At 25.4% G+C, this 72089-nt stretch overlaps 1 protein-coding gene across 1 annotated transcript; it reads right to left on the reverse strand.

Moving 5' to 3' along the window:
* Nucleotides 1–24289: 24289 nt before the first annotated feature.
* On the reverse strand, nucleotides 24290–45774 carry LOC145832230 (glycerol-3-phosphate phosphatase-like). Its single transcript, XM_082939551.1, has 4 exons — nucleotides 45642–45774; nucleotides 31984–32188; nucleotides 25788–25855; nucleotides 24290–25216 (listed from the first exon to the last, which is right to left on the reverse strand). The coding sequence occupies exons 1-4, from the start codon at nucleotides 45772–45774 to the stop codon at nucleotides 24555–24557; spliced, it is 1068 nt and encodes a 355-aa protein (XP_082795677.1). The 3' UTR covers nucleotides 24290–24554.
* Between the last annotated feature and the right edge of the window lie 26315 nt (nucleotides 45775–72089).

Genomic DNA, 72089 nt, shown 5'->3' on the forward strand with positions numbered 1-72089 from the left:
TTAAACAAATAGTCAACCTTGCAGATAGCCATTTCAGAAAAATTCAAATAAAACTTGTTTTGCATCATATTGAGTTTTGGAAAGATGATAAAATAAAAGTTACTAACAAGGACCCTTCTCAGGTAAATGATTTTTAATTGGTTAAAATACCTTACTTATACAAAGCTAGTTCATAACGACTAACTTTAAAGTTTAAAACACTACTAAGCAAAAGCATCGCACTGATATTAACCTACTCTAAATTTGATGTAGCTCGACTATAATTGAAAATCTATTTTTTTTAATAACAATGTTCTAAAAATGATTTATCTGACTCATTTTCGTTAAAGCCCTTTAGCAGAAAATTAAAAAATAACAAACCTCATGTATTGAATTTTGCCTTATTTCTAGTTGTTTACTAATTACTTTTTCGCCGCTTCACTAATTAACGCCCACTGACGTTTTAAGTTGTTAAAAAATAGATAATACTTCTCACCTGGAGAAATCCTGGTCTAATACTTTATTAGTTTTTGTAGAGATTAATAAACTTGAAATGAGAAACTCACGCAAACATTTTAAATTTAAATCAAGTACTTGCTTACGCAGTTTAAATTAAGTTAAAAAAAAACTAATTAACTAGTTTTTTATTATGTGCTTTATATGTTTTACACAATTTCAGCTTTATACACAATTACAGCTTTTATACAATTTCAACGAATATCGAAAGAAAAGGATAGTTGATTCTGATGTATGGTCGTCTTCAGACACTTCTACACTGTTTTCAACTTTCAACAGTCATCTTAAAAATAGTAAAACATCAGATTATGCAATCGGCAAAGCTTATGTAGGAAGAATTTGTAATAAACATAAGTCCAGTAGCATAATTCAGGTTGCATCTTGTAATATGTTTTTTAGTTTTTGAATTAAGCTCAAGTTTCAAACTTTTAAAGTTTATAAACTTTTATTAACTTACTTAAGCTTATTTTAACCGATTATAAAAAGTTTTTGTCAAAAGGAAACATGTACATTACTAAATATACATGAATAAAGTTCTACCATATAAAATTTAAGGGTTTGTGTTGTGTAAAACTTGTTAATACTTTATGCTACTAACTTAAAACAAATTTGTTTCATTGTTTTCTAAAAGTTTTTGTTTAAGTAACATTATGTTAGTAAAAAAAAATTACTTTAGGTTTTATTGGAAATTTATTGCAATACTAGAAAAAGTAACTACTTTTTGATCATAGATAATGTTTAGTCTTAAGGTTGTAATAATTTTAAGGCTATCATTTTTTCTCTCAGTTTAATTTATTCAAAAAGTTAAGTATAATCATTTCTGCACAAATTTTGTTGCAGTTTTTATTTTCACAGTAATTAGTAAACAACCTTACAATTTATCTGGTACAAGCAAATTATCTCGAAATCAAGAAAATATTAAACTTGTAAAGAAGCTATGTGTAATAGAAAAACTGTTTAAAGTTAAAAATATTTTACTTTTTTGCATTAGTAGTCAACTAAAAATTATGGCTGCAAAATTGTTCTTTATAAAAATAAAACAAAAAACTAGCCTAATTTTAAAACAGTCAATACTATCTTTAAATTTTTTTTTTCAACATATTTCGATAACCAGAGCAACATAAATTGCATTTATTGTAATTTACTACGACAAGTAGAGCATAGTTTCAATTTTTTTTTCTCAAACAGGATTCCAAATGGTATACCGATACGGTGGCAAGCGTTCTCGCACACGAAATAGGTCACTTGCTGGGTATGAAGCACAATACAGAAAGGTGTACTTGTCACCCTTCGTCCAATTGCATCATGAACACAAGAGAGGGGTCGGTTTTTTAGTGGTGTTTTGTTAAGAAAACGATATTTGTTGTACTTTACGACTAGAAACTGCTCTTGATTTTTTGCAAGGAGTAATTCAGTATAGAGTACCGTTTGAACTACAACCGGATTTGTAAACATTTTTATTCATTTAAGTTTAAGTTTTAAGCTAGAGCGCTCGACCACCAAAACTGTATTTATTAAAGTACACTACAATGAACTTCTTTTATAATGTATTAAAAGCCTTGTTTCTTAGCATATTTAGCTTAATTGTAATAAGTAATGCTGTACCGAAAAAACTAAAAACTATATGTTGATATAAAAGGATGAGATGGATTAAGGAATGGTCGCACTGTTCGGTAGACACCCTAAATAAAGGTATAAAAGAAGGAACACTTGACTGTTTGATAGACAAAGGTACGTGTATTTAAAACTTTTATATTTAGCTATTCAAAAAGGGATTTTAGCTATTTCTTTGTGAAAGATTTTTCTTCTCAAATTGACAAAAGCTGTTGTTTTTTTATTTTGTAAAAACCTATCTCTCAAAATTCATTGTCTTTTTTTATCAAGTAATATTTTTATTTACTTAAGCAAATTAATTTATATGCTTAAAAGTTTTTGCTATATTCTATATGGGAACGGGTCAAATTTGCACAAGGTTACTAAATTCCACGAGGGGACTAAATTGCACAAGTGCACAAAACTGCACGAAGATACTTTTGCACGAAGATAAGTTTGCACGAAGACAATTTTGCATCAAAGCTAGCCTTTTATTAATGGTTAATAGGTTAATTTTGCACGAGTTTCATTTTTGCACGAGAGTAAAAATAAAAAAGAAAAAATAAATATCTAAAAAAACAGAAACAAAACTAAATGATAGATTTACCAAAAACAAAAAGAAAAAAAAAAGTTACTGACCGAGGGTAAGGGTTAGAGGTAAAATAATAGTAAAAAAAAACTTTTATAAAAACTTATTTAAAACAAAAAATAATCAAAAACAATAAAACTAATTTAAAAAATAAAAGAAAAAAAGCTACTGACCGAGGGTAAGGGTTAGGGGTAACAGTGTTAGTAATAAAAAAAATAAACAAATAAAGAAAATAATAAAAAATTAATTGAAAATAAATATATATATATATATAAGTTACCCACCGAGGGTAAGGGTTAAGGGTAACAGTTATAGTACAAAAAATTCTAAAAAAAAAATAAAAAAAATAAAAAATTAATAAAAAATTAATAAAAAAATAAATTGAAAAATTGAAAAAATTCAATCCGTGCAAAAATATTTCCTTGCAAAATTGTCTGCTCGTGCAAAAGTGACCCTACGTGCAAAAGTGTCTTCGTGCAAAAGTATCTTCGTGCAATTTTGTGAAATCGTGCAATTTTGTACGCTCGTGCAAATGTGACAATTACCTAGTAACATCACATAAATTCTGTTAGAACTAGTCAAAAGAATTTTGATAAACGTTTTAAACTAATATATAAATTAATACAAAAATAAATTTTAAATAGATTTATATCAAGTAAAAAATTGTATAGGTACCAAAAAAAAAAAACAAAAAAGATATAACTAAAACTAAAATATTTTGTTAAAAGTGCAAACTTTATGTTTTTAAAGTTTTCAATAGGGGTATATTTTTTTCTAGTTTTCGAAAATCTATAATAATAGTCGATTATGTAAAAAAAGGGTTTTTTATAAGGTATACAAAACATATGATGTGTGTAGTTTTACTTTAATGTATAAATTTTATTCAAATTAACAATTATCAAAAGAGAAAATTAAATAAAGTTTGTACTTAACTAATTAATTTGCTAAACAATAAGTTTAACTATTTTTTTTGCAGACGGCAACACGAATAAGAAATTGAAAGTAGACAAAGTCAAATACTTCAGCGGTAAAGTTTTCAAACAATCTAATTTTATTTTAATAGACCACCAGTGATTATAGTTACTCTTTGTTTAAAACATTTTGTAATAAAAGACTATTTTGTTTGACAGGTTTATTTATTATTTGAATATTTTTAAAAAGGTAAATTCTTTAAAGTTTATTATTTTGTTTGAAAGCGAGAATAAACAAAACTAGAACAAAATTTTTTGCTCAAATAAATTATTTGACTCTTGTCCGAGTTCCAAAACGTTTTATTTTTGTAGACGACGTCACACAATTGACTGAAATCGAAATAACCGATGCGCAAGGCACGAAGTGCATGCTTCACACGAAACTGTTCGATCACATTTATAAATTCTGCGTTACGGACTCCCGCGAATACGGAGACGAAATTTTCGCGGGAAAACGGTTGGACCGCCAGCCGTGGTGTTACACCACTGAGGAAGTTTACAAGCGAACCGGCGTTGACTACATCTTCTGCCACGGTCAGTTGACAACTAGTTTTGTTAAAAAAATAAACTTAAGATAAAAATACTTGAATCTTAAAAAGTTTAAATTGTAATAATTAATACTGTGGTAAAAAAATGCTACTTTAAGTTTTTCCACACTAAATAAAACTATTCGTGAATAAAACTGTAACTTAAATTTTGTGATAATAAATGCACACAACATTAAATTCAATTTTTATAGTTCTTATAAAAACATTGAAACTATCAGTGTAAACAAATTAACACGAAGTGACGACAGTTAACTAGAAAACATTTAATTTAAGCTGATTAACAACTTTAAAAACTATTTATAAAATATAGTTTTGTTTATTTTTGAAAATTTAAACGGCTACAATACTACTAAATGTTAATTTAAAAATTACTAAAATTTTGATGTAAACTAAACTATTTCTTGACATTTTTAAAACTGTAGGACACGAATGGACGGTACAATACAAAAAGATAAACGCAGTATCAAAAAAGACAAACTGCTACAAAAACAGAAAGTTCTACTTCAACAATGATGATGAGTACAAAAGCATAACTACTTACGATGCCGCTGTCAGAACCTGCGGAAATAAAAATGTTGCAAATTTTAAAACAAATTTCAATGTTAAAAAGAATTCCAATGGTAGTTTTTCAATAATGGTATTAAGAAAAGGATACGAGTATAATGAAGAAGTACCCGTTTACGATGAATCGATGAAAAATATCAAGTTAGTTTAGCACGTAAAGTGAAACTTATTTGAAAGATTTTTTTTTATTTTATTACTAAAGCAATTAATATTTCATTTAAAAACACAAAAGTTGTTATTTGTAATAAGTTTATCAATGTTTTCACTTCTTGAAGATTTCAAATAACTTTTACAAAAACTGTATTAACTAATTAAACCTAACGTACAAAAATATTACAGAGTTGCGCTTGAGCCTTTTGAAAGTTGGAAAGGAATAAATTACTTTTGGGTGAGAGATAGAAACGGTAACAACGAAGAGTATTGTTTAATTTACGACAAAGATGAGGAGAAAATCATTGCAACTTCTTGTTCGCAACCATACAAAGTTGCTGTAGTTTGCGAAGAAATAATTTACTGATTTTTTATGTATAGAAAACTTGTGTTTGAACTGGTAAAATTTGACAATAACAATAGTCAAAATAAGAAGTAATGTATATAAGTCGTACTTTTTTTAAAAGATGTTGTTTTTTTAATAAATTTTAGACGTTGAAACTATTTGCACTGAACTGTAAAGCTTATATTGTTATCTTGTAATTTTATACAGTATTCATTAACTTAAATAATAACACACAGATATACATATAATTTTGGTCAAAGTTGAGTTCAATAAAATTACTGTATAAGAAGTCTTTTTTTATAAAAAAATTATTTTTATTAAAATTTTTTTTAGGTTTTACGTTCGTAACAGTGGCGTAGCTTGGTGTTTGTTAGGGAATGCGCAACTTTTAACATTTTATGACAATCCCCTCACTGAAAACTTTTATAACAATTTTAAAGGTCTTTTTCTAAGTAGTTCGGTTAAATTAAATTTATTATACTATATTATTATATATAAACTGGAAATTACTTTTCAAAAAAAAAAAATTGATTATTTCAAAACTTAATCATTTTTAACAACTACAGCTACTTTTTGGAAATAAAAAAATTATTAGAGACTTTGGTACTTATACATATATTAATTTATTTATTTAAACTGTTTTTTAACTAATTACCTTAAACGATGTATTTATAACAACAAATATATAAAATAAAGCAAATATATCTGTTTTATAAACGACAATTGTTCGACGAAAAATGACAATTTCTTCTGCAAAAAAGCAGTGATAACAGCAACTCATTGTATATTATATGGGAACGGGTCAAAATTGCACGAGGGGAGAAAATTTCTCGAAGAAAATTTTGCACGGAGGCTCATTTTTGCACGAGAGAAAAAAAAAACAACAAAAAAGAGATATATTTATTCAAAAATAAGTTAATAAAAATAAGTTCCTGACCGAGGGTAAAGGTTAAGGGTAACAGTGTAGTAAAACTGTATTAAATAAATAAAAAAATAAAAAAATAAAATATATATATAGAAAAAACAAATGATACAAAAAATTATTAAATTTAACACGTGCGAAAATGTCTCCGAGCAAAACTGTCTACTCGTGCAAAAATTTCCCTTCGTGCAAAAGTAACCCTGGTTAAGGACCTGGATACACAAAAAGACCTCTCGGTCATTGAGTTGCATAAGAGGGAACTTTACAATTAAAAGTATAAACTACTTTAAGTTTATAATTAACATTTTAAAAAACTGTAGTTCTGCAAGATATTATTACTTTAGTAGTTTATTTCAGTCTCAAACTTTCTAAACTAACCTTATTCTTCCTCTTACATTGTATAATAAATAGAAAAAGTTACCTTTTCACGTAGATTAATCAAAAAAAACTTTCTTATGCGCATATTTACAATATAAACTTTTAACCCAACCTTTACCCTTAAAAATGATATCAATGATTTCAAAAATTGTCCAACTATCTTATTCAGCAATCAATGAATATAATTTTGAAAGTTTATATCGAAGTGTTATTTACATTTAAATTCTAAGGTCAATAGGATTTTTATACGTGGTTATTCAACTGAAAACTAATTGTATTATTTTTGTGATAAAGTCGTTCATCTAAAACTTATTTTCACAGTATATAAAGTTCCATTATTTAATATAGTTTTAAAGCACAAGCGTAAAGTTTTAATCTTTTTTTCATTTAAGATATGACTTAAAACTTTCTTTTTTCAAAAAATTACTTAAAATCTTATCAGTACTTGTTTAGGATGTTATTTTGTTTTTTAACTTTTAGCTTTTAATCTTAAGTGTTGTAACAAGGGTAACTAAGATATTTTATATCATGTAAAATGTCTTTTATTTTGTATTTTAAGCATTTTTTGTTATTGCATTTTATTTAAAAATAGTTTTATAGGTAGTAGGTACACTAATTTAAATTTAGTAACCTCTGTAGCAGCTTTATATGAAAGTTTAGTTTTCGTTCTAAATTTTATTTTACAATTTGTTAAAAGCTATAGTAAATGTTTGAGCATCATAGAGATTCAGTATAGCGCGCACTTAAACTTAGGCTATTTACATAATTTAAGTATAAAACAAAACAACAGATACATTTATAAAACATGTTAAAAAAACATAATTTTGTTAAAAAGGAAATTTCCAATGATTTTTACTATACAGTAATTCTTAAGTAAAATTATATCTTCTTTTTTATCTATAGTTTGCTCAGTTAGTTCTTTTATTGTATTTTTTGTTTACAAAACATGTTTTTGTTTATTATAAGTAATAAGTTAAACTTTTTGATTACAAAACTTTGTTCAATTTTGAAAATCTTAGCTTTGTATTTGTCATGCATGCTTTTTATGTATGCAAAAAAGAAGGTAAAAGTAAAGCATATGTGCTTTAAATCTATTTATTACATTTAAATGGTTAGTATAATTTTAGACTTTGCTTTAAAAAAAGTAGTCATTCCATTAGAAAACTAGCTATAACATAAAAAATATATACAACCAGATAAGGCATCTATGGGATTCAAAATAAGTTATTTTTTTGTCAACAGCCGTTTAAAAATGCAAATAAATAACATTTATTTTTTTTTTAGATTATATCTAAAAAAAAGTAAAGTCGTATAGAGCTTTGCTACTTTATAGCAGAAAGGTTCGGAAACTTACATGACTTCAAGTATACTTTCTACATTTTATACGAACGTTTACAGTTTTGCTTTTTAAACCAAATAATTGTTTTCATAAATAAGGTTTCAAAATTTTGTTTTTCGTTAAAAAAGCTTAATTTATTTTGCTTTTTAGCTTTACTCAAGAGTATATGTTATTCGATATGTTGATTTTATTTACATATAAACATGAATCTATGAAAATAAATTTTATTAACAATATTTTACGCTTGGCTAAAAGCAGTAAAAACCTAAGCTACTAAACCATAAAAGTTATTTAGGTAAAAAGCTAAACATGAGCTTAAATAACAGTAATAATCTAAAAAAAGTTTAGTTTAAAATTATATTTTTTACCTGTCATTTATTCTGCAAAAAAACTGAGGCTTGCAAACTCTTATTTCGTTCGAAGTTATTTTTTAAAACACGTTACTAAGCATTGTTTTTTACTGTATTATGTTTGTATGATAAAAAAAATTTTTAGATAAAGTTAGTCTAGGCATCAAATTAAGTAGTCAATTAAGTAGTTTTTATTGCTTAAAAAAAAATATAAAAACTACTTCTCTTAAAGTGTTGTTATATAATTATAAAACTTTAAATAAGTAATTCTTTTTTCCAAAAATCAAATTTTATTTTAGATGTAGCAGAGCTTAAAAAAATTGTTATTTGCACTTTATGACTCAGAAGCATACTTTTACAAAGTTTATAATAAATGTAAAGCTTTCTAGCTCATTAATTTTAATATAACCTTTAAAAACTTGTATTCACATGTGAATAATTTTTTCAATTTTACAGCTAAAGTGTAAAGAGCAAAGCTATTGTAATTATTTCAAAAAGTATACAGTTTATGGTTAAAACTGTGAGATTTTTTTTAAGAAATATCATATTTGTAAACTTTCTATAAATTAATAATTTGTTTACAACTTTTTTAACTTGGTATGCTTTTTAATTTACATTTAAAATATAATTGGTGTCTCATACAAACTGTTTCATTTTACTATTTAACAAATACATAAGTTTTATTTTGAAAAAATAGACGTTGGATTAAGTCTTAAAAGTAGTTAGGGGTTAGGTTAAGAGTTAGGTTCGAGAAATAATTTTTTAAATTCATCTTAAGATTTATATTTAAATCATTAAAACAAGAGCATAGTAGAAGTATACGACGTGAAGAAACTTCTTTTTAACTAAGTTTTATACTAACTGAGTATAAAATTCGTTTATAAAACAATGTAGCTAATAAAGGTTACAAGTTAAGTATGGCACTGTAATTAATACTTTTTGTTTGTAATTTTATTTGATTAAATAGCAAAAAAATATTTAATAAAGTAGTTACTATTAGTTTTGATAAATCGTAAACTAATTTTGCAGTAAGAAAAACATGCATTATTTAAGTTTAAAGACATTTAAAACTTATTTGTCTACAAAGTTGTATTTGTTTGATCATTAAGCGCCCAAAGTGTCATTGTTGCATTACTTACTTGCTTCTTAGTAAATTCTCTTATAATTACAAAAAGTTTTTTTTTTGCTTTATTTCGAAATTTATTTAGTTGAGAAATTTTAGGTACTTATAATAAATGTATATTAGTAAAACAGTTACCCGAGTTTCGGAGTTAATATTTTGAATATAATTTTGATAATATATTAGGTTAAAATTATTTTACCTTATTTATTGGAAGGTGTTTACGAGTTGAAAAGAAGATGGAAAAATTTATATTTAAACCATCACAACAAAACTCTTTAGAAGGAAAAGCTCCAAACAAAACAATCGACTCAGACAAACTAACAGATGAAATCGGTAGTTCAAGTAATATTAAAAAGGTTTATTTATCTATTTTTCTTAATAGTATGTATATTTTAAGTAAAAGCTTGTGTTCAAACCTAAGTCTGTATGTCACTTTTTATACTACAGTTGCATTACTGTTTTTTTTTAATAAAAAGAAAATTTTGATGCCTTTTACGAGTAACAAAGCGGATTTCATAAGCAAAGCATTTTGCATATATATGTGTTTGTATAGGTTTACATTATTAAACAAAGTTTAGATAATGCATTAAATTTATTTTTAAATATTTAAAAACTAGCTTACATATGGTAAAAGTACTATTTGTATTAATTTAGTTCATACGTATTGTCATTTTAAGTTTTTGTGAAATTATCATTTTAAAATTATGTCACAAGGCGGGAACTTCTGTTTAAAGGGACCATAAGTTGTTGGTCCCTGATGCAAAGTCAAACTATTATTTTTTTTATAATAAAATACTTCAACTGTTTATAAACTATACTATTTTATATTTTACCGGTAAAAGAAGCATAATACAACTTTATATTATGATTTAGACGAAAAAACGTTATTCATCATTGTATTTGCTATCAACTTTGCCTCCAATAGATGAGAAAGATGAACTTAATATGACATCATCATCACAAAGACTTGATCTCTACGAAGACTGTAAACTTCCTACTAGCTGTGGTGCTGAAAACCTCAGTATGAGAAATTTTAGCTCAGGAGGTGGGAAAGTATATCAAAAACAAGACAAGGTATTTTTCAACAAATGTGTAGGGGCTAGTTTTTATAGTTTACTTTTTAAGACGTTTTTATAAATGAATTTTTATAAATAATTATTTTGAAAATTAGATTTTTAAATAAAAAACAGAGTATTTTCTTGTAAAAACATTTTTGTCTAACTAACAGTTTTTTAAGTTGTTGTACGTATAAAAATATCATTTTTATTAAATTATTAATTAGTTAAAGCTTAAACTTGAAAAAAAACTAATGACAGATTAGTGATGCAAACTACCTCAATGTGAATCACAACTTGGATAAAGAAAGATCAGCTACTTTTGGTGCGAGAATGTGTAGAAGTTACCAAAACAATTCAACATATGACTCTTTCTCTGACAATTTTCTTGAAAAACCGGTTATCTAAGCTGCATTTTTAATATTTTAAGGCTTTGAATTATAATGAAAATTTTACTACTTTTAGAGATTTTGTTTGATATAAAGTATATATGTTTATGACAAGTTGTGTATAACTATAAACAAGTTGTTTATAACTATAATATGCAAAGTCCTTGCTTTATTGAAATGACCGTACGTTTATTTATGTTACAGTAATGCCACAATTCAACGCAGTTTTGAAGTAGTTTTGTTTTGTACGTTGGGATTTAATTTAACAATCATAATAGCAATCTAATACTTTAAACGTTCGTACTTGTTTTATAAATACTATCTCATACTTAATTCTATAAAATTAAAGCTTAACTTTGATATGTATGGTATTGTGTTGTAAGGTCCCGATGATATTGAAAACAATCTACAAACAGTCTAAATATATTAAAACTTTTTTTAAATTAAAGAGTTCAGGTTTATGTTAAAGCTATTTGTAAATATTAAAATATGTAGAAATAATGTAAGCTAAGTGGTCATATCTTCGAACAAGATTTTAGATTTATGTGTATTTGTTTTCAGGCTAACATTTCTTCTTCACTAAACATCAACTACAATTCCCACACAAAAAGATCAGCTACAACTTGTGTTCAACAAAAAATAAAGAGTTTTGACAAACTTGAGTTGCAAACAAAAGAAGAAAAGACCGACGAACTTCCAAAAAAAGTCAAAACAAAAAAGTCATTTTTAAAGTTCTTACATTCGTTTTTTTCGAGAAAAAGGAACAAGCCAGCTCAAAAAAAGCACATAAAAATAATAAAAGAAGAGGACATTGGAAGTGAAAACTACTATTTGGCTAAACAGTAAGTAATATGGTTTTTTAAAATACTTTTTTTAATATTATCTACACTGTTATTTTTGCTCTATTTAGATTGAACAATACTTAATTTTTATTAATTTTTACCAGCTTGCTTTCAGTATCGAAGAAAAATAAACGGCCAACTCTTCAGCAAGTTCTAAATGACGAAAGTAAGTAAAGTTCATTCATACTTTTATACATTTTTAGGCTTGCCTAATACCTTTCTAAACTTTTTGATATAAAACTTATGCAGCTGTTGTTTTTTTGTATCTTTTTATTTAATAAAAGAAAATAAATGTGTAGGAGCCCGCTTAGCGTTCTATCAGTTTCTGCAAAACGAAGAGAATGACGAAACTTATCTGTTCCTGTCTGAAGTAAATTCTTACAAGAAAACGTTTGCAGTACACGAAAGAAGAATGAAAGCTCTTGAGATGCAAAACAAGTACATTACCGAAAAATCTGCTTTAAAGGTTTTTAAATTTTTTCAAAAATATTAAAAATGAAAAACAAAGTGTCTAATTTGCAGTTCCAATAAGAAATATATTCTAATAATTTCGATTGAAATACTGTTTAATAAAATTTTCTTTGTCTTAGATCTGTAACATTTTTATAAATACAATTTTTGTATTAACATGCTCTTTTTTTTGTCACAAAAGTAGGAAATTAATTACTATTAAATATATACATTTAGTAACATACCTACAAGTGTCTTAGGTTGTCATTTTTTATCTTAAAAATTGTCGTATATTTTACTTGCTGATTCAAATTTATGTTGCTTAGTTATACTAGTAAACTAATCATTTAAAATATAAGTACAAAGGCAAGTTTTAATAAGTTTTTTGTTAATAAAAAGTAGAAGTTGTCTAAGTGTATTAGTTAGCTTCATACTTTGAAGTCCAAACTATTTCTTTCAAAAATATATAAACTACTTGCAAATTAAATAGTGTAAAACTGTTTTAATTTTCAACACTATGTTTTAATTATACGTGCTTATAATTTTCAGATCGACTTATCGAACGAGACTCAAAAAGAAGTTCTTGCTTGCATACAAAAATACGAGAGGGCAATCAAGGAAGGAACTATTTACCAAGAAAAACTAAACAAGTCTAGTTGGAGTCAGAATGAAAGAACTTCGATTTGCCAGAAGATTTTCTATTTTGCCAATCTGACAAAGTATGAAACAACTTTGTTTTGTAAAGCAGAAAAAGAAGCTTTAGATTTACTCAATGAAGGCGCATATCCAAGATTTTTAGATTCTTTTTTAAAAATTTAACTGTTATTTAAATTTTCATAGTTTTGCAAAACTAAAAAATGCATCAAACGAATGAATGATTTTTTACAGAAATAATTTTACCTGGATACATTTAATAATAGTTGTTATACGTTGTTTACAACTATTTTTTGCTTTTTTCCAAATCCCACTATAATACTAAAGTTATTTAATGTTATTTAAACCTTTTTTGTAGTTATACTTTTATAACTGTTTTACAATAAGTATATAATTTTTTTACTGGTTATAAGAATATTGATGGATTATTTCTTTTTGATTTTATGTAACTCTTATAAAGTAATACTTAGTATATATTATTTAAAGTTATAAAATAAAAACATAAAATACTGCCTTTATGGTACTAGAACAACTAACTCTATGAATTCGGTTTACTTTTAATAAAGAAAATAATATTTCTAAAGTCAGCCCAGAACATAGGCAAAGTGTTTTGTGTTATTTTTCAAATATTTTTAGTCAAATATGTACTTTAAGTTTTCATACAAGTTTTGAACTACTATGTCATAAAATTTTTCTTCTAATTTTAGTCTACTTATAAAAGTCTTTTTAACTTTGAAAATTTATTTTTGATACTCAAAGTTTATTTAGGATGAGAGTTATCTCAAATGTACTATAAACTTTTATGTGTAAAACAAGCTTGTTTATTTTATAAATAAAAATCCTTTGATTGTACTCAAAACATTTTTTTTTTATTATTGATTTTTACATGTCAATTAAAATTACTAATTTTTAAAACTATTTTTAGAAATACTATTCAAAAAAAGTCGTTTTGGTAGGTAAACCTAAATGCACTAATTCAACTAAAATTTTAAAACTAAAAAGGTCACTTAGAAATTATTTTTTCAGTTGAAATCTAATAATTATGTTTAATAAAGGAATAACTTTAATTGAATTTAATTTTTGTTTTATTTATTTTATTTATAAATATTAAGTTTTTTATTAATTAACAGTTTTATACCCTATAATAGCTTAAATATTGATTCAAAACAGTAAAACTAGTGAGTTTCACTGTATAGTCATTATCGTAAATAAAAACGAGCAAAGTTATATTGTAATTGAACATAAATTCTTTTGAAATAAATTAGCTATATGAATTAAACCGGATCCTAATAAATGAATTAAAGTTAACAATGTTAATTTGACTTTTTATAGATTCTACGGCTTTGAAAACGAATTAGTTTTTATTGAAATACTTTTTTATTAAGTCATTAATCTGCTTTATTTGATGAAAACTGTATAAAAATTTTGTAAAAAGGAGGACTAGTAACAGTTAAAAGCATTACTGCTTTTGATCGTAAAATAAAACAAATCGATTCAAAAGTATTTTTTACACTAAAAGACTAAAAACAAATTTTTATGGTAAATTAGTGCTGTTTGTCAACGAACACAGACAAGGTCCAAGGCGAGCGACCGACTTTCATAAACCTGTAGCCGAACCAATCAGACAGGGTTATGTTTCCTTTCGCGTTTGAACTTTCCATTACCAACGCGTCATCGAAAACACGCATGTAGGCAGCATTGGCAAACCTGTTTCAATGTAAAACTGTTTCAGGTTGAATTTTAAGTGAGGTTGATTTTTCAAGTGGTGAACTCACAAGTAGCAAGAGGTTGCTTATAACAAAATGCTAATTTCAAGTTAACTTTTCTTAGTAAGTTTTAAGCCAAGCATGAAATTAAAAATTGTTTATAAAAAATCTTTAACAGTGGTAAAAAACTAAAATGAAGTTTAGAATAAGCAAAAGTTAATAGCAGGGGTCATAATCGTTTTATAGTCAACAGGTAAAGTTTCCTAAGCACATTTTTTTTAACTATAAAAGACACTTTAAAAGAAAAACATTCAATAAAATAATCACTTAATAAGACTTAAGATGGCTTGAAAAAAATATAGCAAGTTGTTTTCAAAGTAAAAAAGTCTTCACATGTTGTAGACTGCCTACCCTAGTCAGCAGAACAAAATTTAACTGGTATTGTACGGAACTAAATAATTGATTGAGCTAAAAAACCTAACTTTATGTTACAATATTTTAACAAAGTAAAACGGACCAGGGTATGTGTCCTGGTTGAGGGGATGCACCGACCACACTGATGCGCAACGGGTCGACACTTTCTCCCAAGTACTCGCGTATGTACTTTCCTATTTCCTTCCTCATTGCAAGTATCGTGTACCGCGGTCCGTACAAACCTGAAAAAGTTGTTTAATGGCACAGTTATTAAAAAATTAAAAATTTTTTTAGTGTTAAGTTTGTTAAACTGTTTAGGACGTATAGTGAATATAACTTAATGAACTATAATAAATAACCAAACTTGATATAGTAAAGTTTTTTACTAACAGTTTTCAATGTGCACATTTCAAAAACAATAAATAAAATTTTGGTTTATGTTATTTATATGGTTTAAAAAGTTTCTATGTTTATTATGAAATAATTTAAAGCACTGAATATTAGTTCTATGTAAAATGCTGTTTTTTTTTATCCGTTTCAGCAGTTTAAACCCAAAAAAACAATTTTAGTTTAGTTATGATTATCACAATTCTACAGTGCGTGTGTGACAGAGTTAAAAGAATTACCTACACTAAATATAATTACGATATTAAACATTTCAACCTGGAAAGATTATTCTCAGGTCCTCAACTATTTTAAAGCAACTAGCGTTCACAGTGACGCAGATCTGAACACCGGAAGGTTCAGAACTCGAAACTCCTAAACTCAAATCCATTTTTGTGCAATTTATTAATTAAAATAGTGGTCCTATTTTAAATTTGTAAACAATATGGGTTATTTTTCCGTTGTGAACAGTAGAACTGTTTTGACAGCATTCTTAGCACTCTATATGCAAGTTTAAAGTTTTTAAACAAAATAAAACATTATTATTAGCTTTAAACAAATATTTCCACTATTGTCATCAGACGTCTTTTAGATTTCAAGAGACGTTTTACTTATGCAAAAATTTCTTAACAATTAATCGCACATGCTTATTATAAATAAATAAAAACTACTACAAAATTAGTCTAATAAATGCAAGTTAAACAAATATCAAAAATCTATAGCTAACTCACTCGAGAAGCTGCTTCTACCTGTAATTTTTATTTTTTCTTAGAAAGATAAAAAGTGTATTATTGCTAATTTGACTACCTAAATAACAAAACTACTTACTTAAATTTTATTACTGTTAAAACTATAAACACAAAATTTTATAAGCCAATAGTGATTCATTTCTAATTAGTTTGAGTTAAGTTAGATAACAATCTTATGATCTAAAATAGGCACTATTACCTACGTTTTGTATCAAACACAAAAGTTTTATTTCATACATAATCGTTTTATGTTTATAATCTAATCTAAACCATAAAACTAAAGATTTAGTTCACAATTTATCTTAAGATTCTATTTAAGAACCTGTAAAAACCTGTATGCAAAGCACAAAGTTTTTAGATTTCTACAACTAATTATATAATAATGTTTATAATAAGTAATAAGCTTTTTGTTTATAAGTTTTATTTTTAAAGTCTACCGAATCACACCCGGATTAATATTTAATCAGTTATAGTCTTAGTTATACTAGTTGTCTTTGTTAATTAAAAAAATTATGACTAGCTTAGAAAGATTTATGGTTACATATATAAAATTCAAGGGTATTTTTATTTTATAACGGTTAAATTACCATATAGTAGTCGAAGCGAGTAAATATAAATATGACTGTAACCATAAAAGTTAAATTGTTTCTAACTTTTGTTTTACTTTTACGAAACAAAGTCGTATTAGCTACTTTTATTCTAAATAAGCAGCATTTAATTTTTTCCTATCTTATTTTAAGACTATAGTAAAACTCTGTTTATAGTATAAAAATCTACTGATTAAGTACATATGTAGTTTTTTAGTTGTTGTACAATGCTACTTAAAACTTGATTATAACTAACTTTTTATAAATACTTTAATTCAATGTATTATATTAATACTTTAACTTAATGAATTAAGACTAGATGAATTACTTATAGAATATTGTGAATTACTAAAACCACAAGCTATTAGTTTCCGTAAAACCTATAAAAGAAATTTGTAGAAAACAAAAAGTAGCGTTTACACTCTTAACAACAAAATATGTTTATTGTTTTTTTTTGTTATAGACAACTTAATGAGTATTTTTGGTATAAAAAATAGTAAAATTGTTACTAAAATATTTGTTTGTATACTTTTTGCACAAAGCACCGACAAACACAAATTATTATTTCAAATTTTTTATAGCTCGATTATAGAACATACTCTTACTGTGTTAATTTAACTTAACATTAAACTGAAACAAAACATCATAAACAACTACCCAGTTGACATTTTACGACTTGGTTTCATCCTTATTAGGACTCATCAGGCAGACATAATCCCGTTGAATTGTTGTACAAGGCAAACCGAATATATTTAACTAAACAAGTAGAAAGTAGAGTACCTTTAAGAAAAACTCTTTAGTTTAAACGCTTTATATATGTTTTTAATACATAGATAAAAATATTACCAGTCGTTACATTGACTAAATCTCATAGTAAGAGACCTTTAATCTATCATTTTGAATTATAAAAAAAAATTTAAAACTGATTACAAATACCGTGTTTTTTTATGTGCAAACCTTTTTCTTTTTGAAAAGGTTACTATAAAAATTTAAGGCTGTTTTTTAATTTAATTACTTTTTAAATCAGTCTATCATAACACTAAGTTCATAACAGCTGAAACAACTTTTCCGTTTAGAACAAGTTCAGCCATGATTTTCTGTAACATAACAAAAAACAAACTTGTTTTAATTCCTAGTGTAAACTGTTTATACAATGCTCTGTTTGATGTTACAAAAACAAATATCTTAAGTTACCAAATGCTTGTCTGTAGAAAACTAGGTGGTTTAAATAATATCAAACGACTTTTGTAATTTTTTTTACGAAAACTATGAAACTACGAAGCAAAAAATATCTAATACAAAAGTTATGTTTGAATTATTTTAAAGAAAGCTTCCTGTACAAAATAATAAATTGTACCCTGGTGTATGACTCGATAACCGAAAGGTGTTTTTGTACACCAGATCATTGGACCAAAACTTTTGAAGGCTTATTTTTGTCATTTAACAATTAATTTTTTCGTTCTCAACGATCTGAAAAAACATGACTGTTTTATTATATTTAGAAGGATTAAAATAGATTATTAAAACATATTTTCATTACAACATACTTTATGATGACTGAAAAACTAAGTTTTTTATAAGTTTCTAAATGATAATTGTTTCAAACCTAGTGTAACTAACACGTTAAGCTAAAGCAAAGTATATTTTGGCATAATTCTGAGCACCAATAATCTAAAAATAGTTTTTGATGTCCTTTTTACCTTGAACTATCGCAGATAATACGCCTTAAAACACAATGACAGTACGGTAATGTTCTATTACATTTTTGAACTACAACTAGGATTTATTTGTTTCAAATATCTTTTAAAAATTTTAACTTTAACTTTGATTTTTTTTGTGTAAACAAAAAGTACCAAGATTTACTTTTTTATTTTTGCTTTAAAACAGAAGTCATCAACGGTAAGTAATTTTTCTAAAATTGTTGCTCGCAGGCAACACTATACAGAATTGTCTTTTGCGTGCCACATTTAAATATTTTTAATAACCAGTAAAAGTATAATAAAATAAGCATTAGCAAAGTACTATCATTTACTAGTTATGAAATTTAAACCCTATTTTTAAGTTTATACAATATAAATATTCTTTTTTTATGTTACAAATAGTATGTTTTTAACTGAAAAGGTACAGTTTGCCGACCTTTACTTTAAGAAAAATATAAAAAGTACTAAAATATAATATTATATCTATTGTAGTTCTTAAAAAGTTGTGAATAAACAATACCTGCTATTCACAGATTTAAACAAAAAATTAAAAAAAAAAAACAAATTTATGTTTATAAATCATTGCTTTAGTTTTTTATTAACCAAAAACAATATATTTTTCATGTAAAAGTAAACCAACATATACTGCTACGATACAGTCTTAGTCATTTCATTTATAAATTATCCAGACGATTATAAAAGCAAAAACGTTTTACCCTTTTGCAGCAGATCATAGTTAAAGGTATATACTTGTAAAGCATTTGTTTTTTAAAATAGTTTTATTGTTAACTTAAACGAGGTATTTTAAGTATTGAAATAAAAATGGGTATTTCAAGTAGTTACCTTTTCCATTAACAACCCAGTTGAAGTGTGTTGATTCGTTAACACACAGAAACATATGTTGGTACAATAAAGGAAGATTACTGTACAATTTGTTTTTATTTCAAGTATAAATATATTTAATAAAAAAGTAGTATGAATGCTTCTAAAAAAATAGTTTTTCTGGAAATCATTTACTGTGTTCCTGTTAAAATTTTAAATAGAAATGTTAGTTTTTGAGCTTAAAGCCAAATGGTACTTAATTTTCTAATTTACTGTTATTGTTCAAAAAATAATTAAAACTTGGAATTTAGTACTATAAGAAGCTATTTAGTAATGTTTCGGTTACACAGCTTACGATGAATATGAATTTCCAAACTTTATCAAAAATCTGTTAGGACTCACTTACGAAAAACAATTTACTTTATTTTTTAAGCTAAGAACTCAACAATCGCTAAAGGTCGTTGTTAATTTTTTCATAAAGTTTAATGAAAATATACTTGTACAAAGATTATAATTAAAATTTAATTTTCTAGTAGTAAGTTTTAAGTACTCTATTAAGAAAACTACCAACTTACAGAGAGTTACTTGCTTGCAACTGATTTAGACAAACTATTTCAAATAAATGTATTAAAAGGGTACAAGACGGTTCAAATTCTAAAACATCAGAGTTATAACTTTAATAAAGATTTTCTCAAAGAATTTACAATCATAATTTTATTGATTAGAGATAAACGATCATTTTTTCCACTTAATTTATTTTTTAGATACAGCTACAAGTTTCAAATTAATAAATTATATCAAGATTATTAGTTTTTTGTAATTATGATGTTCATCTTTCAATCATATTTTCAATATGTTTTATGTTTTATCAACATAATATTAATAATTAGATCAATTAAGGTATATTTTACTTCACATTAAAAATACTATTAAGATAATTTCTTTAACTTTGTATAAACATCTGAATTGAAATTTAACTGTATCTTGAAAACACTTTAAAAGATAAAGGAAGACTATGCAAATTAATCTAGTTGATTCAAAACTATAACCGTAAACTATTTAACTTCTAGAACAAATAATGCGTGTTTACATGTTATTTAATATTTTCTAACTACATTACAAAAACTACTCATTTTTTGAAAAAGTAAGAACAAACAATATAACCACTACTTCTCATCGTCTCTACAAATACATAAAATATGTATTGAAACACACATGAAACATTTATTTACTTATGGTAAAAACAATATTGTTAATAACAATTAAACATTAACTAATAAACTTGTTGAGTCAATTTATGTTACTCTTTCACAGTAATTAATTCGTTTATAAACCATAAAATGTTGCAGTTCAACAAAATTGTTTGTAAAGTTTCAAAAGCAAACTCTTTTTTTAGAAAAAATAAAAATGTATATTATTATATCACTTTGAGTATTGTAAATAATAAGCAAATTCTACAACTAACTAAACATCAAAACGTTTTAAAACTTTATACAAAAATGTTATTCTTTGTAAACTCTAGAGTCTATAGTTATATTTAAAAATAAAAACTTAATACGTAAGTATAAGAAAAACTAAAATAAGTATGAGAGAAATAAGTATTATTTAATTTTATTTTCAATCTGGTAATCACTTCAAAATTAAATAACAAAAATTGTTGTTGCAAGTGACATCCAAGTCATTTTCCAAACTGCACCTTAACACATTATAGTATCAAACATAAATACATAAATTAAGTATCGAAAATACATACAAATGTTTTCAATTTTCTAAAAATAGTATTAGCACCATTTGACTTATTAATAAAACTTTATAAAACTTTATTTCACCTTGTGTATGTAGAAAATAATTTAATAATAGTTTATCAACTGTGAAACTACTTTTGTGCTCTTTTGAAATACTTGATTTAAATTTTATTTATAAAAGCTACTAGCTATAAGCTGCATCAGCATCACAAAAATTTGTTATAAAGAGCATTACAGAAAATGTTTATCAATTAATCTCATTTTATAAACTGTTTTAAAATGATAAAAATGTTTTATATATTTAATGTCCAAGTTTAAAGCTATAATGTAAATTTTAAAACCTTTTTTTTTAAATATAGAACAAGATTTAAACTGAAAAACTTGCTGAACTTTAAATCAACGTTTATTTAATATGATGCGTATTGTGCAATTACAATTGAAACGTTTGAAAGAGAACAAAAAAGTTTAAAACACTTAATATAAATTAAAATGTATTTAAAAAAAAATTATATGTTAAATAAAATTCCATATACATATCCACACTTTACAAAATGCTACTATGAAGTACTCAACACTTTTCAAAAAGAATTTGTTAAAGTTAAAGTATATAAAAATACTACAAACAAAAAATGGACCTGGTTTACAAATTAACGGTCAACTTGTTAGTTAGTAAAAGCACTTTAAAAATGTTTTTTTTCTGAGTTTTTTATTCAACAATTACTCCAAATTTGTTTTTAAATACGATAAGTTTTCAAATCTAACTATGTAGGGTTATATGTTTGTGAAAATTTATAAAGGACTCATTTTCTTCAAGTTAAAAAAAAAGAAGAAATAACCTTTAAACTAATTTATCTTAAATGAAACATTTCCTACTTGAAAAGGTATATAGTTGATGACAACAATACAAATACCTGTTTATTATTTATCTTATGACAATGACGAAGTGAATACAGGAACTGTAAAGAAAAAAAGTTTCTTTTTCGACAAGTTCTTGCAATTTTTGCAGTCATCAGATAAACTCACTCACTTGATTGCACCGCATAGCTTCAGCTCTGTGTAGACAAAGTTATAAAAATTATTATTTTATTATAAAATAACAAACAAGTATATGGTCGATCTTCTTTAATATACAGTTATAAAGATTAAAACATTGGTTGCACAGCTTAAGAGAGAACCCTAGTATTTAAAATATATAAAATTCTTGTTTAACAAAATCAAAAAAATTATAGTTAAATAAACTGTGTTATATAAATTAAAAACTACTTAATAAATATTTAACTACATCATTTTTACAATTATTCAAAGAAAGACTGTCCGAATTTATTCGCGTACTCTGCGTTTGAAATAGTGCTTTAAAGCATGACTTTGTAAAAAATATTTTCAAACACCTGCAACTGCTGGGTGTGTAAGCAAATAAGTTTGCGAAGCTTATTTGTTGTCAATTTACATGAGTACTAGTGACGATAAAGTTTATTGGAAGATTAAGAATATAATTACCACTTACATTTAAAAGATAATTACTTCTAGATTTTTGTATAAACATGGATCTTAAATACAAATAATCAATTAACAAAGTATTTTCACAATGTACCAAAAACTTTGCAAATGTATCTAATTTAATTAACTTACAAACATAATGGTAAATTTTATATCATATTTAACTTTAAATCTACGTATCAAATAGCTTGATGACTTAAAACATATGTCATATACGTAGAAAACAATTATACTTATTAATCAGAAAATTACGTAAAGTTATTACAAAACATATCAAGTAATGACATAAAGCGCTTAAACTCGCCAAGAATATCTTAAAAAAAACCTATATTTATTAAAAACGGTTTGAAAAACTTAAAGTTTAATTAAGTAAAATTTGTCAATATTACTGAGTTTTCAATAGCAGTGAAAGTTCTGCAACTTTTAAATGAACAAAAAACTCTATCTTAAAAAAAAATAAAAATTAGTATAAAAAATAAACATTAACAAAATAATATAGTTTAAAATTTTCGACTCTGTAACCTCAACATTTTATATAAATCCTAAGATTATTGTAGAATTGAGACTACATAACAAGTTTATTTCATAAATAAAATATATTAAATTTTTACTGATTGTAGTTCGAAAGAAAACAATGCTAAAAACTATATACTTTTAATAAAACGTATATTTAGACAAATTCGTTGGACATTTTTAAGAAACTTAATAATATACTTCACAATTAACTACTATTAATATTATTTTTGTAATATTTATAATACTTATTTATGAAAGATAAACATTAAATGCAAAAGTGTTTCACTAATGACACCCAAAACTTTAAAAAGCTATGAACTACCATCACAACATAAGGTTAAATATTTATTCTTAACATTTTACTTATTTATTAAACGTAAAACTATATAACAAAACTAAAACCTATTGCAAAAAATCTGAAAAACTTTACTACTGTCGTGAAAGTATTATTTTTTTAAATCATTAATTTAGTTATTCATCAATAAACTTTAAGTTTATCAATAGCATATTATAAGCAGTACTTTTGAAAATAAAAAGTTTGAAAACTAACTAATTAAAACAACATTCTTACTATGATCATAAAAATCAGTTAAATGATCTTAGTTTTAAATAACACTTTTCACCAAGGTTGCCACAGCTTAGAAGTTTTTAATGTATCATAAATCAAAACAAGTGAATAGTAAAATAATGATATTATAAAAACTGAGTTTTTCTTATAAATAATGCATAAGGTTTTTTTTACATTGTAGTTATTTTTAAATTGTACATTTATAACAAACAAAGACTAAACTTTAAAGACTTAGTTTTCAATTAATTCCATGAGACAAACTTAGTAGAATTTGTTATAAAAATAATTATAATTTAAAGTAAAAAAATACTAAAAAGTAACTAGCTTATTTTATTTCAGTTATATTTTATTTTCAAAAACTTAAAAGTCAGATACAGAAGTAAATTGTATTATTACAACACACATCTTACTAGTAGTTTTTATAACTGACTAAAAACATGACTAACTTGTTATGTTTTATTTACTTACCAATGACTAAGTAACATATTTTTCTGAGCCTGATTGTATAAGTAAAACATAAAACATAAAAAAAACTTTTATACTTGGTAACTTTATGTTCAGTTAGCTTATATCATTAATGGTATTAAACAATAAAATTCATCACTTTACTAATGAGTCTAAATTATAAGCCTTATTAAGTCGGAAATAGTTACCTGCAAGTTTAAAAATAAAAATTAATCAATTAGTTATAAAAATACTTTAAAAAATTAGTAAAAAGTGATAAATAAACTAGAGTGGTAACGTAAACAACTATTTTACATAAAATTAACTGACATAAATAAAATACTTATATAAATTGTAACAAATTTCATAATAACTGACTTCAAATTAAAAGGTGTATACAGTGAAATGTTGAATTATAAACTTATCAAATAGTATACAAAAACTTTTTTCCGACATAAGGCAACTATAAAAGTGTTATATGCAGTGATAAATAAACATATGTACTGCAAAACGTGTTTGGTTAATTATTTGCACAAAATTAAAACATTTATGATTAATTATGAATATGCAAAAATGTATAAATGATTATATAATAAACAAAACACAATCAGAATTATAAAAAGAAGAATTATCTGGATGGATACTTGATAAAACATTTTTTAAACTACAGCTTGAGCAGTTCACTCCACAAGTCCAACCCTTCGGCGAAAAAATCCGGTTTCTCGTTGTCAGGGTGATCGAGCAGCTTTTTCCGCGGGGTGACGCCGCTGAGCACCAGCAGGGTCTTCATCCCGTTGTTCCGACCGAACTTGACGTCGGTGTTCAAATTGTCGCCGACCATCAGGCACTTGTCCCCCCTCACCCCCGACAGCTCGCTGAAGCACTCGAACATGAAACTGCCGGGCTTCCCCAGCAGCACCTCGACCTTTCTCAGCGATGCTGTTTCCACCGCGGCCACCAAACTTCCCGTCCCTATGACGACGTGAGGGTAGTGGGGCAGGGCGAACCTCTCGTCGCGGTTAGTGGCCACGAACCGGCACTGCGGGTCGCGGAGGTACGAGGCCGCCTTGACCAGCTTCGTGTGGTTGAAGTGGCCGTCGAAGCCGACCAGGACCGCCGCGACGTCGCCTTCCAGCTTGGTCTTGACGGTCTTCTCAACTTCTTGTACGTTCGTCTCGTCTGCAAGCTCGTCGTCCTTGCCAGCGCCAAAGTGGTTGCGGACCCCGGCCAGCTCCAGCTCGGTTTCAATCGCGGGGTTTCCCATGACGTAGACCCGCCCCTTGCTGGCAGGCACGAACTTTTTAACCCACAAGGCCGCAGTGCGAGCTGCAATTTGAACAAAATATTGATGACAAGTTTGGCTGAATAAAAAAAAGTACAATCAAGTTGATAAAAATACATTATTTGATTGGTGTAATAAAATTAATCTTAAAACTTAAGAGTCTTATATTTTTCTTGGAACTGGTTTTTTAAAGTTTGAAACTAGATAAAGCATTTTTATTGAAAAACAAATACATAAAAGTTTTAAATAAAAAGTAGTTTTATTACGAATTTTATGCTAGATATTTAAAAAAATTTAAAATCCATTTTAATTAATAGCATATAATAAGATATAAAATAAACAAAAAAAAAAGTAACATTAGAATCCCTTTGTAATATAAATTTTCTTAAAAAGTATTTAATAACTTAAGACTGAAAAACTTTTTTATCCTTAAAAAAAAACTTTTACCTGTAGGCAATTTTAGTTTTTTTAAATTTGTGCTACTTAAATATATTTCAGTTAAAAAATATACATAAACATTTATCTATTAAGTTTTTAGTACTTTAGTATGTTTAATTGTCTGCCAAGCAAACTAATAGTTAATCAATTATAATAAAAAAAATTTAAAACGCAAACCAGGTGAGAATATGCAGTTTTCTTCAACATTATTGAAACCCATTGCTTTCATTTTGTCAAGTAGTTCTCTAAAAAAATGTTTTATGACATTTTAATAGTTTTACTACGGGTTATAATTGGTACAAAATAATGTTCGAAAAAAAAACGGCTTACAATAAAAGTCTTAAATATATTTTCAGGTTAACTTTATTTTAAAAACGATTTAATCAAAAATAAGTATAAATCACGAAGTTTATCAGTAAATCTATTTTAAACTTATAACTGTTCCTTGTATAACATTGCAGAAAGTGAGTAGATTATTTAGCTTTTTATATCAATAAAATTTAAACGCCTTGTCTTGCTATATAAAAACTAAGATATAAAAACTCGATTTGAAACTTCTGTCTTAGCAATTTTTTAAAGGGTCATATGAACTTTTTTTAAGCTAGTTAAACGATTTTTGAAGTATGAACTACACAGGGTCCATACTAAGCTTGCAAAAAACAATCATGTGTTAGCAAGCAAAATTGTTGTTTTAAAAAAAAAATTCTAATTAAACAACTATATCTCACTGCTATCTGCTGTATAAATAACTAAATTATCATTAAATTTATTTAGTTATTTCAATGATCTTCAAAATGTTAGCAGTAGTGTAATCAAAAAACAGTCTAAAATCAAACATGTTTTGTTAGTCAGTTGTATGTATATTAATAAACTTTTCTAATTATAAAAACACATTATAATATTTTTATTATTGTTGAAGTTATAAAAGGTTTTCATACACACGTCTGGCAAATGCTTTATTAATTTCAGTTTTCTCTAAAAATTTAAATTCTACCAAAAGTTTATCCTTCATTGGTTTTTTTAATCCTATATCTCCTAACTTTCTTACATAGTTTAAAAACCATTGTTGCATGTTTTAAAAAACAATAACAAATGAATTATATGTCCAAAAGTAAAAAGTGCAGTAACATTTTTTGGACAACTAAGTAATTTACCTTAAAATGGCAAATTTATTTAAGTAAACTAAATTAGATTCAGTTAAAAACAAACTTAACCTCAAAAAACTTGTTAAAACCTCTATAGAAAATAAAACTTTGTTTAAGTTTGCACCTTTAACACTTTTAAAAAGTATCTATTGAACTTATCAACTTTTATCCCAAAGTTCTTCAAAATTAATTTGAAATTTGATACACTTATAAAAAACAACTGATAGCTTTGATAAAAGTCTTTAAAGTATTATAAATTTGTGAAAACAACATACACCTTTCTATAACCATAAATTGAGAAATCATAACTTACTCTTTTCAATATTTTAAAAAAGTATTAACTTTTTGAAACAGGTTTTTATTTTTGATTAATAGCATAAAGGGATAATTCCTATTTTTTATAAGTTAGCCTTATTTCTATATAAAAAACTAAATTCTTAAAAATTATACAAGTTTATGTTTCTTAAACATACTTCTGATTTTTTTTTAAAGTCTATGTTCTTTTAATTTTTTCATACTATAAATAGCAAATTTTTGGAAAATATAGTAAATTGTTTGTAAACCATAATATAAATAAAAACAGTAAGTAATAAATTATAATTAAAAAAAAATTAAAAACAAACCAAATTTTAAACTATGAAAATATCAGTACATATGTTATTAGTAGTGACCAAGTGGATCCAAAAAATAGGATACTACTTTTATGCAAGGTTTTTTTTTTTCAGTCAAAAAACTATCCTGAGTGACCTTAAACTATCCTTAGTCATCTTGAGTTTTTTAAAATCCCTTTAAAAAATCTTAAACATTTTTTTATTTGAACAGGGTTGCTACTCATTGAGTTTAAATTAACTGCGCTGAATGATCAAAAAATGCCCTAAGTCACCCTGAGTTTTTTCAAATACTTTTAAAAAAATTTGCCTCTGGCGGAAAATACTTATACCTCATGTTCATTTTTGTTTTAATAATAAAAGTGAAGGTTGTGTGTGTTTGCTTCTGCATTAGATGTTCACTGAACTTATGAGACATATTTTTTTTAAATAAGACAACACTAGTCTATACTCATTTTTTTTCTATCCTGGAAACAAATATTTATAAGTTATAACAAACAACTTTATTTATGAATTAAAAATGTATAAAAAATATTTTTTTTCAAAGTTATATAGTGACTGAAACTATTAAATATATTTAACTCTGAATTAACACATAACTAAACTTTTAAATCTCTAAACTGTTTTTGTCTAATAACAACTCAAATCATAATAAATGTTAATTCCAGATTTAAAGAAATAACAAGAGTATAATTTCTAAGAATAGTAAAGAGCTAGCCACATGGCTAAAACAAATTTAATTACACATATAAAAACCTTTAGAAATATTCTTAAAAATATTTAAAAAATTTCTTGAGCAAAACCGGGCTTTAAAATAACAAAATATTGAAACTGGATCGAATAAATATTATTCTAGATCTAAAAAATCTGCTCTAAGATTTTTCAAATTTCTAAAAACTATCCTGGGAAATTTATAAAAAATCAAACTTTCCTGAGTCATCCTAAGTTTTAAAAAAAGTCAAAATATCCTGAGTCTACCCAAAAATTTACTCTGAGGTTTTTTTAGAATTTCAAAAAACCCTGAGTGTGTAACAACCCTGTTTAAATAAACTTATAAAAATCAATAAAAATAAAGTTGCTGAACAAATAAAATATCAAAATATCAAAACTCTAACAAGTAAATCTCATTCAAGACCTTAAAAAACTGGAATGAGATTCAAAAATAAATTAAAAACTATCCTGAGATTTTATATAAAACCAAAATGGTTTTAGTTACTGAGTTTTCTTTTAAAGTTTTAAACTAACCTGATGTATCCTGATATTTTTAAAACTTTCAAACTGTCTTGAATTTTTCTGAGTATCCTGAGTGTGCAGTGACCCTGTTAATGTTTTAAATAAATCAGGTTCAAAATAAAAATAAATTTTTTTAAATATTACAAAATTTCTAAATTATAGGTGCTAAACAAGACTTTTATTGTTATTATTTATACAGTTTTAACTTATGATATGGATGGGCAACATATTCTTAACTAACCAGAAAAGATATTTGTGATTTGAATTTAAACAAAAAAAAATTGGTAGTACTTCTTACAAAAAATTCAAAAAGTAAAGAGCATTATTTACAAAAGGATGTTATCTGGCTTTTTGACTTAAAAATTTGTTAACCAAAAGTTCTTGAATTTATTCTCAACTTATGAACAAATATTATCAAAATAACTTATTTTTAAAGTAGAATTTAGTCTTTTTCTCTTGAAACTTTTTCAGACAAACATTTATAAGATTTTTTTAAAGTAATAAAACATAAAAGCAATAGTTATTCGTATAGGTTAGAAAGGAAAAACTGGAAATTACCAAGCACTTAGAGGTGGTCAAATTAAGAGTTTTTCTTGTCATGGAAAGATTTAAGGAGTTTGTTGGTACATTTGAAAATCATCCTAGGAGTTGGAAGCAACACACTCCTTGTTTAAACAAGATGATTAAAGCTGACCAACCAAGTTTAAAGAGAAAACTGATAATATTTACATTCCGACTTCAAAGAAAAGGACAATCAAACTGATTCATTACAATCTATATAAAATAAATAATACCTCACACATGTCCAAGATAAAAATAACAAAACAAAGGTTAATTTCTTTAGATTTAAAGGCTAGAATTGCAGAGCAAGATACCATTTTAACATATCTACAAGGTCAGAAAGGCAGAGTGTATGCTAATTGTTTAGCTTTCATTAATAAGTTTGTGAAAAGAGCCCAAAGCTGAAAAAATTGATTACACTCATGGTGTATGCTGCAGTAATCTAGGAAATTCAGAGAAAGAACTATACTCCTTGTCAAAAAAAAATAAATTTAATAGAAGTGGTAATTAATATAAAATTTATTTATTTACACAAGGGCAACAACGTTTCACCCCTAAGGGATCTTCAGGCCTGCAAAAAACAAATAAACAAAAAATAAATAAATAAGACAATGGATAACTAAAAAATATAATCAAGCAAAACATTATAATCAAATTAAAATGAAATTAAAAATCATTATATCAATATAGTATTATCACGAAAAAAATAAATTTACAAAGACTCCTGCCCCTTAAATGGCAAGTGCTTGCAGGAGAATGTTGTATATAAGGCCACAATCACTAGTCAGATCGAAACTAAGGAATATAAAGGATCGACAGGAGGCCAATTCAAAAAGAGATGGTATGCACTCATTAGTGATATTAGAAATGAAAATAACAAAGAAACAGAACTTTCAAAGTACATTTGGTGATTAAAAAACAATAGCACTTGCTATGAATTAAAGTGGAACATTATGCAAAAGATTAGAGAACTAAACAACATAGGTAAAATCTGCAAAACTTGCAACCTGGAAAAAATCAAAATAACACTTGCTAACAAGAAACAAATTTTAAACAAAAGACAAGAGCTCTTTTACACTTGCCCGCACTTCAGGAAATTTTATTTTAAAACTTAGCATATTCAAAACTTTTATTATTTATTTTGTTTTTGCTTGTACCCTTATTTGTTAAATGCCATTTTGTTTTGTGTTGTAAAATCTAAATCTGTATAAAATTTAGGTAAATCTAAATCTGTATAAAACATATCAATTATTGTAAATATAAATGCTATTTAAAATTTATTATTTTTGTTGTTTTTGTTTTTTATTTTTGTTAATTTAAAATACTAATAATAATTGATATTATAATTTTTAATTTAATTTTAATTTGATTATAATTTTTTGCATTATTAAATGTTTTTAGTTATCCATCGTCTTATTTTTATTTTATTTTACAGGCCTGAAGATCTCTTAGGGGTGAAACATCGTTGCCTTTGTGTAAATAAATAAATTTAATATTAACTCCAAAATTAGTTTTGTTGAGACCTGTTGTGCTTAAGGAATACTCATTGCACATACATAAGTGGTAAAAGGGGAAGGGTGGGGGTAAAAACATTTTTTCAATTTAGTCTTTTTTTACATAATTAGATAAGATAGTTATTACTTTTTACTGCTTGTTAAAACTCCAAGTAACTTTTGAGATATAAGCGATCAATGTTAGAGCCTTTAATAGGTTCTTTATGATAGGCACAAACTAAAAGGGCAAAAATAGACAATTTTACTAAAAATCTATTTCTTCCTTTATTTTTTGAGCACCTGTTTTAAAACTCTTTAACAGTAATCTTTAATAAATTTTATACAACTTGTTCAAAACAGATTTTAAAATTTAAAAAATATATATAAAAAAAAAAAAAAAAACTATGTTTTTTTTTCAAAAATCTTCTTTCTGCAAGTTGTTTGTAATAATGAAATATTACTACACTTCCTGAAAATTTGAATTAAACTAATAAAAAATGAGGGAAGAGACAAATTTTGAATAAGTTTTTTAAAATTTACAAAATTGGCCTTAAAAATATTTGATTCCATTTCAACGCATGCATCAAAGTTTTTTTTACAAATCTTGTTATATCTCAAAAGTTAATTGATATTTGTCTTATCTGTTATAAGTATCTAATAGTTTATACTAAAACTTTGAAATAAGTGCTAATGTTAATTAAAAAAAAAATGTTGGAACTCCCCTCCCATATGCCCTTCAAATAGAGTTATTCTAAATCTACAAAAAAACTATTAACTATTTTTATTTTCAAATAAATTGGATCACGGTCCGACTTGATCTTAGTTAGGGTACATATCTGTTTTTTAGTTAAGATCAAATTGAATTCACATCCAGATAATTTTTTTAACAAATTTCTTCCAGATCCTGATTTTAGAAAAAAATACTATTTCTAGCTGCATTTGGGTCCTTGAGATTAATAAGTTATTAGTTTTTAGTGAAGTAGTTTTATATATGCTTAAGTTAAATCTAGATATAATAATATGCTAATATAAAAAAACAAAAACTGACAAAATTAGTAAACAAAATAGTATACTTTTAGTTTAAAGAGAAACAATTAGAGTTCTAAATTTGGGTTTATGAAGATAACAAAAAAAAAATAAATTCAAAAACACTTCATAATAGTTTATATTTTGAAATAAAACTACTGCTACTTAATAATATTTAAGATATATAACTTTGAACCGAACATTAATTAATACAAAACTACATTAACTGTATGCAATTCACTTTTCAAATAAATTAAACTAACTTTGAGTTAAGTTTAAAAACAAATACATATTTTTTGTAACTAACTTATTAGTTTTGGTATTGTTGTTAGTTACAAAGTAAACATTTTTTTCTCTTCTTTTCAATTCATTAACAAACTTTACAGCTCCTTCAAGTGACTTATTTCCATACCACAAAACTCCGTCGCAATCAAAGATAAATGTTTCTGTTTCATCAATTATGCTATTGATTCTGTCTTTGTTAATTATTTCTTGCATATTTTTTATCAAACCTAAGTTTTACAAATAGAATGATTAATTAGATACATGAACTATTACTTACATATATCAAAATAAACAATATACCTTTATAAACTGATAAAACTATACAGTTTATATCAAATTTGATATATCTATTAATATATTTAAAAACTACAATTATTTTTTAACAGCCAAAACTAATACCTAATGTTGAACTACTATTTATTCCAATAGATTTTTTTTCAAAGGCTTTATCAAGGGTCCCAATAAAACTTAAAAAAAAATCTAAGGAACTTTTTGAAAAATAAATTATTGACTACAAGGCCTGGAATTTTTCACAACAACTTTCTTACCTGAATAACATCCTATTTTTGTTGATAGTTTTGAATGAACACTTTAAACAAAAAGTTACCACTACATTAATATATCTAATACATTTACTTAAAATAGGATGTGCACAAAAGTAATCCTTTTTTTTTTACTGTGCACATATGTTGAACAGTTAGAAAACCACTGACAAAAGTTACAGGTTTTATCTTCATTGTTTACTTTTAATGACAGTTCTATTAACTGTTATAATTTTACTTTTTTTATTGTAGATATAATATTTACATTACCGAAATAGATTTTACTTTTAAAAGTCTTTGTAAAAATTTATTAAATTCTAAACAGTGGTTCTGCAACATTTTAAAAACGTGCACAACAAATTCTGACAAATAAATTATGTGTCTACTATCAGACTATGAAAAATATAAACTATTATTTTAACTTTGTTTAAAATCTAATGTGTTGAATAATATTTTTCACATCTGTAATTTCATATTTTATATTGTATCAAGAGTAAATTTCGTTCACCAATATTAAAGTTAAGTTGTTTTTTACAAATTTATCTTAGTCTAATTTTATTTGATCAATCAGAAAATTAAACTGCTTAAAAAACTTTAAGTGACTTAGTCAATCCAAGTGAGTTTAGTAAGTTCCTTATAGAAGTCACGAACTAAAACTCAAAAAGAACCAGTTCTCTATTTTTTTAAATTTTAAACCTATCTATTTTAGCTTGTACAATATGTTCATAACTAATATTTAATTATTTCACATAAGCAAATGTTTTAATTCAAAATCTTTTTTTGAATACCTTTTAGTTTACTTTTATTCTAAATGTTTCGTCTTAAATAATTCCTAAACTTCAAATACCCTCAAATTATTAAATCATTTAAAAAATGTTTCTTTAAAAACAAATTTTACTAGTAGGCAGACCTCAAGTTTTCAGAAAACATTTCTTAAAGAATTTAATTACTTGAGGTCTACCTAATTAGCAAAGGTTTTGGTCTATAAGTATCTTTTGGAAAGCTTTTAAAAATGAATTAATAATACTATAACCTAGAATAATTATGTTCTCTAAAAACTGATTTATAGTTCGTACTTAAGCTCTCTTATACTTTGTGTTATATTTTGTAAAAACATTCCTAGACAGCCTCTATGGCCCTATTTTAACAATAACAAATATGGTGTTTTATAGTTGCAAAATTTTTATTTCTTTTGTTAGACAAGATAGTTTAATCTAAATCTATAAGTTATCTAATATAGTAGTTAATAGTTTTTAATGTAAACTAAAAAGTTTTTAAACATTGACAGTAAAAAATGTGTTAACCTCAAACTATTTATAATTTTTAATTACTTTTGTTAGCTTCAATTATACTTAAATATTGTATATAACAATTATAAATTTTATAAATTATGCATATTTTGTCTTTTTCTACTATAAAAACTGACTCTAACATAAGATAAGAGTTTTTTAAATGATATCTATATATTAATGGCATAGGAGGGAGGAGGGGGGTCCAAAATTTTTTTTTACAAAAATTAACATTAGGTCTTATATGAAAGCTTAAAGCATAATAAACTCAAGCCAGTTTTTATAGAATATAAAATTTTTAATTAGTTTTTGAAATATATATATTTTTGTAAAAAGTTTCTAATACAAAAGTAAGGACCGCAAATTTTTGGGTCAATTTTCTAGTAAATTTAAAAACTCACTAAAAATTTATCTTTTCCTTTATTAGTTAAGCAAGAGACCTCAAAATTTCAGGAAACATTCCTTTTATAGCTTAAAATATGACTTTTATAGTTGGGTTTTCGAAAATATAAAAAAAAAAGTTTAGATAAACAAACAAAATAAATATGTGAGTTTTTTTTTTTTTTTTTTATAAATTTTAAAAAAATCCTGCACTAAATTGATTTCAATATTAATAACTGACTTACTGTGAAAATTTGAAGAAGTTGATCAAATAATGATTGAGGTGATAGATTATTAATGAAATGATGTTTTTGGCGTTTTTGGTTTGAGCCTTCTATAAGGAACTATTATTGAGGTCTCTTTGTACAATAATATCTTGAAAGTTACTTTGAATTTTGTTAAGTGGTCAAAAATATCTAGTACTCCTATTAAACTCTACAAAATAAGATCCATTTGTAAAAATCAAGGTGGACCCCCCTCCTATGCCCTTTTGAAAATTAAAACATAACAAAAATATGTTTGTTAGTAGTAAAAGCTCTATAAGGTCAGATAGTTTTGGACATGTTTTTATAAAAAAATATTTTAGCTATTGATAGACTTTAAGGCCATAGGGGGGGGGGGGGGGTCCAACATTTTTTTTTACAAAAATTAACTTTGGCTTTTATATGAAAGCTTTAAGTATAAACTACAAGCCAGTTTTTATAGAATTCAAAAATATCATTTAACTTTTGAGATATTTAATTTTTTGTAAAAATTTTCCTATATAAACGTATGGACCGCAAATTTTTTGGGGTTAATTTTCTCGGAAATTTAAAAATTCACTAAAAATCTATCTCCTCCTCCATTTTTCAAGCAATCTTCTTCAAATTTTCAGGAAACGTTCCTTATAATAAAAGGAAAAAATGTTTCTTTAGAATTTAAATAGTTTTAAAAAATAAAATTTTATCACAAAAATTAAAAAAAAAGTGTTTTTTTTTTCAAAAAAGTATATTTTTACAATTTTTTTTTTTAATTCCAAAGTAATGTTTTTTTTTTATTGTATAAAGATTAGACTGTGAAAGTTTGAAGAAGATTGCTTGAAAAATGTAGAAGGAGATAGATTTTAAATGAAATAGTCTTTTTCCGCTGTTTTAGTTTTCCCTTCCTATAGGGAAGCTATTATGCGACCCGACTTTGACTGGTCATATCTCAAAAAATAATTCGAATTTTTAAAAACGATAAAAAGCATCTTGAAGCTTAGAAAAAACTCTATAAAATTAGATCAACTTGTTAAAAACATGGTTTACCCCCCCTATGACCTTAAATACTTTATAAAACTTAAGGTAATTATTAATCCAAAACTTTACTATGTATACTTTTATAAACACTGCTAACTTCTTGTTAATATGATTTTCAGTTAATAAAAAAAGTTAATAAAAAAAGTAAACAAAAAAAGTAAACAAAAAAAGTTTAGATAACCAGAAAAAGATATTTTTTTATAAAAGAAAAACAAAAGAAAAATTAAAAAATAAGAAAAATATTAAAAAAACAAATAAATCTGTTTTCTTTTAATATTTTTGTCATTTTTCATTTTCATAAAATGATAAAATTCATTCAGTTATCTAAACTTTTTTTATTTACGTGAAAATTGTATTATTTATTTTAACTAGCTTACATTTCATATATTTGTTTGTAATTTGTTTGTAATATCTAACTTTCACCTTTAGTAACTTTTTAGTAAGCCAATCACAGAACACTACTAAAATGTTGTCTAGAAAACTGTTTTCAACAAAAATGTGATCTTGAAAAATGTGATCCAAAAAGATGCTAATAACTATGCTCAATGAATTGGTGTGGGGAAAGACCTTTGGGTCATGAGCCTCACACCATATATTTTGTAAACAATATTAGAGCAGTTTCAATAAAGCAGTGATAAAAATGAAACTTTAAGATCAATAAAAATAAAATTTGTTTATTTTTGTGAAACTTAACTTAATTCTAAAGAGTTTGATTTTAAACAGATTTTTTGAGCATATTTTATATTAATATGCTTATTAATATATATAATTACACAATAAAAAGCATTTGCTATAAACAGTGTTGAACTAAGTACAGGAGCAGCATTCTAGTAATATCATCAATGTAGCAACAAGTTTAATTAATATAAACTTAAAGTTCAAAATTCGAACAGATTTGTAAGGGTGTCTTGCGAAACACATGTACTATTTCAGCAATTATACACCTGTTTTTTATGGCTCACTGAGCATAAAAAAAGCATTCAAAAAACTAACTTTCAAAGTTCAAAGCAAACTAATTAAAGACGATATGTAAGCTAACAAGTAAATTGAGAAAGAAAAAACTAAAGTCAATAATAAAAGATCGTTAAATATCAAACTAACTAAGGTTTGCATAAAAAAAGCATTCCAAATGATAAATTTTAAAATTGAACGAAAGCTAATTAAAGACGATATGTAGGCTAACAAGTAAATTCAGCAACAAAAAAAAATTAAGTCAATAGTAAAAGATGATTAAATATAAAAATAATTTAGGTATATAAGCAATAAAAAAACCTTAGTAATACTTATATTGATTTTAAATCTTACTATTTTTAAGTTTATTCTAAAATTTTAAAGTAAAAAAAACATAAATATTTTTCGTTATATTTTCTTTACTTTAAAACAAATTACTTTCTTTAACGTTGTTTTATTTATCAAGAAAAGTACCTTAAAGTATGAAAAAGAATATTTATTTTATCTTTTTGATCATTACTTATAAATATAGTTTTTATAACTTGATAGGTTAAATGTACATTTTTTCAATATTTTTTTAGATAACTGAAAATAATGCCAACTAGTTTATTTAAATGTATTTTATTTCAATTTTATAACAAGTTTTTGTAAATAAGATGTTAATGTCAAATTAATCGCGCAAAATAACATTTATAATAAACCATAGTAAATTTCTAATATAACTAGAACTACTTGACTAAAAAAGTATAAAATTACTCACTTTAATATAATACTTCTATTAATAAGACTCATATAGAAAAATTTTTTTAATAAAAAATAGTTTAAGTATTTAAAAAGGTTACTTACAGATAATCTTAGTAGACTATACAAGTTTTTGTAAAAATTATATGTTTTAGATAGATTTTTAATATTATTATAATTTGTATTTAAAGTATGTTTTAAAAAATATTACGTACTTATGTTAAAAATAATTTATCATTTGAAAAAACGAACTTACATCCCTAATTAAATTTCATCAATTTATATTTTATCTTTATCTTAAATGTCTTTGTATCTTTTTAGTTATTAAAACTATCGGAATATTTACACTACTTATTAAATTTTTTTAAAACAATATCATTAAACAAAAACTACATCACAATTCATTAAGTAATTTTTGTTAAAAGCGATATTACGATAAACTTTAACATTATATTTTATCTTATTAAAAGTTTAAAGTTGCAATTAGCAAAACTTAAAAAGTAATTGAAATTTAAAACTTTATTATTTAGCTATTTAACAGTAAACAAAATTATAAACTCAAAAGAGTAATAAAAATTACGGCGTTTTTACAAAAATAAATTATTTATTTAAGCAGAGTTAAAGAAAAAAATCTTTAAATTCATGATTGATATGTAACTGTAAGATAAAAAGTTGAAACTAAGAATGGATTAATTTAACTCAAAACATTTAAACAGACATAAAGTTTGTAAGGGCCAGAGTCTTTTAACTTTTTCTAAGTTTAAGTCAAATATTTTACTTTATTTATCTTCATAATAAGTTAAGTCAAAGAAACTAATACTTACATAAGGTTCGTTAAAATAATTCTTGTTATATTGTTTGTTTCTTGTTTTATTGTATCACAATTTTTCTGTTAACTAAACAGTTTTAATAGTAAAAATATATAGTAGTTTTGCAAAAAACAATTTAATTTTTGTGAGCGATAGTTTTCTAATGATTAATTGTGTATGGAAGAGAACTCCAATTAACTAATTTTGTGGATAAAAGTAAAATATATAAACTCGAAATTGGCAATTTTATCAACAACCACATGGCCGAGCGCTCTAAAGCGCCGGATGTTTCTTTATCAGATAAGAGACCCAAGTTCAAATCCGCGCAGAGGCACATTATCATTGAATTAATGTTTCTTAATTAAATTAATTAATAGTAAATTTTTCTCAAGTAAAGTTTAGTTTTTTTTTAAATATAAAATTATTTTTCTCAAAAACTCAACAACTTCTTTCAACTTATAATTACAAAATATTGTTGATTATATGTTTGTAACTGTATGACTGTTGAAAAAAGTTTTTTTGAATTAGCTAAAAACTTTTTTACAAAAAATCAAAAAGTTACAACCACAACACAATAGAAACTTAAAAATTAAGGAATACATTGAGAGCGACCATGTTAGATCTGTTGAAAATTTATAATAAAACTATAGGAGGGTAAAGGTTTTTTTTACAAAAGTTGAGACATAGGGGGGTGTGCTTTTATATTTGAAGAAAAGGCCATAGGGTGATCAATAACTTAAAAAAAAAATTTGGCTTTAATATGAAAGCTTTAAGCACTAATAAATGCCTACTTTTTTTAAGAATTTAAAAATATCTTAAAAAAAAAACAGGTAAACTCAAGGAAGTTTAAGATCAAGGGATGTTTCTAGTCACTGAAGGAAGATTTTTTTGATTCGGAGAAAGGCAACCCAAGTTCAAAGTCTTTTAAACTATAAAAGCAACATTTCCTGAAAATTTGAGGTCTCTAGCTCTTAAAAAATGAAGGAGGAGATAGATTTTAAGTGATTTCAAGATATATTAGTTTTTGTTTGTGCCTCCCATTAGGAACCTCGGTCACCAATTGATCGCCTATATCTCAAAAATTACTTTGAACTTTATAAATATGTAAAAAGCATTTGTAGCTTGTATAAAACTCTTTAAAATAAGATCAAGTTGTGAAAAAGGTGATTTACCCCCCTATGCCCTTAAACTATCTAGCTAGTATACTAATCTTTTATTCTTAAAATAATTTTTTTTTAGACAATTTAATAGTATTAATACCCATGCTTTATAGTCAAAGGGGGGTCCTATCCAGTTTTTGACAAACATTTATTATTTGTTTTAGCTTAGCTACTTGACATATTTTTCTAATATTTATAAATTTCTTAGGGTTGCCACTCTTTAAGTCAAAACATATTCCCTGAGTGACCAGAAACTTCTCTGAGTAACCTAAATTTTCTTGAGTTTCCCTGAGTTGTTTTAAATCTTGAAAAAATCAAAGAACTAGCCGCAAGGCTAAAAAACTTCTAAATAAGCATTTATAGAAAAAAAACTATTTTTTTGATTAAGTGTAGAAACTGAATTTACTAAATCTCATTCTAGATCCAAAAAAAAGTTTTCCTGATATTTATATATATATATTTAAAACTTTCCTGAGTTTCCTTGATATTTTCTTTAATTTAAAAATTCCCTCAGTTTTCTTGAGTGTGTGGCAACCCTAATTTGTCTTTTTGCTTGTTTTCAAGTTTTTTTTTTCTAAAAATTTGAGATATAAATCAACTGAAGACCATCTTGTTTAAACTTTGATTTGTATATATTTTTTACTCATATTATGTATCATATTATCATTTTATATCATATCATCTCATATAATATATTTTATATCTAAATTATATTTCATTGTACTAAATAAACAAAAATTGTGAACTTCAATGTTTTATATGGTTTGAGTAAAAAATTACAGGTTTTTTTAGGTTTTTTTGGCTGATATTTTTATTCACAATTTAAATTTCTAGGTTTTCTGGTAAAAATACCAACTTCTTTTTTAAAGTTAGATAAAAGTCCAATTTTTTTTCATTTCACATTTTAAGTTGTTTCACAATTTAGCTTGCCTTAGATGTCATTAGTGCAATTCTAAAACATTGCTATTTCATGCTCAGTGAGCCATAAAAAACAGGTGCATAATTGCTGAAATAGTACATGTGTTTGGCAAGACACCCGATTTGTAAGGGTGGCTTGGCGTTTAGCCAACAGATCCTTCGCTCTATTGAGCACAAAAGATAGCTTTTTTTAAGAGAGTGTTCAACGTTTAAAAAAAGCTTACTGATATCTAATATGAAAGTTCATTATCGTAAATAGTTAAATAGCGATGAAACCAATGCGAGTTGGATAAATCAAATTTAAATATCAGTTTTAAACGGGCATATTTTCAAGTGTTTCTTACTGTATTCTTACACTATACTTTATCTAACTTTTACTACTTGCACAAAAATAGTTATGTTGTTTTTTGGTTTAAATATCTAAATAAATATTATTTTATTTAAAATTACATGTAAAAAGCAACCTTACCTATTCAAAAATTATTTTAAATATAAATGAAATATTGAGACAAAATGAATGTTGTTTAATAAAACTTATAATAATGATTTAAAAGTTTTAAACAAAAACTTTATTATTTTTCTACACTCAACGTAAAATAAAATTACACGATTTTAAAATATTTTCAATAAAAGCATAAATGAAAGTATTTAATTTATAAAATTAATTTCTATGCACAAAGGGATATTTTTAACAAATATAAAACTATTAATTGTTTCTATTTTAATAACAAACTAATAAAAAGTAGCATCTACTTACTTATAGTAAAACAATTAATTGTATATTGATAAGAGTTTAGACTTTAAGATATAAATAGAGGTGTGCAAATTAATCATTTTATTCGTAACCGGTTTCGGTGGCAAAAAATTGCAACATATTAAATATTCAATTTGCATACCTCTATTTAAATAAACTCTTTACATCCCAGAAAATTAAGCATTCATTTTTATTTAAGGCAAATAACTATATGACTTTTAGACACAAAGATGATTAAACTGGTAAACGAATATACTTTTTCTCTTAAAACAAAAAAGAAACTGTTGAAACGTAATAAATCAAATTTATAGATTAAAAGGTTGGAATTTGATCAGTTTTAACTTAATAATAACATTAATAAAAATTATGGTTAAAATAAAAACAAAAAATCTTTTCAAAGGTAATGACTAGAATTTATTTTTAGTAGTAATAAGTAATAACTTTTAAAGTTTCAATTAAATGTTATCAAAAATTAGTTTTTTATCTAAAATAAACACGAAAAACCGCGTAAAGTCCTTAGTAGAACCCTATTGTACATATTTAACATTAGTAATTGGTCGAGACATGGCTTTATAAGCAATTTAAATAGAGAATATGTTAATAAATATACATTTAAGTTTTAATAGTCACGAAAACAAAGTTATAGCATCCAAAATTTTGAAATATTGTTTTACTATATAAATTAGACAGATAGTTTAAGTCTAAAGTTAACAGTTTTAATAAGAAAATAAATAAATATACTTTTTAGTAAGAAAAAGCATAAAAACGCTTATAAAACTTCTTATGTAGAGGTTTTTAGCACAAAAATTACAAAAATAATAAAAATGTAGTTTAAGCAGGTATAGTATATAATCTTACAATAAATAAACTTTTCAACAGAAACAAAAACACATATAAAGCGTCTTTAAAGTTATTTTAAACAAAGTTTTATGAAAAAAATAAATAAGCCAAGAAAATATCTTTTCATAGAAATTTCTACCTGCAATCCTTCCTTATTGACAACACATATTACAATTCAGATAGTTTAATATAAACAGTTAACTAGTAATAGTTTGTTTAGGTAATATAATTTTCAATGACATTAAACAATTTAATAAAGTTTGGTAAGCAGTTATAAAAAAGATAATCTTACAAAGTACAAACTTTTTGGTAAGAACAAATACAAAAAAAATATTCCAAACGTTTTAAGTAGAGGTTTTTATTACATAAATTAGAAAACTAGTTTAAGATGTAAGTTTAGCATGTTTAATAAAAAAATTACAACAAATCAGATTTTAGGCTTAAACAACCACAAAAGAACATTTAAAACGACTTCAAAGTTGTTGTAAACAAATTATTTGAAAAATAAATATGTTTGTATCTTATGTTTGTTTTACAAAATCATTTTTTACTTTGTTTTATTATTAAAATAGGTATGTAGTTAATTGTTTTATCATATATTTCTCGAAGTTACATCTAAGAATATAATTGAAGTGCAAAAATTTGTGTAAAATTTATAAAGTATATAAAAGCTAAATATAACAATTTTACAATCCCCGATAGCTGAGCGGTTTAGGCGCGCGGCTTAGATTACATCTATATCATATGTCAATGGGTTCAAATCCTGCCTCGGTCATTTTTCAATATTAATTTTTAAGGCCAGAGGGGGGTCAACTTTGTTTTTTACAACTTGATCTTATTTTGTAGAATTAAATCTGAGCTATCAGACACTTTTAACCGCTTAAAAAAACTCAAAGTAACTTTTGAGATATAAGCGATGAAAGAAAGGGCGTTCAATAGGTTCCTTATGGAAGGGGAAAACTAAAAATGTAAATAAAGACTATTTCACTAAAAATCTATCTCCTCCTTTATTTTTTGAGTAATCTTTCTCAAATTTTTACAGAATGTGTATCATTAAATTTTAAAGAGATCGTTTGTAGGAATTTTTTAAATTTTGAGTAAAAAAAAAATAATTGTCAAAAAACTACCCTTTTTTTTAGTTTTTTGTGGATAAAATTTTTAATTTTCAAATTTTCAATAATTTCAACATTCAGATACTTCAAAATATTAAAAGGAACATTTCCTGAAAATTTGAAGTCTCTAGGTCAAAAAATGAAGGAGGAGATAAGTTTTTAGTGAATTTTAATATTTCCGAGAAAATTGACCCCGAAGTTCCATACGTTTATATTGGAAAATTTTTACAAAAAGTTAAATATCTAAAAAGTTAAATGATATTTTTGAATTCTATAAACACTGGCTTATAGTTTGTACTTTAAGCTTTCATATAAAAGCCAAAGTTAATTTTAGTAAAAAAAAAATGTTGGACCCCCCCATGGCATTTTGACCCTATGGCATTGGACCACCCAATCATATGAACATTTTATGTTTAATATATTTTTATTAGAGAAAAAAAAATTATAAAAAGTAATTATAATAATTCTTTTATAGAAATATTATCTTATAGTATTTACTCTAAACTTTCAAAGAAGAGTCAATTTTATATTTTGTAAAAAAAAAAAAACTTAACTCCTTATGGCCTTAAAAAATGAATAGCTTGGTCATAAGCTTGTTTATTTTTTTCAAACTGTTGAAATAGGATTTTTTCTACTAATGCATAATTAACTTCCTGAAAATATGAGGTCAATTTATTAAAAAAACTAAGAAGACATAATTTTAGTAATTTTCTTTATACTTTTGAGGAAATCACCAATAAAAAATTGTTCTTCTACATTTCAATGAAACTTTTTATACAAAAAACTTTATCACAAAATTTAATTAGTATTTTTTATTCTGTGAAAATCATCTTATGGTATCTAGTTATCTTATGGTATATAATTTTAGCTATCATAAATATATTTAAATCTAATATTGAGAATGAAAAAATTGGATAATGGGCTCAAAATGCATAAGGGTGGTTCCAAATTTGTGAAAAACTTAGTACTTACCTTGTGACTTAAAAAGTTTAAGTCCAAATATTTTGTTTCTTTAAATGTTGTTTTTTTTTCAAAAAGTCAATAGAGGAATCACATTAGCTCTGCAGATATAAAACAGAGCTAATTGAAATTTTAAGATACTAATTATAATGTATAAGTTCTTCCACTTTAGTTAGACTCTTCCCAGTATTTTTTTTGATTCTTGTGATAAGTCAGAATGTAAGCGTTTACAACAGTGTTTTTAAAGAAAACAAAGTTATAAAAACTTCAATCCTGAGTTTCCATGATTAAAAAAAAAACCTTTTAAAAAATCTTTCCTGATAATAAAAATAACATTAATAAAAGCTACCTTTTTGAATTTTACACTAAAAATTATACCTTTTTTAAACAAAATAAAAGACATTAAGACTACTTAAGTAAATAACTTTCAAATAAAAAACTTGAGTTAATTTCAAAAAATATCTTTCACCAAAAAATTTATTAAGATATGAAAATACTACTAACATTTTACTTTCCAAAAAATTCTACTGACAAAACAAAAGCTTCCTTGAAAATTTAAACTACAAATATTTCCTGTTTTGAACAACAAAAATAAAACCATTTAATTAATTACAATCAATAATTGAATTTTCTTACAATAAAAAACTTTTTTGGTATACACCTTAAGCTTTTAAAATGGTATAGATATTAAATAAATATCTTTTATAAATAATGAGAACTTCAACTAAACAAATGGACTTAAAACAATATAACATTCTTATTATTATCACATTCTTAGATTAGGCTAACATAAATTTTATTCATTTATGTGCTGTTAAGTGTGTCACCATTATTTTTGTCTATTATTTCAAATTTTATAAAACTCAAAAGTTTTATGTTATATTATAATGGTTAGTTCTTAGCATCAATTTATACGGTTGAATGATTTTATCTCATTTGAAAAAACTATCTTTCGTGCTCAGTAGAGCGAAGGATCTGTTGGCTAAACGCCAAGCCACCCGATTTGTAATACAATTTAGTTTCTACTTAGGGAAACTCCCTGTATACTGAATAACCTGTCTTGCTTTATAAATTTTAAGTAACAAAACTTTTTTTCTGTAATATTCTCTGGTAAGATGGGTTAGAGATAAAGGTTTAAATGTGATTAAAGTACTACTTTAGTGTTACCTTATCTTATTTGCATAAAATCACCAAAAACACAAAACAAGGATTGCAACACTTTGAAACAAAAAGCCAGCCCGAGTTAAATTTAACTAGCCGCCTGAGTAAACTTGGTTTGTAAACAAATTGAAAGAAAAAATTATATAAAACTACTCAGATTTATTGTTAATAAAGCTTAAACATTTACATTTACAATTGTAATAAAGAACTAAGTATTTGAAAAAAAACAGTAGAAATTTGATGTCTTAAATTTAGTCTAAGACTACAGAATAAAATCCAGAAAGTCCTTAGTTTTTAAACGTTCTAAAAAGTTTAAAACTAGCCTCGCTAAACATGTGTGTAAAAACCATGTAATAGAAAAACACCGGTAATTTTGGATTTAACTATTAAGTTTATTAATTTAAACTATACAAAGACATATGTTGTGCAACAAATGTTTTTGAATTTTATTACACTTAACTATTAGTAGATGTATTACAACATTAAACTCAGCCTGTAATTAAAACATATTTAAACTATAGCAAAACAAAAAAAAGTCAATTTATCACTTTGTATTTTTCTTCCGCGTCTTAACTTATAGGGCTGCTTTGTTGCCTTATAGTTAAAAGTTATTGACTGACAAAAAGTACGCTCAAAGTATTTGGTCCTAGGATTTGGTGCACAAAAAACCTACGGTTATGGACACCACGGATACTTTTTAACGTCTTGTCCAGGACAAGATATAAAAAGTTCTTTTGAAAATATAAGTACTGGTTTAACAAAATTCCAACAAAACGTATCGCTACTTCCATGCTCACTCAACTGATAAGCGGTCACGGCAACACCGGGTTGTTGCATCAGCCTTTTCACATCAGAAAATGACCTGCTGATTTGTAAGCATTCCGCAGACGCCCTGTGTCTTTCCAACTGAACTGTCATTTTTCACTACCGTATTTTTGATTTTTCTCCACAAGATGGCGTTAAAGTGATAACATAAAGTCGTGTCAGCCTCATTCCATCTGCGTACCTGAAAATACCAGAGTTAATTCTAAAAAGTTGTTTTAAGGATAAACTGAATAATTTGCTTGGGATGGGCATGAAAAAGGGGTTGTAAATAACATCTTTATTGCAATTCTTTTTACTAATAATTGGATGGAAAAAAAATATGCAGGATGAAACATTTAAAACCAAACTTATATATTTAGCAATGCAGTTTAAGGCGGTTAAGGGTACAATCTATCAAAAAAAGATTAATAACAAACATAGTTTTTCTCCTATCCTCTCATCGTGCTTGGGATTGTGAGGAGACAAACGAATTGTTCGATCGGCCAGCAGAAAAGGTTGGTAAGCAGCACCATCGATTTGTTGAAATGGTCGGCCACCACTATCAAGTAGATCAATCCGTCTACTTCGACGACAGTTTGTTTATTATAACGAAGATGAACTTTTTTTAACAACTATTGATGTATAGTTATAAAACTGAAAGATTAAACTTAAAAGAAAATTTAACCATGTTTATTAAGGGGAGCGGGTCAGAATGACACAGCGACAAAATGACACGGTCGTCAAATAGACACGGTGCGTCAGTTTGGCACAGAGGGTCACTTTGGCACGGCGACAAAATGACACGGTGCGTCTATTTGGCACAGCGACAAAATGACACTGTGCGTCACTTTGGCACAGAGGGTCACTTTGTCACAGCAACAAAATGACACGGTGCGTCACTTTGGCACAGCGACAAAATGACACGGTGGATCACGCTGGCACGGTGCGTCACTTTGGCACAGAGGGTCACTTTGTCACAGCAACAAAATGACACGGTGCGTCACTTTGGCACAGCGACAAAATGACACGGTGGGTCACGCTGGCACGGTGCGTCACTTTGGCACAGAGGTTCACTTTGGCACAGCGACAAAACGACATGGTGCGTCACTTTGGCACGGAGGGTCACTTTGGCACAGCGACAAAACGACACGGTCCGTCACTTTGACACAGAGGGTCACTTAGGCACAGCGACAAAACGACACGGTGCGTCACTTTATCACAGAGGGTCACTTAGGCACAGCGACAAAATGACACGGTGCGTCATTTTGGCACGGAGGGTCACTTTGGCACGGAGGGTCACTTTAGCGCAGCGACAAAATGACACGGTGGTTAATAAGATTTAAATAAGGAACGATTTGTTGTGAAACTTTAATCTTCATTGGTTTGGACAGCGATCTTATTTGTCTCGGAAACTTTTCGGTTTCCTGTCTTTTAACCGGTTTTGTAGAATCAGCAACAATCACATTGATTAACTTTAAGAACAAAGACCGCAGGAATTTTTGATTGTGACTTCATAGAATAAAGTAAAACATGTAATGTTTATACCTTCTATTGTCCATCGTCGTACTTATACTCATTTTTAAGCAGTAGCAAGGTGTTAGGTGTGTTTAAAAGCTGTGCTTAATAAACGACAAATAATTATTTGTATTAAACAACGTTAACAAAGATGCAAAAGCAGCAACTTTTTAACAAAATACGACTGCCAAAATTAAAGGGAATTTATTTTTGATTTCTTTCGAATGGAAAAACTTAAACACAGTTTTGTACTAGAACTTGAAACGAGTAATAAAAATTAGAAAATGACTTGCCATTTTACGAATAGAACGATAAAAACTCATATAAACATATTTTTTAAACTTCAGCAACATTCTAATTTAAAAAATACAATCTACATTTTAGATCAATCATTCAGCACATCAAAACAATAAAGTAGTAGATGTAAACAAAGAGGAAAATTTGTTTTATAAACTAAACTCAGACGTTATCGAAAACAACTTTTCTGCTGTTGTTATTCTAGATTCCAATGCAGTTCTTATTTTACGTTTTTATGTTAAAAAAAAGTAATACTTGCGCTCTTTTGGCGACTTAACAGGTTGTAATTTTGAACTAAAATACTGCGTTCCCTGAAGATTTACGTTAGTAGGAACATCTTCAAAAAATCATAGTGCACTTGAACATTAAAACTTGAACATTAAAAGATCGAAATTTTGCGTCTCTATGCGACTTATGTTAGTTGCAACATATATCGTGCACTTAGAAGTAGAAATATAAAGCTCTTTCGCAAATAAAATTGTGCACCTTAGCACTAAAATGCATAGATAAAAGTATAAGTACAAATAACCGCAAATAAATTAGTTATTTTTAGCAAAACATTCCCTACATCATTCATCTCTTTAAATAAAACTCAATAAACCACTACTACACACTTGTATTACAATAGTAGACTTGCTTTAACAAAATACAATTTTTATTACTATTATAATAGTAAAACTTCGCAAAATAAAACATTTTCGCAATTAATATTGTCAAGATTTGACAATATACACATAAGTGAATGGTACATTTTATATTACAAAATATTTTGAATGTTTTAAAACCCTTAAAACACAGATTAATACTCAGAGAAAGCTATTTTAGAATATTTATATTTAAAGGTGTTCAACTACTTAGAAATAAAATCAAAATATACTTAAAAGTAGTATTGAGTGATTAAAAAAGACTTAGAATAAATCAATAAACAAATACAATTTCAAAAACATGTTGATTCTAGGCTGCAGCAGCAATGTTGTATGTATTACCTCTAGTGCTTAATTGTCTTAAAAATGATAAATATATAAATGCGCATGAATGGTTGCATCAGACTTTTAATTTTCTCTCAACTGTTTATAATACTATTTTAATTTTTCATAAATTTAGGCTCCAGGACCGTTTATTTTAATTATTTGCTTTTAGACGAGTTTATTATACAAATTTTAATACAGAGTTTTAAGTAAACATCGTAACTTATTAATTTTTGTTGAATATTTTTTGAATGTTTTTAGAAATTTAGGACTTTAAATTAAAAAGAATTTTTTTTAACTGCTCGTAAAAGATTGTTAAAGCATGTGAAACGACTCGATAACTGAAATGTTCTTTGGTATAACTTTTCGAGCGATAAACTTTTGTCGTTTAAAAACAGTAATGAAAAATCTTTTATGTTGAAACAAACGACTAGGTTAAAATATTAAACATATTTAATATTACTGGCTAGTTACTACAAAGGCAGCTTAACTCTGTATTTTTAAAAACTAGAGTTAAAACACGCATGACTTATTCTTACAACAAAATAATTCTGTAATAAATTAAATTTTAGTTATTTTTTATCACAATTCCTGATTATAATTAATTAAACGTTTAACAAAAAGTACAAAATTTTGTTCATCACATAAATATGAATAGTCGTGAAACGTAAAAAAATAAAAAATAAAAATATTTTAGTTTTTATACATTAAATTTTATTACATTTAAATACTATGACTTGAATTTTAAAGCATTGTTTCATATATAGTTTCAAATGTATCAAGCTACTATAGTTTGGAAAAAATATAATAAATCTTTTGTTTAACTAATTACTATCAAAGTTTTATATTTATAAGTTATATTACTAAAGAAGTTTAGTTTTGCTTATAAGTTTGTTAACCCATGCTAAAGTGACGCACCGTGTAATTTTGTCGCTTTATCAAAGTGACGTATCGTGTCATTTTGTCGCTGTGCCAAAGTGATGCACCGTGCCTGAGTGACGCACCGTGTCATTTTGTCGCTGTGCCAAAGTGACCCTCCGTGCCAAAGTGACGCACCGTGTCGTTTTGTCGCTGTGCCAAAGTGATCCTCTGTGCCAAGATGACGCACCGTGTCGTTTTGTCGCTGTGCCAAAGTGACCCTCTGTGCCAAAGTGACGCACCGTGTCATTTTGTCGCTGTGTCAAAGTGACGCACCGTGACATTTTGTCGCTGTGCCAAAGAGACCCTCCGTGCCAAAGTGACGCACCGTTCTAGAGTGACCCACCGTGTCGTTTTGTCGCTGTGCCAAAGTGACGCACCGTGTCATTTTGTCGCCGTGCCAAAGTGACCCTCTGTGCCAAAGTGACGCACCGTGCCGGAGTGACCCATCGTGTCATTTTGTCGCTGTGCCAAAGTGACGCACCGTGTCATTTTGTCGCCGTGCCAAAGTGACCCTCCGTGTCAAAGTGACGCACCGTGTCATTTTGTCGCTGTGTCATTCTGACACCCACCCTTATTAAGTGCATGTGATGAATATTTTTAAGCTTTATTTATACTTTTATTAGTAATAAAAAAATGTGTTACTTTCATTCTCATTATTCAAAATTTAAATAAGCTTACTTTTTAGATATTAATTTTTGAAATGGTAAATACATTATTTCGGTTGAGGTAAATCAACAACAGATTACAAAATTTTATTTAACTTATAAAAACTTAACAATATGATAGTTGTTGATTTGTATAATATAGTATTTTTGATACACTCGTAAAATAACAATCATTTTGATAAAAAATGGTTTTTACTACAAAAAGAAATTAAAAAAGTACAAAATGATATAAGTTGTCGGAAAATTAAGCGTTTTTTAATGACTAGATTTAGTCTTTTTACTGATTTGAAGTTTTAGTGATTTAAAAATTGTTATTTAATAGTACTATTCGAAACCATAAATGGTCTAGTTCAGTATTTAACCTGCTGTTGAAGTGTTTTAATAGTATTTCAAAATTTACAATTGCTTATCTAATTGTTGTTAATTTATACAGTCAATAAAGTTAAATAAAACATCAGTATTGGAAATCTATAATGTAAGCAAAGTATTTATTTTATTTTTTAAAAAGCGTCATGGTAAAATTAATCAAAAAACCATACGAATCTATTTTTTATCTTCGTAACTTATAGTTTGTCCATAGAGAAGTAATGCAAACTAAAAATAAAATCTCTAAACACGCAAGCCAGTTTTGTTGTTAAATTTTCAAGGTAAATAGATGATACTTTAAGTACTTAAAATTTTTATGGAAAAAATGAGCTTATAAAATAGTATTATACTAAGCTAAGTAATAAATAAAAGTTAATTTTTAGATTTATTGCACAAAATTAAGTTTTTTTGAACTTAGCAGCCCAATGCATCTTTTATTTTAAGATAATTTTTTCATGTTTCAAATAATTTTAACAACTCAGCCACCAAAATATAAGTTAGCAAAGTTTTCAAATTGTAGTAAGTTATATACATAATAAGCAATCTAGCAATAAAAATAGCTATACTTTTGTAACAAATTTTATTATAATGTATATAGACTTATAGTCGCATCATGAAAAAATGCAAAGCTTCAATTAACATAAAACTCAAGTTATAAAAACAAATTATAACTAAAAAGATGTAAATCAGCACTAAAAAATATCTAACTTATTCACTATAACAAAAAAGCGTTTGCTACAAATTAAACAGTTCAGATGTAAAGAAGTTGTTATTGATGCAACGGTTCAGTGTTTATTTCACATTAGTTCACTTCTTGCTAAACTTCATCGTTAAAATTTTTCCTGTTAAAAAAATTTCAAAATTTTAAAATCGATTTAAGAGTTTAGATTCTAAAACTTAATTAGCTAAAAACTAGTTAAAGCTAATTTTTCGTAAATTTATAATTTAATTAAAAACCAGTAAAGTTAATTTAAAATTTTCTAAGTTAGTTCTTGTTCATTATCTCAAAAACGGAAACTAATAGCACTAGGTTGATTGCGTATTACTAAGTAAGTAATTAGAATATTTTAATTAAAATATAGTCATTTAGTATATGGCTAGTAAGAAATCAAACTATTAAATTGTATTTATATTTGTATATAATTCATTAAGTTGTATAAAATATGCATTGGACCAGTTTTAACTTTTCATAGAATTTTTCCGATACAGATACTTACGAAAAACTAAAACCTAATTTTTTATTAGGAATTAAAATTTAGGTTTTAAAGCAAACTTAAACACTGTTTAAGATATACATCAAAATATCAATTATTGAACAAAAAAGTTGTTTAATTAAAATTTACTCAAAGTACTAGATACCTTCTTTTATCAAACATTCTGCATGCATTTTAGATTCTAGATGTGCCTTAATTGCAGGTCCTCTAATTGATCTAAAAGGTATCTTGCAAATACTGCAGAACGGCTTACCATCCTTTGTAATTATACACGGAACTGTGTTAATATAAACACTTTTCAAATTATGAAATTACTATATTTAAACTTTAAGACGGAATTCTTCTAGATAATTTCTAAATGTTTTTATTGTTGTTGTAGTTAAAATAAAATTATTTTCAGTAACTTTATATGTACTTAAAATTAACTATATTAATAATAAACAACTTTCACTGCTAAGATCTTGATCAACATTAATTTCTTCATTTATGTTTTTATATTCAATTCCCTCAATGGATGATGAAGCAGTAGAATCAGCCTAAAAAAGTGTATATTCGATAAAGTAGCTGATAAAGTTAGACTTACATAACTTATTTTTAACTAAGTTCCACTTAATATGTTTTTAGGTAGCTATATTTTTAAATTTTATATGTTTTACATTCATCAATTTACTAACTGCTTTATTTTCGATTTTCTTATGCACTTTAGGTCTTTTTCCTTTAACTTCAACACTTGAATCATTTTTACTATCGGTTTTTCTCCTAAAAGTGAAGTATAATTGTATGTAATCTTTTAGAACGTTTAGTAATGGCAGAATTGAATTTATTTAAAATACAAATGAATGAAATAGTTTAAAAATTTTATTATATTGAAAAAGTAATTAAACAGCAGGCACTAGCTGCTATGAACTGCAATATTTAAATATATCTGTAAATAAAATTACACTATAGCAACAAAGTTTCCATCTTTATGATATTGATAAACAAGAACATTAGTATTTTTAGTAAAATATTGAAGTTTATTGAAGCAAGGTATTTTAATAAGGAAAATAAATGTAAGTTAAAAAAACAATTAGTTGCACATTAATCAGTGGCTAAATGCTATTTCCTTATTTTTTATTTACTTAATCGTTTTTATACTGATACTATCAACAAATTTAAGTTTTGTTGTTTTATTAGGCATAAAAGCTTTTTTTAACTATTAAGACCAAGTATAGTATTCATGACAGTGCTAAATAAATAATTACAAAGAGTTATATATAAATTCTTTTAACTCACTTATGCACCCTTATAAGTTCTAAAACTTTTCTACGATTTTTATGTCCTTTAGCCGACTCATGTTTTTCAATCTTGTTTTCGGGTAGCTTTATGTTGCAAGTTTCGCAGTAATACTGGTTATCTATTTCAATCATGCACGGATTGGGAGGAACTGTAGCTGTTTATTAAAAATTGATAACATTTAAATATAACTTTATCACTTTTCTAACCCTATTAGTACTTTATACACAAAGTAAGATGAACTAAAAAAACAATATATATACTTACTGTTATTTTTTATAAAAAACAATTTTGTCAATTTTTTAATTTGAAACTAAAGTTTATTTACATTCTTTGTCGCCATTCCGATCAACAGCCAGTTTCTGATCTTTCTTTCTACTTAAAGTTTCCTTATTAGATGTTGAAACAGTTGACTCAGCCTAAAGAAATAGTACATGTTCGGTAAAATGACTTTTTTCGGCTTTTCACTATTATGTAGTAAACGAACAGTTGATTCTGACTTGATTAATCAGTAATAATTTCAAAACACAAAAATATCAAAGTACTAAGTATTCAAAAAACTTTTTAAACTAACATCGTTATCTTTATTTACATTATCACCCTTTTCCTTATTTTCGCGATAAACATGTTTATCCATACTATGGTTTGAATAATACTTTTTTAATTGCTTTAAAAAAACTAAACCAGTCTATAACAGTTTAAAGTTTACTGTTGAGCTTACAGTTATCATTTATTTTACATTATTGAAATTAAAATTGAAAACGATAAAGACTTTTCTAGTATTAAAATGTTACATCAAAATCTATGACATCAAATAAATAATGAAAACAAAAAGTTCTGTTCTTACTCTATTTCGTACTTAATAGAAAACTTGTTCTCGATAACCATCAATTTATATATTTTGGTTTAATGTACGTTATAAACTATTAACCTATTTAGTAATAAGTTTTGCATTCCTCTAAGTTTATAGTGTTACATTTAAATAAATGTTTATAGAACTTATAACTTCCTTCAATAGCAAACACTTATTTACTATATAATAGTAGCTTACCTTGAGGTAATGCAAAGCCAATTAAATTTAGCTTAGTATTTAACTGTTTATATGTTCAATAATGAAAAACAACAAACACCTTATACTATCTAATACTCATACAAACAATTTCCACGCTGAAATAGCAATCCAATAGTTGTATAGAATTTAGTTTTAACAAATAGTGCAAATGTTACAAAATCCTTGGATTAAAGGGAATGTTGTATTTTTTTTTTTAAACTGAATTCATGTTCTTAGAACATAATTAGTCATTAGTGTGCTCAGTTGCAAATTTAAAATGATTTAAAGTACTTTAATGAAACTTAGTTCCAAAAAATCATTAATAAAATATTTAACATATTAAAAAAAAATATTCTCACATAAATGTAAGTAAAATGATAACAGATATCTATTAGTTATACTTTTTTTAACACACTTTTTAACAAGACAGCATTTATAAAGTACAAACATTAAGTTTACTCTATAATTAGTTCTATGTATTCATAATTTGATTCCATTAACTCAACACTAATCAAGTAATTAAATATGTATAAAACTATTACACCAGACGTTAGTGACTATCCTTACTACAATTCTTATGCATGTTTATTGAGATAAAACGATGACTACTTATATACTAAAGATTCAATAAATAACAAAGCAAATTATTTATTACAATTTGACTACTTTTTAATTTAAATAAAAAACTTTCTTTTAAAACGAAAAATTGTCAATATTATTGTACATCAAAGCTACTAAAAGAATTGATTAATTGCTGCAATGTTTTTGAAAACTGAAATATTATAAACTTCTAATAGCTAATACTAGAGCAGGGATCGGCAGCATTTAGTCACTTGCGGGCAAATTTTCATAGAAAAAAGTGCTCGCGGGCCGCACTTATTTTGAAATAGTTGTAATAATCTTTATATTAATACTGTTTCAAACCAAAAAATGAAAAAATAAGTAGTAATAAAGCACTAGTAAAGAGTATTTATTGAACTAAGACCCTAATTCCAAGTTTTTATCTCAGAAACTTTTAATTTTATTGTTTTAAAAAAGTATGTTTTTAGCTATAAAGTACCTCGCGGGCCGCAAATTTTTGTTAAAAGAGCCGCATTTGACCCGCGGGCCGCAGTTTGCCGACCCCTGTACTAGAGGTATTAGTATTTTTTTAATTAAAACATATAATAGGTATGACTAAAAAGCTTTTTGTTAGTTTTTGCGTTGTTGTACCAAAACGTTTTAGTACTTTATTAATTTTAGTTTTACAAAACTTAATATATAATTACTAATAAAGAAATATATGTTAAAGTTAAATAAAATAAGAACTAGAGTTTGTTTATTCGATATTAGTATTAATGCTTCAGCTTATAGTACTGAGAAGAGAAGTCTGGCTTGAACATATATTCTTTAAAGTTTTGTTGTTCTAAGTTGTTCTAAAAATACAAATGGAGTTATTTACATTCTAAAGAGTTATTTATTTCATTGTAACGAAGCATAAATTCACAGCCTTTAAAATTATATTTCAAATAAATATATTATTTTGACATCAAGTTATTCTAGTGATATAAATTTATTTAAAACGATAAAAAATTAAGGAAACTGTTGACTGATAGGCCTAATTACAATTAAATTTAAGTTTAGGCTTAATTTGTAGGGTATCAGGTCGGTCTGAGAGACTTTTTACTAAAACAACAGTTGAATTGTTGAAGTATAAGTACGTTACATAGGAATTATAATTTTCATACGTTTTAGAGTTGAACCGATGGTTACTAAACAAGGGATAGTCCCTACTGTTTATGTTGATTGCGTGTTGATGACCTTGATAATTCTATACTTTAAATATGCTTAGACTATTACTAAAATTTTAATAAGTATCTCTTTTGTATAAGTGTGTTTATAAAGTTTTTGGTGTAACTTCTTTTAGAGATATTAACAAAATTCCTAGTAGTTCAAAGAATGAAAACATCTTTAGCTAGTTTTGTAAATATTTCTTGTTGTAAATAAATTTTCGTAGAAAAATAGGGTTTTTTTGTTGTTTACTTAGATGGTTTATCCTGTTATAGTTTAATTCATAAGTATAGAAAAAGATTATATATATACAAAAAAAAAAAAAAAAAAACAACAGACCTTAGTTGTTGCTTTAAGCAAAAGTTTATTTTACTACTTAAATACAACTTATCTGTTTATTTTATAAAAATATTATGACATAGCTTGTTGATCGTAAGGTGTTTCCTTATACCAGGATAGTTGACCAAAATTTTTTAGTATTGATAATTAGGTAAATAATTAAATATAAAACTAATTTGTTTCATAAAAACCTACGATTTTAACTTAGCTTCGTTACGTCTTAAAGCTATGAACAGTTTTTTACAGGTTTTCTTAATGTTTTCATTCAAAGTTTAATGCATTTGACTGGTTTAACAAATGTAATAAGGTCGTTGTAGTTACTTTGTTTAATAATAAATTTTTATTCAGACTTTTTTGCTTAAGTTGTTGTGGAGCTACTATCATTATCATAAAACGCTTACGTATTGCTATTTAAATCATCATCTTAGACATCTAGTTATGATGACACACAGAGATAATATTATTTTTATTAAAATTATTTCAAACAAACATCTTGACCATGACCTTTTTATGTGCAATAATTAAAAATATTTTAATTTTACTTAACCACGAAAACAAATATACTTTTGTAGTAAAAATAAATAAATCTTAAAGAAGTTTGCACTCAGTTTATTAATTTAAAAAACTTATAGCAATAATGATTTAAAACTTTTTTAAAGAGGAACAATAGCATGAAAAACTTTAAAGTCTATCAACGAGGGTAATAGTTCAAGTGCAATCATATTTATTTGTAAAAATATACAAATGTGGTTACTAGAGACACGAGTTCACTCTTACACAATAATCAGTGCTTGAATCATCATGTTGATCTGTGTTAAAAACGTTGAAATAACAATTAATTTAATATTCACAATACATTGGGGAAAGTTATTTAAATATAAGTTGCTGTTCATGTTGTTTTGATGAATTATAATAGATAAAAAAAAAAAATTAAGTAGGAGAACAGTATTTATAATCTTACTCTTAACAGTTAACTCGTATAAAAATACTAAGTTTAATAATTTAAATAAAAAGGTCATTCAATTTTTTTAATCAACTTTGAATTAAATTTTTTTTTTTAATACTAAATATAATTTAAACAAATCCTTATTTAAAATACTGCTTGCCAACAGGAAAGGTTTTTTTTTTCATTATGTAATTTATTAACTTATTAATCCTGATTAACACATTTAACATAATTTACTTTGTATAATGAATGTTAATAATATCTAGAATAACTTTATCTTTAGACTACATATCAGACTTTCGCTTTTTTTTCTTTTGTCTCATTTACTTCGACATGGTAACATTTAATTTTCTTCTTTTTCTTCGCTTTTTACTTATTTCTAAGGAATATTTACTACACCTAAAATAATTCTACAATTTATGTTGTAATGATCAATGACAAAATTTTTTTACCATATATAAAAAAAATACACAGTCAAGTATATGATTAAGAAAGTAGTATATTTTATAAATTAGTTTCTAGTATATATAAGTTAGAACCTTAATATTTCTTATTTTACATCATAATAAACAAACTATTTCTAGTGCCCAAGTGCGATTTGCTATCCAAATGGTTTTGAATGAAGCTTACATTACCGCAAGTTTTGCAATACAATTGTTCGCCTACTATCTTTAAATTAATGAATTAATCAGTTGGGCTCAGCTTGATAAAAACAATTAAATCAAGTGATTGTAACTTCTGCATGTTTTGTTATTTAATCAAAAAATATTTTTTTTTACATAAAGTATACTTTTTAGTTGTAATAAAATAAGAAAATAATTTAAGCGTTATTTTATTGACTTAATTTTGTAATTTTACTTATTTGGAGTTTTAGTTATTTATAAATTATTATTTAATAGGACTATTTTATACGATAAACAGTCTAGTTCAGTATTTAACTTGTTTTTGAAGTGTATTAATAGATATCGTAGATAAATAAAATTTAATAATACATTAATAATGGGTATTTTTAAGCACTTATACTAAATTTGATCAAAAATTATATTAATACATTTGTTTTGTCTTAGTAACTTGGCTTAAGTGTATCTAAAGAAGTAGTGCAAAAAATTAAAAAGATCTGAGCACGTGAGCCAAATTTGATGTTAAACTTAAAAGGTAAATTTTAATGAAGTACTGAAACTTTGAATGGAAAAATGAGGACAGTTTCAAAATTCTAAAACAATATTCTACTATACAGCACAATAACTATATAAATTCATAAAATACAAGATTTATGAATTTAATAGCACATATATCTTTTACGTTACGGTATTGCTTTTATATTTCAACTAATTTTAACAACCCAGCTACCAGAAATTAAGTTGGTTGATAACTCTCCAAAGGTTTTACGTTATAGTATGTTACTTATAATGAGAAATCTAGTAAATTTTTGAAGCAATAAAACAGTCATACTTTAGTAACGAAGTTTATTATACATATAGTCTCATCATAAACAAAAGGTAGCGCTCCAAAAAACATAAAACTCAAGTTATAAAAACAAAACTGTAACTAAAAATATGTAAATCAGCATTAGAACATATTCAATTTTTAAACTAAAGTGAAATGGTTTTGCTACAAACTAAAATCAGTTCAGATGTAATAAAGTTGCTATTTAACAGTTTATTTCACAGTAACGCTCTTCATACTAGATATCATCGCCAAGGTTATTCCTGTTAAAAAAATTCCGAATTTTATAAATGGTTTATAAGTTTAGCATCTTTAAATTAAATTAAAAACAATTGAAAATATCTTAAGAATTATTTCAAGTCAGTTGTTATTCATTGCCTTTAACTATTTAAGTAAATAAAGTATTCTAATTAAAATATAGTTATTTAAAATATGACTGGTAAATAATTAAAATATTAAACTGCACCTAATTATTTGTGTAAAATGAATACATTTATTTAGTCGCATGAAATCTGTATTGGAGAAATTTTTGTCCGGATACAGATACTTACGAAAAACTTATGTTAATGAGCTATTTGGAAGTAAAATTTTAATTTATTAAGCAATGCAACACCGTATAAGATAAGTTTAAAAATAACAAGTATAGTAGAAAAAATATTTCAGTTTAAACTCACTCAGGATCTTAATCTCCTTCTTGTTTTGGATTTAAAACGTTCTGCGTGTTCTTCTGATTCTAAATGTGCCTTAATTGCAGTTTCTCTAGCTGATTTAAATGATCTCTTGCAAATAGTGCAATATGTCTGATCATCTTTTATAATTATACACGGAGCTGTATAAATATAAACCTAGTTCTAGCGAAAGAAAACTATGTATATACTATATATTTCAAAAACAATATTCTTCTGAATAATTTTTTAGTTAAGGGTTTTTATTCTTACTGCTTCGAAAATACCACTATTTTTGATAGTTTTATATAAACATTCATTTAATTATGTTACTAATAATTAACAACTTTCACTGCTGGGATCTTGATCAACATTAGCTTTTTCATTTTTGTTTTTCAATTCACTTCTTTCACTTGATGTTGGAACAGTAGACTCAGCCTAAAAAAATGAATATTTAATGAAATAGCTACACTTAAAGTGTTAGAATTAATAAACTTTTTTTTCGATTAAATTCCGGTTAATGTGTTTTTAATTAGCAACATTGTTAAGTTTTAAACGTTTTACAGACATCAATTTACCAACTGTTTTATTTTCGGTCTTCTTATGCACTTTAGGTCTTTTTTCTTTAACTTCAACACTTGAACTATTTTTACTATCGCTTTTTCTCCTAAAAATGAGGTAAAATTGTGTGTAATTTATTAGAACTTTTGGACAAAATAAGAGTGAAATTTATTTCAAGTATAAAAAATATAATATTTTCAGCCCTTATGATCATATTGAAAAAGTAACTTAATATCAGGCACTAGTTGCTTTTTGAGTGCAATATGAAGTTTTATTTTATGACTAATAAAAAGAGCACTAATACTTCTAAATATTCAAACTTAAATTATAATAATCTAAAATATTTAATTTGATCTTATATAACTAATTAACTAAGGTATTTTAATAAGCAAAATAAGTGTACATTAAAAAAGAATTTAGTTGCATAGTGTTCAGGAGCTGAACTTTATTTCATTATTGTTTTTACGAAATCTTTTTTATAGTATTTGTCCCATACAGGTACTAAAGTTTATTGAACGAAAAAAAAAGCGCTCAAGATATTTGGTCACAGGACCTGGTGCACGAGAAACCTTTTGGTTATAGAGTTGTACACCACGGATACCTTTTAATGTTTTGTCCAGGGTACTACCAAAAAATTTAAGTTAATGTTATTTTAATAGGTTTATTGCATTTTTTTCAAACTATCAAGACCAAGATTGTATTCATAATAGTGCTAAATTAATTACTCAAATCAATTATCTAAAACACTCTAACTCACTTATTAGCCCTAATAACTTCCAAAACTTTTAGACGATTATTATGTTCTATAGATGACTTATGTATATCAATCCTACTTTTTATTAATTTTTTGTTGCAAACTGTGCAGTAAGGCTCACCATCTATTACAATAATGCATTGGCGGGGAGGAACTGTAGCTGGTTCCACAGCTGGAAAGTAGAGAGCATTTAAAAAATTATAAATTTTCATAAATAAACTCAATCACTTTTTTTACCCTATAAGTTCTTTGTACGCAAAGTAGAATTATTTATGAAAGTTTTATACATTTATTGCTATTAATGTTTGAAAAGAACAATGTTGTTGATGTTTTCAATTATAATTAAATTTATTTACGTTCTTTATCGAGGTTCTGATTAACAGCCAGTTGCTGATCTTCCTTTCTACCTAAAATTTCCTTATTAGGTGTTGATACAGTAGACTCAGCCTAAAAAGAAGTACATGTTCAGTAAAATTACTGTAATTTAACTTTTATCTAGTAAACAGTTAATTGATCAAATCGGTAGAATTTTAATAACTCGTAAATGTTAAAGTACGAAGTATAAGAAATAGAAGACTTGTAAAACTAACATTGTCGTCTTTATTTACATTATCACCATTTTCGTTATTTTGTGTCTTTTTTGCCTGTAAAGATAATATTTACATAGTTTGTAATTAGTAGCTATGACTGGATTTTGTTATTATTCATCTTAAATTAAGTTTAACTGATCAAATAAGTATAATCTCATAGTGTTGAGTAAATAATTTAAATTAGTATAATAAAATGGCAAAATAAAATAGTCACAAACACGCCAGGCACAGTTTAAGAATTTACTGATTATTTAAAAAACATTTATTAATACGTATGTTATGCAGTACAGTCTCTTAGCAGTGGTAAACAGTTTGAAATGTAGAATTATCAACTATAAATCTAAAATATTTAAAAGCTAACTTTTTCCAGTAAAGCTTTTTCCAGTAAAGCTTTTTCCACTAAATCTTTTTTCCAGGACTTTTTAACCTGAAAATTAAACTTGTTTTTTAACTACCGACATACATTGTAGACTTTAGAAAATTTAATTAAATAATGTATAACTTACTTTTACGTTTTCGTTTAAACTTACTCTTTCTTTAACATTACGTGCATTCTGTAATGTGAATATTGTAGACAATAAAGTATTGTAAAAAAAAATATATTTACATATGCTACATTTAATTAAGTTTACTGACAACTAGCATAAACGAATGAGATTAATCTAGAAAATTATTTAGCTAATTGTCCGATATGATTAAACAATGTAGCTTAAAAAAATGAAAAATTTTTGAGTTACTGTTCTGTTAAGGTTTTGTTTCATATAATTTAATCCTTAGACGTAAAAAAAAGCTACTTATGTGTATAATAAGACTTTATGATCATGTATTAAATTAAATGTCTTCTTATAATTTAAAATGTATGGATTGTACATTTTTAAAAGACCTAATATACAACAAGTAAAAAATTAAAAAAAATTTCAAAACTTACTTCTACATTATCAACTTCATTTCCTTTATCCTTATAACTCGGATTTTCATCAAGTACAATAATATCTACATTTTCATTTACATTTTTATTTACATTATCGCTTGCATTAACATTATCTTTTAGATGTTCATTTACATCAGCATTTTTATCTTGATTTAGGTTTTCATTATTATCTTCGTTTGGCTGTAAACATTTCGTTTAAACCAAACATTAAAATGAATTTAAGATGGTTGGTCATCAGACGTAAAAAAGAAACGTAATTATGTGTGTAATAATATTTTTTTGTCATATATCAAATACAATGTGTTCTTATGATTCAAAATGTATAGATTTTACATTTTTACATTATTTTAAGGAATTAATAAACATCAAGTAATAAGTTATAAAACTTTCAAAAACTTACATTATCATTATCATCTTCATTTACATTAGCATTTTTGTCTTCATTTACTTTTATATTTTTATCTTCATTTGCCTGTAAAAATAATTTTAAATAATAACAAAAAAAACTATTTAATTAAGTTTTCAAAAAGTTACTTTAAATGGTTATTGTTATTATTCAACTTAAGTTAAGCTAAACTGATTAAATAAGTATAAGTTCATAGTCAATGATTTAAAACATTTCAATAAAAATGTAAATAAATTAGTCACAATAACGATAAGCACAGCTTAAGAATTTACTTCTTATAAATAAAATATTTATTAGTATGTATGTTAAGCAGTACGGTCTCTTAGCAGTGGTAAACAGTTTGAAATGTCGAATTATCAACCATAAATCTAAAAACTTTATAAGCTAACTTTTTCCAATAAAGCTTTTTTCCATGACTTCTTAACCTGAAAATTAAATTTGTTTTTCTACACTTATTAATTTACCTATGACATACATTGTTGATTATGAAAAAAATCAACAAGAAAAATAAATTAAATAATGTATAACTTACTTTTACATTTTCGTTTAAACTTACTCCTTCTTCAACATTACGTGCATTCTGTAATGTGAATATTGTAGACAATAAAGTATTGTGAAAAAAAAACTTAACATATGCTACATTTAATTAAATTTACTGACATCCAACATAAACGAATATGAATCGTCAAAACAAACATGCACATAGTTAACCCAAATGATTGAAAAATGTAGCTTAACAAAAATAAAAACTTTATTTATCAGTTGCTGTTTTTTTGAGAAAATAGTTTCAAAAAATTTAGTCATCAGACGTAGGAAATGAAACGTACTTATGTGTATAATATTATCATTTTTAAATACATTTTAAACTAATGATTAAAAATGTTTAGATTGTACTTTCTTATATTGCTTTAAGGAACTAGTATTTTTCAAGTAAGTAGTTAAATAACTATCAAAAAATAAAATGTTATTATCATCTTGATTTACATTATCATCTTCAATTATTTTATTATCTTTATTTACATTTACATTTTTATCTTCGTTTGCCTGTAAATTTAGTATTTAATACTATCATAAAAGAATATTTAATATAGATTTTAAAAAGTAACTTTGAATGAACGCCAAGCACAGTTTAAGAATTTACTACTTGTTAAATAAATTAATTATTAGTATGTATATTATACAGTATGGTCTCATAGCAGTTGTAAACAGTTTGAAGTATAGAATTATCAACCATAAATCTAAAAACTTTATAAGCTAACTTTTTTCACTAAAGCTTTTTTCCATGACTTCTTAACCTGAAATTTTTTTTTTTTTTTCAACTCATATTAATTTACCTATGACATACATGATCATTTACCTGAACCGAAATGATTAAAAAGTATAGCTTAGCAAAAATGAGAACTTTTTTATAAGTTGCTGTTTTGTTGAGAAATTTGTTTCATATAATTCAGTCATCAGACGTAACAGAAGAAACGTACTTATGTGTTTAACAAGACTTTATTATCATATTTCACATACAATTTGCACTTATGGTTTAAAATGTATAGATTGTACTTTCATACATTGCTTTAAGTAACTAATATTTTTCAAGTAAAATGTAAAAAACTATTAAAGACTTACACTATCATTATCATCTTGACTTACATTAACATCTTTATTTATTTTATCATCTTTATTTACATTTACACTTTTATCTTCGTTAGCCTGTAAAAATATTATACTAACATAAAAAATATTTAAAATAGATTTTAAAAAGTAACTTTGAATGAACGCCAAGCACAGTTAGAGAATTTACTACTTGTTAAATAAATTAATTATTAGTATGTATATTTATCATATTAACTAATGACTTACATTGTAGACTTAACAAATAATCAACAAGAAAAATAAATTAAATAATGTATAACTTACTTTTACATTTTCGTTTAAACTTACTCCTTCTTCAACATTACGTGCATTCTGTAATGTGAATATTGTAGACAATAAAGTATTGTAAAAAAAAATTACATGTGCTACATTTAATTAAGTTTACTGACAACTAGCATAAACGAATGTGAATTGTCAAAACAAACATATACACAGTTAACAGATATGATTAGACAATGTAGCTTAAAAAAATGAAAAATTTTTTGAGTTGCTGTCTGTTAAGGTTTTGTTTCAAATAATTTAATCTTCAGACGTAAAAAAAGCTACTTATGTGTATAATAAGACTTAATGATCATATATTAAATAAAATGTCTTCTTATAATTTAAAAATGTATGGATTATACATTTTTACAAGACCTATTACAACAAGTAAAAAAATTTAAAAAAAATTTTAAATTCACTTCTACATTATCAACTTTATTTCCATTATCCTTATAACTCGCATTTTCATCAAGTACAATAATATCTACAACTTCATCTTCATTTTTATTTACATTATCGATTGCATTTACATTATCTTTTACATGTTCATTTACATCAGCATTTTTATCTTCATTTAGGTTTTCATTATTATCTTCGTTTAGCTGTAAACATTTCGTTGAAACCAAACATTAAAAAGAATTTAATATAGTTGGTCATCAGACGTTAAAAAAAAACATTTATGTGTGTGATAAGATTTTTTTGTTATACATCAAATACAATGTGTTCTTTTGATTTAAAATATATAAATTTTACATTTTTAAATTATTTTAAGGAATTAATAAACAACAGGTAAGAAGTGATAAAACTTTCAAAAATTTACATTATCATTACCATCTTCATTTACATTAGCATTTTTGTCTTCATTTACTTTTATATTTTTATCTTCGTTTGCCTGTAAAAATTATTTTTAGTATTAACAAAAAAAAATATTTATTTAAGTTTTCAAAAAGTAACTTTAAATGGTTATTGTTATTGTTCAAATTAAATTAAGCTTAAATGATCAAATAAGTATAAGCTCATAGTGTTAAGTTAATAATTTTAATTAGTATAATAAAATGGCAAAATAAAATAGTCACAAACACGCCAGGCACAGTTTAAAAATTTACTACTTATTAATAAAAATATTTTATGCAGTTCGGTCTTTTAGCAGTGGTTAACAGTTTGAAATGTAGAATTATCAACCATAAATCTATTAACTTAAAAGCTAACTTTTTCCAGTAAAGCTTTTTTCCATGACTTGATAACCTGAAAATTAAATTTGTTTTTCAATTTTAATCAGTTTAACCAATGTCATATACATTGTAGATTTTGAAAAAACCATTAAGAAAAATAAATAAAATAATGTATAACTTACTTTTACATTTTCGCTTATACTTACTCCTTCTTCAACATTACGTGCATTCTGTAAAGTGAATGTTGTAGACAATAAAGTATGGTAAAAAAAAACATTTATATATGCTACATTTAATTAAATTTACTGACATCTAGCATAAACGAATGTGAATAGTCAAAACAAACATATGCATAGTTAACCGATATGATTAAACAATGTAGCTTAGCGAAAATGAAAACTTTATTTTTAATTATCTGTTTTGTTGAGAGAACTGTTTAAAATAGTTTAGTCATCAGACGTAAAAAGAATCATATTTATGTGTATAAGATTACATTTTTATCAGATTTTAAATACAATATGTTCTATTGATTTAAAATGTATATATTGTACTTTCTCACATTGTTTTGAGGAACTAATATTTTTCAAATAAAATTTATAAAACTATCAAAAACTTACACAATCATTATCATCTCGATTTACATTATCATCTTCATTAACTTTATCATCTTCAACTACATTTACATTTTTATCTTCGTTTGCCTGTAAAAATATTATTTAATACTAACATAATTAATATTTAATATACATTTTAAAAAGTAACTTTGAATAGATATTGTTATAAGTCACTTTAAATTCAGCTTAACCGATCAAATAAGTTTAAAGTTATAAAGATAAGTTAATAGTATGAATTAATTTGAAGAAAAGGCAAACAAATTAGTCACTAACACGCCAAGCAGAGTTTAAGAATTTACTACTTATTTAAAAAATATTTATTAGTATGTATGTTATGCAGTACGCTCTCTTAGCAGTGGTAAAAAGTTTGAAATGTAGAATTATCAACTATAAATCTAAAAACTTTATAAGCTAACTTTTTCCAGTAAAGCTTTTTTCCATGACTTGGTAACCTGAAAATTAAATTTGTATATTCAACTTCAATCAGTTTAAATAATGACATACATTGTAATAAATTATCAAGAAAAATTAAACACTGTTTAACTTACTTTTACACTTTTGTTTGAACTTACTCCTTCTTCAACAATACGTGCATTCTATAATGTGAATATTGTAGATTATTAAGTATCGCGAAAAAAAACATTTACATCTGCTACATTTAATTAAGTTTAATGACATATAGCATAAACGAATGTGAATAGTCAAAACAAACATATACATAGTCAACCGATATGATTAAACAATGTAGCTTAACAAAAATGAAAACTTTATTCTAAGTTGCTATTTTGTTGAGAGAATTATTCCAAATAATTTAGTCATCAGAGGAAAAAAGAAACGTACTTATGTGTTTAACAAAACTTTATTATCATAATTTAAATACAATGTGTACTTATGATTTAAAATGTATAGATTGTACTTTCTTACATTACTCTAAAAAATTAATATAATACAAGTAATAAGTTAAAAAACTATCAAAAACTTACATTATCATTATCATCTTGATTTACATTATCATCTTCATTTACTTTATCATCTTCAATTACATTTACATTTTTATCTTCGTTTGCCTGTAAAATTAGTTTCTAATACTATCATAAAAGAATATTTAATATAGTTATTAAAAAGTAACTTTGAATGAACGCCAAGCACAGTTTACGAATTTACTACTTATAAATAAAATATTTATTATTATGTATGTTATACAATACGGTCTCATAGCAGTTGTAAACAGTTTGAAATATAGAATTATCAACTATAAAAATAAAAACTTAAAAAGCTAACTTTTTCCAGTAAAGCTTTTTTCCATGACTTTTTAGCCTGAAATTTAAATTTGTATATTCAACTTTCATCGGTTTAAATAATGACATACATTGTAGACTTAACAAATAATCTACATAAAAAATAAATTAAACAATGTATAACTTACTTTTACACTTTTGTTTGAACTTACTCCTTCTTCAACATTACGTGCATTCTGTAATGTGAATATTGTAGATTACTAAGTATCGCGAAAAAAAACATTTACATCTGCTACATTTAATTAAGTTTAATGACATATAGCATAAACGAATGTGAATAGTCAAAAAAAAGCATATGCATAATTAACCTCTATGAGTAAACAATGTAGCTTGACAAAAATGAAAACTTTTTTATAAGTTGCTGTTTTGTTAAGAAATTTGTTTCATATAATTTAGTCATCAGACGTTACAAAAGAAACGTACTTATGTGTTTAACAAGACTTTATTATCATAATTTAAATACAATTTGTACTTATGATTTAAATTGTATAGATTGTACTTTATTACATTGCTTAAAGGAACTAGTATTTTTCAAGTAAGAAGTTAAAAAACTATCATAAACTTACATTATCATTATCATCTTGATTTACATTATCATCCTCATTTACTTTATCATCTTTATTTTCATTAACATTTCTATCTTCGTTTGCCTGTAAAAATATTATTTAATACTAATATAAAAAATATTTAAAATAGATTTTAAAAAGTAGCTTAGAATGGACGCCACGCACAGTTTAAGATTTTACTACTTATTAAAAAAAAACATTTATTAGTATGTATATTATACAGTACGGTCTCATAGCAGTTGTAAACAGTTTGAAATGTAGAATTATCAATCAAAAATCCAAAAACATCATAGGCTAACTTTTTCCAGTAAATCTTTTTTCCATGACTTTTTAGCCTGAAAATTAAATTTGTTTATTCTACTTTAATCAGTTTAACTAATGACATACACTGTAGACTTTAAAAAAAAACAACAAGAAAAATAAATTAAACAATGTATAACTTACTTTTACATTTTCGCTTATACTTACTCCTTCTTCAACATTACGTGCATTCTGTAAAGTGAATGTTGTAGACAATAAAGTATTGTGAAAAAAAACATTTACATCTGCTAGATTTAGTTAAGTTTAATGACATATAGCATAAACGAATGTATATAGTCAAAACAAACATATACGTAGCTAACTGATATGATTAAACAATGTAGCTTAGCGAGAATGAATTTTTTTTTATAATTGGCTGCTTTGTTTAGAGCATTGTTTCAAATACTGTAGTCATCAGACGTTAAAATGAAACGTACTTATGTGTATAACAATATTTTATTAACATATTTAAAATACATTGTGTACTTTTGATTAAAATTTATAGATTGTACTTTCTTACATTGGTTTAAGGAACTGATATTTTTCAAATAGAATTTATAAAACTATCAAAAACTTACACAATCATTATCATCTCGATTTACATTATCATCTTCATTAATTTTATCATCTTCAATTACATTTACATTGTTATCTTCGTTTGCCTGTAAATTTAGTATTATATACTAATATAAATAATATTTAATATACTTTCTAAAAAATAACTTTGAATAGATATTGGTATAATTCACCTTAAATTCAGCTTAACCGATCAAATAAGTTTAAAGTTATAAAGATAAGTTAATAGTATGAATTAATTTAAAGAAAAGGCAAACAAATTAGTTACAAACACGCGAAGCTCAGTTAAAACATTTATTAATATGTATGTTATGCAGTACAGTCTCTTAGCAGTGGTAAACAGTTTGAAATGTAGAATTATCAAGTATAAACCTAAAAACTTTAAAAGCTAACTTTTTCCATTAAGGCTTATTTCCATGACTTGTTAACATGAAAGTTAGATTTGTTTATTGTACTCAATCAGTAAAACTAATGTTATACATTGTAGACTTTGGAAAAAGTTAACAAGAAAAATTTATTTAAACATTGTAAACTTACATTTACATTTTCGTTTGAACTTACATTTTCATTTTTGTTGTCAACTACAGTAATATCTACATCTTTATTTACATTTTCATTTACATTTGCATTTTTATCTACATTTAAATTAACATTTTTATCTTTAAATACAGTTCCATCTTCATTTACATTTTCATCTTCATTTACTTTTTCATCTTCATTTAATTTCACATTATCATTATCAACTTCATTTTCATTATCCTTGTCAATTGCATTTTCATTTTCGTTGTCAACAACAGTAATATCGTCATCTTTATTTACTTTTTCATTAGCATTTTTATCTTTATTTAAGTTAACATTTTTATTTTTAAATACAGTTCCATCTTTATTTACATTTTCATCTTCATTTAATTTCACATTATCATTATCAACTTCATTTTCATTATCCTTGTCAATTGCATTTTCATTTTCGTTGTCAACAACAGTAATATCGTCATCTTTATTTACATTTTCATTAGCATTTTTATCTTCACTTAAGTTAACATTTTTATCTTTAAATACAGTTCCATCTTTATTTACATTTTCATCTTCATTTACTTTTTCATCTTCATTTAATTTCACATTATCATTATCAACTTCATTTTCATTATCCTTGTCACTTGCATTATCATTTTCGTTGTCAACTACAGTAATATCTACATCTTTATTTGCATTTTCATTTACATTAGCATTTTTATCTTCACTTAAATTAACATTTTTATCTTTAAATACAGTTCCATCTTCATTTACATTTTCATCTTCATTTACTTTTTCATCTTCATTTAATTTCACATTATCATTATCAACTTCATTTTCATTATCCTTGTCCCTTGCATTTTCATTTTCGTTGTCAACTACAGTAATATCTACATCTTTATTTACATTTTCATTTACATTAGCATTTTTATCTTCACTTAAGTTAACATTTTTATCTTTAAATACAGTTCCATCTTTATTTACATTTTCATCTTCATTTACTTTTTCATCTTCATTTAATTTCACATTATCATTATCAACTTCATTTTCATTATCCTTGTCACTTGCATTTTCATTTTCGTTGTCAACCACAGTAATATCGTCATCTTTATTTACATTTTCATTTAATTTAACATTTTCATCTTCACTTTCACTACTAATTACAACAACACTACCATGGTCACTCATGTTATCATTTAAATTTCCATCGTTTTCACTGCTGCTTTCTTCTATTCGTGGCTTTCCGGCCTGGTTAAAGAACATCAGATTGAAATTAAAATAATTCACCTTGGTGTTAAAGAATCTAATTTAATTTTACTAATATATATTTTTAACTTAAGTTTTTATGACCAAACAAAATTAAACTTGTGACACTTTAACCTAATTAAAATTGAGTGAAAAATCAAATACATAATTAAATTTCATTAGCTGCAATTGAAGAAAATACATTTAAATTGACTAGTTTTAACATTTTAATATATTAAAAAATCAAACTGCTGACGTGCTTTTAAAAGTGATTAGATATAAGAATGTAATTAGGAGTCTGAGTTTTAATTAGAGATTACAAATTAAAATATCAATGCATTTCTAAGACTAACTGGTTAGTATTTATATTTACACTTAGGCACAAGTTAAACTATTAAAAATTGTTACTTTATCTCGATGATATGGTTCATGCGTATGACGAAGAGCCTTTTTAACACCATCTTCACTTCCTGTGATACTATCTTGGATTTCATCGCAAACGAGACATCTAATCACAGTTCTCCCGCTTTCTTGTTCAGTTGTGTATACTGATGGCCATCTAAAAAGTATTTCACGAAAACAACGCTCTTCTTCAGTTTCATTTTCATTATCATTTTCAACTTCATTTGCATTTACATTATCGTTTTCGTTTACAGCTACATTATCGTTATCGTTTACATTTGCATTTACATTTCCATCTTCATTTTCACTACTAATTACATTAATACTACCATCTTCATTCGTATTATCATTTAAATTTCCATCGTTTTCACTGCTACTTTCCTCGTTAACTCTTGCCTCTTTAGCCTTCGAATCAAGTTAAAATAAACAAAATATCAGCTTTTAAACACTTAAAAATCTAATTTAATTATTACAAAATATTTAGAAAATTTAAGGTAATATGACCAATCTAAATTAAACATACATCATCATTACTTTAATGAAATTGAACGAATAATCAAATAAATAATTAAATTTAGTTAGCTGCATTTGTAGAAAATATGCACAAATCAACTAGTTTTAACATTTTCATAATTAATAACCTTAAACTGCTGTTATGGTTTTAAAAGTGATTAAATATAAGATTAATATGTTAATTTGTGATTTTAAGTAACAACAAAAAGGCACAAAAATTAATCTATTAAAAACTGTTACCATTCTGTTAACTTGATCCCGATGATATGGATCTTCCTGATGACGGAGAGCATTTCTCAAACCATCTCTACTTCCTGTGATACTATCTTTGATTTCATCGCAAATGAGACATCTAATCACAGTTCTACCTCTTTCTTGTTCAGATGCGTATACCGATGGCCATGTAAGACATATTCGACGAAAATAACGGTCTTCTTCACTTTCACTTTCATTATCATTTTCAACTTCATTTGCATTTACATTATCATTTACATTATCATTTTCATTTACATTCATATTTTCATCTTCACTACTAATTACAATGGCATTATCAGCTTCATCCATACTACGGTTTGAATAACACTTTTCTAATTGCTTTCCAAAAACTAAACCAGTCTATAGCAGTTTAAAGTTTAATGTTGA

Source organism: Thalia democratica, chromosome 3 (assembly GCF_965202585.1).
Source record: "Thalia democratica chromosome 3, ktThaDemo2.hap1.1, whole genome shotgun sequence".
Classification (NCBI taxonomy): domain Eukaryota; kingdom Metazoa; phylum Chordata; class Thaliacea; order Salpida; family Salpidae; genus Thalia; species Thalia democratica.

Excerpts from the sequence above, each read along its gene's own strand:
- LOC145832230 (XM_082939551.1), bottom strand. The coding sequence starts at position 45,774 with ATGACAGTTCAGTTGGAAAGACACAGGGCGTCTGCGGAATGCTTACAA. Across the intron at positions 32,189-45,641 it reads TCAGTTGAGTGAGCATGGAA|GTTTGATAAAAAATATGCAA; the intron begins GTAGCGATACGT and ends TGTAAAACTTAG. Across the intron at positions 25,856-31,983 it reads AACAATACCAAAACTAATAA|AGAACTACTTGACAAAATGA; the intron begins GTTAGTTACAAA and ends ACATTTTTTTAG.